Genomic DNA, 72,089 nt, shown 5'->3' on the forward strand with positions numbered 1-72,089 from the left:
CTTCACACTTTTATAACTACATATATTGATGTGGTGAAGTGTTGACAGGAAGTCTCGGGCGTCTTTGCAGAAGCCACACACCCATAGGTTTACAGGATGTGAACACCCGTGCAGACATTTGGCTCACACGGCAACACTGAGTAGACAAATTTTCACTAGACCCAATTATTTATTTATATTTGGAGATGTTGCTTGATCTCACTACAAATCCCAATGCTGGAAAGAAGTCCCATTCAAATTTACTGCATTTTTGAGAAAATACATACGGTATTCGAAGTGAAATGGAAAATCATTAAATGATACAGAATAAACAAATAGTGAAATAAATAATTAAAGGGCTGTATAAAATCTTTTTAGTACTTGGTTAGGGTCTGCTTGAAGTTAAATATTTAGACTATTTGAACAGGTTGTTGACATACTGACATATGGTAAAGAACGCTGGCAGCTCCCTCTGCTCTCGGTTTTTAAACCCACACCTCTCTGCCTCTTCACTTTCATTATTCCGTCATATATGGGTTACATGTCAAAATTAAACCCAAACAAACTGCAGTCTGCTGGTGCATCCTCCTAATCACTATTTCACATTGACAGCGGCGTCCCTTATTGTGTCAATATATTGAGAAAGATATTTCAACTCAACACTCTGGGTTATATTGTACTGTGGCTGAAATATTTCATCACTCTGGTATATTCTTGCTCTCTCTGGGTTTGACTTATATCTGATCTACGGGTGAGCTTTTTGAAAGGTTTAAAAGATGGATGCAAAGAAAACAAATTCAAACTGGGTATGCTGTAGGACTACTACACAGCTTTGTTTGGTTCTTATTATATAAAGAGCTGTCTAACATGTAATGTAATCATGCCATCCACATTCATGTATTGTGCACTATACCATTTTTTTGGTGCACAGCATCATAAGAGATTTAGCCCTAATCAAACATTAACTTTAGTTTTACACTGTGCCAGGAAGATTAAAGTACTTCTATTCTGAAGTAGCTAATCACTCAAATCAAAGGTGATGGTTATTACATTTAAAACCAGATGAGTTTATAACCCCTTGTTATTTCTCTGAGGCAAAAGTCAACTATCAGCCCTCCTGTAAAAATACTTTCATTTATACCTCTTTCCTTTTCTATCATCTATCAACACGTTTTCATCCTGACCAAAAGGTTCTTCCACATGTGTTATATGTTTTTTCTCTGCTAGCCCTTGTCATTTTATCTTGTCTTTTCATTTCCTCTTATTATTAGTCCTTTTAGCTTTACACAGGAAGTGTAACAGTCCGCTCTGCCCCTGATGCTACTGCTCATCTCTCGGTTTTATCTCTCTCACACATGCAAACAGTGTGAGGTATCTTCCTCGCAGCCAGGAACTGGGGTACAAACCAAGGTTTCTCCTTCTCAACAAGAAGGTATCTACACTGGCTGTGCTCTCCTTTGTTTTACCGCTTCTGCTTTGAGATGATCCATCTATCACACACCTGTAGCTGATCTTATATGCAAACTGCCACAAGATGAGCATACGGAAACTGAGTGAGTACTGTGTGTGTCTAAGTAGAGCAGCTTTTTTTTGTGTTTACACATATGTCACCCACTGGGTTAACCGGTGTTTGCGCTTAGTGTTTTCCTGTAATGCTGACAAGTTAAAAGTCACTTAGAAATGCTTTCTCTTACAATAATTAAAGGCAATTTCAGTGACGTGTTTTATTACATTTTGTTATGTCAGTTAAGTTATATAGATTGATTCTACTCCAGGGATACATTGCATATATTTTAAAATGAAGTACACTATACTTCATAGTTTTTAAAGCAGAGAAGATTAGATTTGAGGCAGCAAAGTGCAAAAACAAACAAACAAATAAAAAACAAACAAACAAATTAATCCCCTAACCCACAGTGATAATCAAGCAGGACTATATGCATTCACGCGCGCTCACACACACACTGTATATGCTTAACCTGATAGCTGTAGAGGAAAACAAAGATTTATTGGTCGACTGCTTCTACAGCTCATCCGTAAAGATCAAAATATGAGCTTTGCGATAGGCAACTTGTTGCAGCTTTTATAGTCACCAAGAGGTGAAGCTGTATGTATCAACTCAAAAGTGATTACAATGAACTTACCATTATATACCACAGTTAACAGTTCTGTTGGAGTTGTGTTTCTGTCCACTTGATGTCATATTTCTACTTATAGCTCAGTTGTAGTCTTTGGCAACCACTGATTTGACTAGTTAAAAAAGTTTGCCAGCTGTCATTTGGAGACAGCCAGGCAGATAGTTACTGCTTTTTCACTGGAAAAATCGCTGTGACTGGAATTAAAATCAAATAGATAGTTGTGAGTTGCAAAACCACAACGATGAGTTAAATGTTGATAATAAGCTTTGTAAAGCTGAAAGGGAAACTGGAGAGTTGGGTGAAAATTACACTGTTGAGTCATCTGATTCATTATATATCTCGGAAATGTGCATCTTTAATTCTAGCAGATTCTTTAACTTCTCTTCACCCCCTCCTCTCACTTTTTTACCCATGTATTTAATTGTCTCAAATGTACCATATCAACATGCAGAGCAATGATCCACTGTGGGGACACTGACAAAAAATAAATAAATAAATCATATAACCCATAACCAAATAAATAGTTAAACACATATGTTAGAATATTGCTGTAAATATTGTAGATATATGGGACTATATTTAAATATCACCACCAATACACCACCAAAATATTACATCCTGGAGGACACTGAAAACACTGACAACACTGACAAATAAAAAAAAATAAAAATAATGCTTTTACAACTGCATTCTTGGCTCATAATATCCATTCCCTCTTCTTGCCAATTCTCCCAAGGTTTCAAGTGGTTCGGCAGCCTCACCAACCTCTCTTTTCGTCGCTCCACGGAAAAGTCTGATGCAAAGTCCTCTCAGCTGAAGTCTAAGGCTGGAGCAGGGAGTGAAGCAGCTGATGGAAATCACAGTGGTATCACAAAGATTATGGCTCCAGTTGCTGAAAAGACAGTGGACGACATAGATGCCATGCGTCCTCGCACTGCCAGCTACGTCCGCTCCAGTGAGAGCTATACACATGTAGGCACACTGCCAAGGCTACTGATGAGGAAGAGGGACAAGAGTAATAAGGGTAAAGCAGAAATATGTCATGACCAACACTTAAGATAATTAACTATCCTTTCTCCGGTTTTATTGTTTATTTGTGCTCCTCCTTCTTCTCTAGGAGGCCCAAGCAACAATAAGAAAGGCAAAGACAATGGCAGCATCAACAGAAATCAAAGCCAGAAACCTGAAGGGAATCAAAACCATGGACCGCCAAAGCCCACAGCCAGCCCATCCAAAGTGGATGGAGATGAGGGTGCATTTAAGGTTGACACTGGGCTTAATCAGGAGTCTCTACCTGATCCCAAGGCCCAGCCAATGTCCAAAGCTGAAGGCAATGTCCCAAACACCCCGAACACCTCATCTACCAGTAAAGATGTGTCGCCATCTGGTGGCTCGAGCACTGCATCCCAACCAAATACCTGCAACAAGAAATGTATCGCAAAGGCAGAGTCAGACCTGAATCCTGAAGAGACTCCATCACCTCCACTCAACCCCGATATTGATCTGACCCAGACTTTCGAGGATGATGGGATAAAGTCTGTGTCTGTATCCAAACCAAAGGAAGTGGCAGAGAGCAGAGACCTGACCAAAGGAGCAGATGAAGGACAACAAAACTCTGACAGCACTGATGGGTGAGTGCCAAAAATTTAAAGGTACAGTCTTGCTACAGACTTCAGCAGATTGTATTCGCATGCAGAACAATTTAGGCATCAGTAAAGCTCTGTGTTAACTGACAGACTATAAACAATGAGAAATATATTCTGCTGCACTGCCTGATCTTCTGCATCAAAATCAATAATATTCACCGCAGTACTTAGGTATCTTAGGTGTAATTCAAGGTACATGTACCATTTAAGCAATTCAGCCCTACTGTTGCATTACAATTTTCAATATTTGACATTAAAATGTAAGATTATTTTATAACATACACTCAAAGATTTTTTTAGTTTTTCCAACCACCCTGGATAGTGACCCTCTGTAACTGTTAGTAGTTGGGTCCTTTGATCATGTTTCTATTTCCTCATTACTTGTTCCGTGGATTAATAACTGTTTGAGGCCCTAAGAGGTCCAATATTTTACGGCCAGCTCTCTACACAAATGTTAACAGAGGTTTGCTGATGTGTAGAGACACAATTGTTTGACTCCTACATGCTGGACATCAAATTGTCCAGAAGACTGCAGTTTTCAATCGTTCAATGTGTTGTCCTAATGAAACAGTCCAAACTACCACCATGGTGTGTAATTCACTCCAGTTGATTTTGTTTAACTTATGTCCATTCGATGTGATCCCTGAGTAAGACAAGTCCTTATACAAGTGTCTTAGTTAGGGGCTAGGCATTGAGCCACTCAATTGCATTTGGATACTAAATGTCCATTGTAGAAGCCCCAAATATCTATCGTAGTGGACACCTCGACTAAATCTCATCTAAACAGTACAAAACGCTTAACTTTAGTGCTTTCTTCACCAAAATGTGTCCTCTTTTTGTCCACCTTTGGCTCCAGTGTGTCTTTAGGTTCAGCAGAAACACCTTTGCATACAATTGTTTCATTCTTTTATTAAATTATACAGTTGTGTGTGTGCATGTTGCATAATTTGAAATGTGTTTATTGGACAATATTGCCAAATAGAAAATCTGGACAAGCTTTTTCACATTACAAAAACAGTATAAATCTAATAGAGTGAGGGTTGACCACAGCAACAGGTTAATCCAAATGGACGCATGAAAGTGTTTGAATCTTGAGTCTAATCCAGTCATGGTCAGTGCAGGACTCAGAGGGCGGTTTTTACGCCCTGTTTATACGTACTGGGAAAGTTGGGCAGTTCACACTAGACTTATGAAGCGACTATTGCGAGGCGAAAAATTAAGATTTATTACCTCGTTTTTTAAAGGCAGCAGGTACAGTAACTATTCATCACATGCTACAGATTGCTTTGCTTCTTTTGAGCCGACAGGAAAAATCTGTTGTGTGCGTTTCACAATATTGTAGCTGATTCGTCAAAAAAGTCAGACATTTATTGGAAATTTTGAGGGAAAATGGTTTGCGACTTGTGAGAGTCAGCCGGCCAGATTGCATTTTCTCGCTGCTTTTCCCATGACACGCCAAGGGCACCTCCAATATTTCGTGCAGAGCGTGTATCGTGTTACAGTGGGATCCGCACATGTTCATGTGCATACGTGCTTGCTCGCTGTGCCTGTGCTGGCGTGCATGGGCTCACGTGTGTGTGCACCATCAGCCCATTAGTTCAGCCGGGGGAGCGTGGGAAATACAGGTAATAGAGGAATACAGAGCGCTCCTTTCCTAAACCTCAGGCCCTGCCGGCTGTCAGCATGACCACTTCCCTCTCCTGTCCTTATTCCGTCTAAAGCGCAGCTCCTGACTCTTTTTTGCAGGCTTTTCTGGAAAAGCTCTGCAGCTGATTCTCGCTGGTACTTTTGCTGTCTGGTAAGACTCTGAAATGAAATGCTGTCATGGTGTTTCTGGGGTAGTCTGCTCAGCTGTCATAATCATGGACTTTGGTTCTTTAAGCTCATTGTCCCTGGTGGAGTGAAGCGTGTCAGCCAGTTTTTGCACATTTCTGAAAATCGGATGCCCCCCATTTTTACTCATGCCCTGTACTGCGGAAACAGTTGATCAATGAATTCATTCAACAAAGGGAAAATCAGAATGTTATCACCGATTTAACTCTATTGACAATGTTTTTTATAAACAACAAAATTGCCACACATTACCTGGATCCAACTTTTCATTGGTTGAACATAAAGTTGATGCTGGCTATGTAAATTCTCATGTTTTTGGTTTAGAACAAAAACAGTGGTTTCTAGAAGGCTACACAGTACACAAAGAGCAGAAGAATTACAATTAAAGTTTCAGTATTGATATAATACAACTTAATGCGTACTTTACCAATATGTGGAGATCTTTGTAATATGACCTGATACAGTTAAAAGCAATTTAGTGTGAAATGGTTATTAAAATTTAAATGTAATCCTGATATGCATAAAAGTGTTTTTTTAAGCTTCACAAAGCTTGAACTACAGGTAATCCGCTTGACTTTGACTGTATCTGCTGTAGAGGTTGATGGCCTTCCCCCTGTGTCGATCTGATATGTTTGTTTTATGAACTGCATGTATGGTTGGCGTGAAGATCTGAGGTTTATTAATGTGAATGATTTCATTCAATATTTTATATTTGTACAGCGTCCTTTTATTAAACTGAGATCAAGTGCAGCAGCAACTTGGGAAGGGATTGTAAAGCTCCTCTGCTGTGGGAGCCATTAACATTCACGAGCCCACTGCCACAATAGGACTCTTTGATCTGGCCTCTATGTGGTCATGTGTAACACGGCTTTGCTCAGGGCCTTCTGAGACCCATTGTGCATTTGGGAGCTGTACTGATTGATCTTAAAACTTCTCTGGGAGTGTAATTGCCTCTTTTGCTCACGCTTGCTCTGTATCATAAAGCTGCACAGCAGCTCCCAAGACTGCAGCACAGTGGGGTTTTTGACACATGATCCGCATCCATCATGAGTGTAAAAGTGTGAGTCAGGGTGCCTGAGAGATTGAAACGGCCAGCTCAATATTCAGCAATGTTAGATGTTCAGTGGGGGTTGTTATCTATCCATTTTGCATGGAGTTGGACTGCACCAACAGTTTACTCACTGGAGAGGCTGCTGCAGGGGCGGGTCATGGGAATACATGCATGTTTTTTCTTTTCTTACCGCACTTGTTACAAGATGAAGTCATATACAAAAGAATTCTGATGAAGTGATGCAGCTTTAATCTTGTTGTTTCATTGCAACACATTCACTTATTTATGTCTCTTCCTCTATTTGTGTTCTTGTCTCTTCAGTCACATGGAGCCAGCACAGAACCAGGCTGTCCAGGTAAGCCTGCTCTGTCCAGATGTGTGGGAGTCTATGTGTGCTTCTGGGGCATAAATAAATGTGGCTAAAATTAATCAGTAGTTTTTACTGTTATTATTGTGTGCGCACACACACACAAACATACATACAATGATGCTGGATTTACTGATAGGAGATAGGAGTTGTAGTTTTTAGTCTAAATGAGTTAAATCTGTCTAAATTTTCTCCTCCCTCACATATTATTAAATTTGAATTTTTAATGTGAACACTCAAATGTAATTGGATATTATTAGCCTTTAGTTTCCAACAGTTACACTAATTTCAGCAGGCTCCATCTGCATTTAGCTTAATTCACTCTGCCATTTAGCTAATTGAATTTGTAGTGAAGCAGTGCTAATGTCAGCACTGTGCCGTTAGCAGGCAGTCTGTACCACAGCCAGGAGATGGGGCCATATACCAGAGATGGGTGAGCACAGCGAAGCCCTCTCATGACCTTGGAGCTAGATAATGAGGAGTGATTCATCCTGTATGCTACAAAAACACACACACCTTAAAAGATGAGGCTTTCTACTGTATAAATGTGGAAAGTGAGAACAAAAATAGATGTTTTAAAGGAATGGAAGGAGGAAATTAGGCAGACAGTACGACTGACTGAAGTGAACTGTTGAGCTCTTGGGATGTTTTCTATTGATTTTCCATCACAGGCATGTGGTAAAAGCCTTCTCCTATGACCCTGACCTGCTTTCCTATTGTTAAACAAATACGCCCAACTTCCCCTGGCCACAACAAATTGACTACATAGCACTGCCTCCCTTGTTAGGCTTTTAACAGCATGTTCAAAGTACACGTCTTTACTGTTTATGAATATTTCTGATATAAGCAAAGCAGTAGCACCAGAAAACGGCTAGTAAACCCCAACCCAATTTAAACGTGTTAATGTAGCCAAAGTGTTAAGCCACTCAGCTCTTGACACATTTTACTTTCAATTTTGCAAAAATGTTGAATTTGTTCACTGCCAGAGACACTGTACACTTCTGCTATTTTCCTTTAAAATTTTTATTCTATAAACGTAGACACATTTTTACATTAGGGCGTTTTATTCAATTTCTAAAATGAGTAAATTGTGGCCTAAAAAGAACAAAGGCCTACTTACCATGATAACTGTTTATAAATGTAGCGTTTTATGGCACAGTCACATAACACAATGCATTTATTTAATTTGTATTGCTAATGTATGTGTTTGTTTTATTATTTCTGCAGTCAATTAATAGTAGGCATTTGGGACAAGGATACTGCTCTACCTGGGAGTGTATACCATTATACCTTTATACCGTCTTACAGTGAAATATTATGCCACCAAGTGTTTTTTGGTTCTGAAGCTTTGAATTTTGAATAATCCAGACACGTGTGACTGAGTGCTCTTAGCATGAATTTTAAACATGCTTTTCACTGGATGATCACACTCCCAAGCACATCATTCACATTTAGAAAGTCTAAGAAGTAAAGTCGGTGTTTCCACTTTTCTTGCCTTCACATACTGTTTTTTTTTTCAATACATGCTTTTTCACATAAATGTATTTCTTTACTTTTTTTCTAACTTTCATACAACACAACGGTTCCTTCCACAACCACCCACTGCTCCTTCCATTTCTCTGAAACATTTATGACAAATTTATGTTTTAAGTCAGGAGTTTGCCTCAGTGTTCCCTCTTTACATTGGGAATGACCTGAGAAAGAGAAGGACACACAAACCAATGTGAATATGAGCAAAGAAAATAGGTAATCAGTACGGAAAGCTCTTCATCTTCGAAGCTTTATCATAAATTCTCCATCATCATTTATTTTCTACTGGGACACATGGCTGGTCATGCCATATTTACTGTTCTTGTTTTGGTGACTCTTAGTGGGAGATATAAAAAGCAGCTTTTTAGGTAACTCATTAAAAGTGTTTATTTCAAGTTTGAGCTTGTTTTTCAATATGGTGTATGACAAGTATACAGTGTGTGTGGCTGCTTGTTTGATGATTGTGTGCGTTTGTTTTTATCTGCAGCCCAGCCCTGCTTTGTATTCTGTCGCCTTTAGTGGTTTGTGGTGGATTGATGGGAAGGGCAGGAGGTGGGGTGGAATGGGTTGGTTCATATGAGGTTTATTAACATGTCTGGCTTGAGACACACTGGTGCTCTAAAAATACACGTACGTGTGTGTGTGTGTGTGAGTGAGAGAGAGAGAGAGAGAGAGAGAGAGAGTGAGAGAGAGAAAGACAGAGAGAGAGGGCTCAGCTGTGTTTCTGGGCATTACTGCACATTTGATTATTATAAATGGCTTGAATTTCCAAAATCTGTATGTCTTTGCGTTCTGTGATTAAATTAAAGCCGTGCCCTGTGGCTGCATGTACGTGTGTGTAAGTGACTATTACAGTAGATTGGATTAAGGTGGCACTTCTGTAAATGAGACGGGTGTAAACTGTCAAAGCTCACCCTCTGTAACTCACTCCTGGAAAATGTTTAGTTGCTTTTTCTTCATTGAACAAACGGACATAATACACAGACCACAGACACACATCTACTTTACACACATACACACAAACTTACTTGGCATTTTGAATTAATGCACAATCATTTTATTTTGTTCAAACAGATAAACATATTTTATATCATCATATATCATCTGTTAGGTTTGACTTTCAGGGCATGGACAGGATAACAGGAACAATATATAATGCAGGAAATAAAGTTTGGTGAATCCACAATATCCTCAGTATTGTGAGTTTTCTATGCATATAATTTCTTAGGGTTCTCAGCTGACACACCAGCAATTAGAACAGCTTCCTATTTGCTAACAGCTGTCACTAAAAATATACAAAGCGGAAAAGGTCTCAAAAGTCCAAATATCACATCCAAAAACAGCATCAACAAAAAGGAAGAGTGGGTACAAAACTCACTAAAAGACATTATTTGATGTAGAATAGCTTCACAAGCTGAAATCTAGCCACTGAGGGAACTCTTCAGGGTCTAGTTTCTGTTCATCAAGGTCAGCATGCCCATGCCACTAATCTTGAGAATAATGACATATTGATCCTCTAACACAGTATTACATGCTGCTTTACTTACAGAAGATGTGCCTAGTTGCTACAGCAAAATCTTTTTTTTTTGTATAGGTTTAGTCATTCTAATGTCAATAAAGCAGAGCAGCTGATTTTTAATTGCTCTGACACCTGAATTTATATTTCCCCACGTCTGTGCTATAGCGTTTCCAGCAGGCGGCATCTTTCTCCGTCTCCATTATTGTAGGCTGATGTTTCAAACAGGCTTTGAAACACATATCTGCTAGTTCGATACGGATTAACCAGTTGGTGAATGGGGTCCACACTGTGAAAAACCACTGATGACAATCACACTCACACTCAGATCATTAGCTTTATGTCTGTTCTAACCCCCAGTGGAACTCTGCCTTTGTTTTTAGACACTCGCATGTGCACATATAGACACACTCAAAGATATATATATATATATATGCACATATAATCTAGATGTGCCCTCAGCGTGTTTCTTTTGATCTCTACACATCTCTACAGACACACACTATCACTGTCTATACTCTCTCTATCTCGGTGTGTCCCTCACACACACGTTCACACACACTCCTTTCATTAGTGCAATGCTTGCAGGCACATGCAGGGATTCTCCATTGTGCTCCCTATCAGCCTGTGAGATGGGGCTCACTAATTAATATTTAACTGAAGACCGCCTCCAAGCAGGGGAGGAGATGTGGAGATAGAGTCTGGAGGAAAGGGAAGGTGGAGGGATAGCCATAGAGGAGAAGGGAATGACAGAGGAGAGAAGAGAAGGAAAGATAGTGGCCATAGAGAAGAGGAGGCTGCAAGTTGGAGGTCGGGAGAGGAAGGAGGGGGAGATTAGGGGAGGTGCACCCTGGTAGGAAGAGTTGAGGAAAAGTGGATTTGATAGAGTATAGGAAGAGGTAGTTTAGAGATACAGGGATGCTAAAAAGAGAAATAATGGATGAATGGATAACAGTGGGAGTAACAGGAATGCTAAAAGGAAAAGAAATTGAAGAAAATGTGGGAACAAGTAGCTGTTCACACTGTCTGACACATGCACTTGCTGTAAATACAGAATAATGGAAGACAGATACATGGCTTTAAAGGGAAGCAATAGTGAAAGAAACTAAGGACGTGGCCAGGAAAGATAAAGAACAAAGAGGATTCAGGATAATGAAGTGTATTACACACTAAATTAAGAGCGAGACTTTCTTCAGTTCCCCCAGAGGCACAAAATGGGGGGAAGTTACCAACATTTGTCTTTTGACCTGTGTCTGTGGACAGTTCAGAATATTAACACTGCTTAAAAGAATTTGAAATGATGTGGAAGTGTGTGGCTGGATCATAGGACGTGTACATTTTATTATAATAAATGAACGTGAAAGAGGGAGTTACTCATGCCCCAGACTATACGTCTATAAAGGACACAGTGTATTTTGTATTTGCGCATTTCTGAAGAATATTGTGACTCAGTTATAGGTAATGTGTTGCTTTGCTTTCATGTCTTCCAACAGCAGCCATTGGTATCTTTGTGACAAATATTTATATCATGAGATGAGTCTGAATTATGGTGCGAACACCTCAGATATATTCAAATTTATTTATTATAAGTTCAGAAGACCATATATATTTTAAATTCTCCATCCATCTTATTATCATATGTGTTGGCAACATTATGCATTTTGAGGTGTGTGTGTCTGTGTGACAGCAGTCAGATATAAAATGCTGATTGTTGTGATTGTTTTGGCTTGGTATTATAGAGGATCGAGGGGATATGAGATTATTTGTGACCCCACTGTGTAATCTGTTTAATCCAGTACTTGTATTAAGAGGAGCCGATGCAGTTAATGAATCCATCCTGTGTCTTAGCTCATTGCCTTTCGCCCTTTTTCTCTCTGACCTACTAGCTTGTATTCAAGAAGCAGATTACTGGCCTCATCTGATGCCATGTGTGTTTGTTTATGCAGTGTGGAGATGAACCCAAAGACAAAGTAATAAAAACAGAGTAGGAGAAAAAGGAGCAGCTGTTACTTTACTGTGACCTGGTATGTTGCATATGTTTCTTCAGCTGTGTCTATGTCTCTCCCTTGCGTTATGCTTCCCTGCAGTGGTGCAGACCTCACTAAATGCAGTGTCAGAATTTTGGATGCTGTCAAGGCTCTCGCAGTGTTGCCATGGTGAAGCGTCCTCAGTGAAGTCACTCACTCAGACCTCTGGAAAATCAACCCCGCCCCTCCTGACATCTCCCTACCGGCATGTGTGCGTGTGTGTGTGTGTGTGAAATGGGCCGGTGAAAATCACACAGTGTTATCCTTGAAACACCTGCCTCTGTGTTTCAGCCTATAATGAGCTGTCTAGCTGCAGTCTGCATGGTGTTTTAGAGACACATGATTATATTCTCTCTCTCACTTACACTCACACACAAACACACACACACACCCCTACACACACATTATTTCACCACCACAACCACATTTACAGTAGCTCCTGCAATCTCAAGGAATATATGTTGTGGTAAATATGCTGGAATGTGTAAAATGAAATAAAATATGCAATGGTGTGAATATACATGCAAATGTGTGTGTGTGTTGAGTGGGGGGCAGGCCTGTTGGTTTCCTTTCATGACAAAAGAAAGGTTAGATTCCTTTGGGAGGCTGCATTCCTCCTATTTGATTCTTCTTTATTCATCATCTCATCTCACAATTATCTTTCCTTTCCCTCCTGCCATCTTTTCCTCACTTTCTCCCTATTTTACTCCCTCACTCTACCCCCCCCTCAACCCCGTGTCAGCATTGTCTCAGCACTGAAGCGGGGTCGTTAAGTGGGTGGGTGGGGTTTCTGCCTGCGATTCGACAGCAGTCCTCTCTGCTTGTGCCTGCTAGCTTTCACCCCACCACCACCACCAACACCTCCCCCGTCCCTTCGACCCTCCCTCCATCCATCCATCCCTCCCTCCCTCCCACCCTCTCTCTCCCACTGGTCCAACCCTCCCCCCACCCACACTCCTTTCATCAGCAAGCAATGAGGTAATCCTTAGCAGCCGCGTGAAGTGCAGCAAGTGCAGTGAGAGGGAGAGAAGCGAGAGCAGAAGCGACAGAAGCCGGTGTGGGGCAGAGGCACCAGAGATGTCAGGAACTGTAATATCACTCACTGTTATCAGTACCAGCTGTAAGCAGCTCGCTCGTAGCTAATAGCTGATGTGGTTACAGGCAGCTGTTTGCAAGCTGTAACAGTGGTGTTAGCTGTTTAGCTTGTAGCCTGGTTTTGTAGTGGTGGCACTATGTTGAGGGGCTGTTAGGCAGGCAGAGAAGGAGGTAGGCAGGCAGGGGTGGGACAAGCCTAGTCAAGGGGCTGGGGTTTAGATTGGTCCCCAAGGGTGGAGTAGAAGAGCGAGGAAGTGAAGACAGGAAAAAGAAGAAGAGGCAGAGGTGAAGTAGAGGAAAAGAAGAAGGAAAGAAGGGGAAGGGTCTGAGGAAAGGTGTGTACCCACCATGACGGAGAGGTGTAGTCTGTGGAGTGCCCTGTCAGCCGCAGCATGCTGCTTCTACCGGGGATCCTTCATGCAGGTGCAGGTGAGTGAGCATCTCTGTGTCAGTATGTTAGAGAAACAGGCACAGCATAGGATCCATGGTCAGTTACAAAGTGCATTCACCAGATGAGATGTCATTATAATTTATGTGTGCTCTGATTTCATATAATGTCCAAGTTGCTATAGGTTTGGCACATTTGTGTATGCACGTGTGTGTGTTTGTGTAGGTTGGGGTGTGTATTCGTGGGAGGTGTGCACACTGTTGGCTCCTGTCCTGGCAACCAGTAATGTCAGCCTGCCTGCTAGCTGGCAGACTGATGATATCATAGATGCTGTAGAGTGCTTGGGTGTCAGGTGGACCTCGTGGAGAGAGATAGAGGTGAATGTTGAGGGAGAAGAGGAAATATGGGAGTTTTGCATTTGTGAGAATGAGAATTTTTTTCTTATCTGTGTGTTTGAGTAATAAAGTGAAGTGAATGCATGTAAAGGGTGCACAAGAGTGAAATGTACAGTATCAGTTTAACTTGGGTCTAATTCTGGCTGGGTGGTTGAAACCCAATATCTGACCTCATTGCTGGGACAAAATAACGTACAGTGTGTTTTGTATGTGTGTACTGTATGTTTGTGTGTCCTGCTTGATGGTTGATGCTCACATTTTATGAAAATGTCAACCAACACCATCAGGCTTGTTTTAGAGGGGCCATGGTGAGATTTTACATGACAGCAGTGATAAGAGAAAGTGATGGAAAATAGAACCAAAAGATGTTACTCCTGTTACTGTGTTGGACTGAAGTTGTCATAGTAGTAGATGTACAAGCTTGTCTTCTCTTCTCCTCTCCTCTCTGTGCCACGTTGTTTATTTGCAATCGACTGTGTTGTTGTAATTATGGCCACAGAGTTGTGTTTGAGTGGGTGGTTTAGCTGCATTTCAAGGCGGTAATCCCTGCGTTAGGTGTTGGCGTGTCCCACCTCGTCTCTGGCAGCAGGACAGTTCGTCAAATGTGACAACTCTCTGAGAGAGTCGGTGTCTTCACGCTGGATTACTTTGGTTGTTTTGTTGTTCTAAAAACAAGCGGCTGTCTTAGACAAAGCCATGTGGAGAGACGTTCTTGGCTCTTGTCTTTCTAGGTTTTGGAGGCATCTGCTTTTGTTTGGAGTGAAGTGTTTGAAAGATCAGAGTAATGAAGTTGTTTTAATTAAATCTGTCATGGGGCTCTTGTGTAGTGGTTGTGGTACAGCTACGTGTGTGTGAGCGGGGGGTAAATTAATTAGCACTCATTCAATGGGTAGAGTTAAGAGGGAGCCTTTCTATTATGGAAAAACTTAGTTTTGTTTACAAACAGTGTGATTTTTGTCATTAGACCAATATTGAAGCAATATTGATTTACTAATCTCGTCTAATTAAACATAGGCTGTCAGGCACAGCACTACATGACACGTAACCCAAACCATGTCTGCCACATCAGACAAGTAATGCTTTAATCTTTACTTGTTCTGCATGTTCAATGTCATATTGTTGCTTTTTTTTGCCTCTTGGGGTAATCATTAGATATGATATGTACAGTCACAGAATTTTTTTTTTATCTTAAAAATGAGCGTTACTGCCGTGTGAAACACTCAGGGGAACTACTGGTTTTGCTCTTTGATCTTCTTGTGTTTCCTCTTTTCCTCAAAAAGGAGAATACCTCGACATAGTGAAAATAAAAGTAACTGCTTAGCCACATAATGACAAACGCAGAACACTTGAAGCTTTTAAAATACAATAGACATTTTAAAATATTCAGTTTTTTTTTTTTTTTTCAGCGTACTGTGTGTGTAATTATACTCATATTGCATCTCTTTGCTGTCTGTGCACCACTAATGACTGCAGACGGTCTTGCTCATGCTGGCTTTTGCTTCATGAGTGTTCATTAGTGGTCAGTACCACAGTGGGAAAAACTGCTTCCACTACGCAAATTAAAACCTTTTATATTCTCTGTTTTTATGCCCAGAATAAACACAAATACAAATTTAATTGATATTTCACGTATAAGTTTTCATCATAATCATCATTACAGCCAAAAAAGATAAACTGCTGATAGACACTTCATTTTCTGAAGGGAGTTATGAATTAATAAAAATATTAATATTGCACAAGTGACACACAGAGGTGGTGTTGATACAGTGACAGTGGTGGCGACCTCTGCTTATCAGCTGTATCAGTGGAGAGAGATTACATTTGATCCCCTAGTCTAGACTGCAGTGTGCCAACTACGCATGCACACACAAACACACACACACACACACACACACACACACACACACACACTAATATGTCTGTCTGTAAGTGGGACAATGTAACTGCTCACTGGACCCCTGCAGTGGCAAACCCCCTTCTATCAGCCCCGACAAAAACACACACACACACACACACACACACACACACACAAAAATACATAAACAGATGCGCAGACACAAAAATATACATAATGATCCCCTCCCTTATACTTTGATCATTTTTTAAGTTAATCCTTTTTTTTTCTGCATCTCCTTTTCTCTCTTTTCTCTCTTCCCCCATTCGACTCTGTAGCCTAATTCCCTGCTGACCTGACCAGCATGTGTCAGCCGTCATGCCAGCCAGCAGCCAGTCCCTCTGTCCTTTAGCATTTCCACAGCCCGACTGTATCGGGAACGTTGCTGTTGACCTCCAACCTCACAACATGGCACCTTTTCCCGGTCATTCCAGTGCACAGTTCACTGAGATTCTGTTTGTGGAAACAGATTCTTATGAACTTAATGCCTTATGGTATTTCAGGACAAAAATCTATTTTAGAAAATATCTCATAACTCTGAACTCTGATTTGATCACAAACTGTTGGATAATGCAAGGCAGCATTGTACTATAAAATAAAAGGCTGAAATTGCTTTTGTTTATACTGAGGTTTACTTTTTTAAAATCACAGTATTTTTCAGTATTAAACTGATATTCACCTCATCATTCTATGTCTCTATGCACCCAAGGTTGTGTTTTACTGCTGCAAGAACATCCAGATTACCTTGGTTTAAAGTGAATAAAGGACGCTTGCGACAAAAACTGAGAAAAGGGATAGTGTTGTAGAATGTAAAGAGGCAGATTGATGATTATTCACTAGGGTCCATTTTAATAAGTAACAATACAGTTTGATTGCATTTTTCTCACCTTTGGTTTTTTTAATAATAAGTATTGATTTTATCTTCAAACTTGCACCTGTGGCTTTGGAAATAGGTAATGAACAGTACACAGCACATGTAGCAGGAGGCTTTTGTTTTTCAAGCAGCAGATACAGTAGCTCATGCACATTACTGGCCAGCTTTATTGCACCGACGTCCCCTCTGTATGTCTCGTCTACACTTTATCCCGCTTACAGGAGCAAGTCACAGTTTAATAACAAAAATGTAACTGTTTCCATCGGCGTGCTTATTTTGAGCTTATTCTCTGATCTTCATATCTCTGCACAGTTCACAGTCTGTACTTTGGTATTATTAGTTTTAAGTAAACAAACTATTTCACAGGTCCTCTCCTCCTGCATTTTAAGTCTACTTTAACTGATGTTTGATCTGCCATTTTACAGTTTTTCCAGATAGCTGACATTGTCTTACAAGGAGAGCTCGACTGCTTTGGTAAAGTCAGTCAGTCACTGCACTTTAAACAGCAACCATTTTTACAGGCACATCCCCTTATGATCCCAGCGATTTTTGTATTGACTTTACCCATCACCCCAAACTCTGTCTAGTCAGTGCTAAGCTAGCTGTAGAAGATGTGACTCTGGTAATGCATTCATGTGTGTATGTGTGTGTATCTGTCTGTCCAAGCCAGAAACGGGGCACAAGCCAATTCGTATGTTTTAGTATTGAAATATTCACCATGTAATCCCCTCTTCTCCACTCCTCCTATCTCCCTCTCTCCCCTTTGCCCTCCTCCCCAAAGCTTTTCACCACAAATCCTCTTTTGGCCTGGCTGCCTGTCACACCCTGCAGGCTCATAGTGTGAAGGGCAGCTGTGTGTGTGTGTGTGTGTGTGTGTGTGTGTGATTTGTGTTGCTGAAAAAGCATTGTTCCAGAGTCCACATTCTCATTAGAGCACTGTGATGTTTTTGGCAGTAATGAGGAACAAGCTGGGCTGTTTGTGTGTGTGTGTATGTATATGTGTATATAGTGCTCTATAGTTCATTCTGTGAGTTTGTTCTTCATTCACATTTCACTGTTTTCAGCTTGGGAAATCATCAAATATTCCATTTCAAATACTGGGTCATAGTGTACATGTCAGCATATTGATTCACTGTGTGTTACAGTACACCTTTGCAGTTTGGCCATTGGCAGACCAGTGGAAAAGGATGTACTTGGTGTAATCAGTGAACAATCCTTTAGACCATGAGCTAATAATAGTATGTTTCATTTATTGTAGTAGAATTTCCTTGAAGAAGCACCACTTAGAAACTTTGTTTATATAGAAGAGAGGGAGAAGCTTGGTCTGAAAGTCCCAATACCTAATCCTAGGTTATCAGTGCTATGAGTGTGTTATAAATGTTATATGTTTAGCAACTTGCTTTAATTGTTAAATGCACATATTATGTTAAGTTCTCAACAATCGACATGAGCAGTTTGTAGAAACACCTTTTGTTTAATTCTCAGTCATGCATGTGGGAAGCTGAGCAAAGCAACTTGAGGGGATCGCTTTTTTTTTGACACTTCGACATATAGCCAGGACTGGGGATCAAACCAGGGACCCTGTGGTCCGTGGACAACAGCCTTATCAACTGAGCTGTAGCCCTTGCTCTATGTGCCAATAAAATACAGATGCATAAGGGTTGTTTTTGGACTAGGTGCCACTGAGCAACTTTCTTCGTTTTTTGATCTGGGATAGTTCTTATATTACATACATAGTGGTGAGAAGTTAAAATGCCCGTGCACGATTTAATGTTACTACTCAACTAAGAGCCACAGTACTATGAATGAGTGAGTTAACATTAAGCAGAAATCAAACAGTAGTACAAGCACAATTTCTATATTCTGCCTAAACCCACTTTAAATGTTAAACTAAAAGACTGCTGCTGTCACATTCCTTGAACTTACCAAAGTCTCCACCTGTTAACACAATAAGGGAACGTGGTAAGGGGATAGGAAGTAGTCAGAATCACCACAATAAGATCTTCCCTGCTTTGAGGGAAGTAGTGAGTTTGCTTTAAGAGCATAATACTTTATCCTTCACCGGTGCTTTGTTGTTCTGATGCCTTGTGTTCTGGATCTCTCTTAATTCTTCATCTTTGTTTACAATAGGAGGTCAGAGAAAACACTGAAAGCCGACTGGGCCTCTCTAAGGTAGAAAGTTTTGGCTAAAGAGATAAAATCTGGATTAACAGATGTGTTGACATATGGTTAAGTGACCCTCTTACCAAATGATTTTAACTTGTTTGCGAGGTTAACTGTACATTAAAAGTACATTAAATTGTACATTAAAAGCTCACATCTTAATGAGATCAGTTTTTAAACCCATAGGAGCAGGCAGGTAATGGCATTAGTGTAAGACTTCAGTGCTGTGAAAAAGTATTTACCCCCATCCTGATTTTTTTTTTTATTTAATTTTTTTGCCTGTTCATCACCAAACAAATTTTAATATTACACAAAGATAACCAGAGTAAATACAAAATGAAATTTTAATGATAATGCTCCATCAAATGAAATGTTCCTTCAATTATGGCAAGTCATCCAAGTCCTGTAGCCCCAGACCATCCATCTACCAACACCAAGTGATGTTGTTAGTGTTGGGCGCTTATTAGACCTGGAAGTGAAATTTAACTCAGCTTTCCAGAAAATATGGTTAATCACAGTTTATTCATGACTTTGCAAGAGGGAGGCAATTACTTTTTCACTTAGGGCCAGGCATGCTTGGACTGCTTTTTTCCCCTTAATAAATGAAATCATCATTTAAAAATGCATTTTGTATTAACCTGGGTTATCTTTGTGTAATATTAAAATTTGTTTGATGATCTCAATTATTTGACAAATATGTAAAAAACAGGAAGATGACAAATACGTTTTTCCAGCACTGTATTAATAAATAAATGTAGTTCTTACAGACCATAGGCTATGAAGTATAAATAGTGTCTTCGGGCACTGTGTGGTTCAGCAAATTCAAGTGCATAACATGCTCACTGCTTACAATGGTGAAAATGAAGTATCCTTCTCATATCATGACTCTTAGCTACAGGCCAGGATCACAGAGCTGACATGATAAAGGAAAACTTTAAAATAGGATAACATAAGAACATAAACCTATGGTGAATATTGCTGTGCATTTAATCACAGCCTAAACCCTTTAAACAGAAGCTGGTAGAGGAAAGATTATTCTAAAAATAACTGCCTGTAGGTCAGGGATGAAAATGCTCTTTACCTGAATATTATTATCACCATCTTCCTATGTCTTTACAGTTAAGGTGTGGGAATTAAAATATAATTTATCTATTAGTTCCTTTAAATATGTAAAGACCTATGTTGTGCTTGCTTGTTACTGGCTGATTGTCTCTGACATAAATGGATGCTGAAAGCAATTTAAATAATAAGAAACTGAGATTGTGAAAGAGCTCTTTACAACTGTCAACATAAAAGTCAAATTTTACAATTAGTTTAAGTTAATTGCATCGCACATTGGTGCCATTTATGTATTACATCCGCTTTGTTCACCATTGATCCAGTGAAAATATTCTCCTCCCTCTTCACTTCAATCGTTTTTTACTCCAAGAACATTCATTCACAAATGTGAAGTGTTTGAAGATGAATAAAGTCAAGTGTCTGTGAGTTTTACATGCAAACTTTTAGTACTGACAGGGGCTGAACAGAGTACGTGTGCTGGGTTGTGTGTGTGTGTGTGTGTGTCTGTGTCTGTCTCTGTCTGTCTGCCTGTGTGTGTGTGTGTGTGTGTGTTAATCAGTCCTCTGAAGTCTCCCCTCCAGTGTCTCACTGAAGAAATCACACATGCCTGTAGATCCGCACGTACACACCCCATGCTCACATATGCTGGGAAATACACAGCTGAGAGTTAGTGTGGCGTGGTGAAGGGATTTGGAGCAGGAGGTCGGCAATTGTTTGCTGTCTTCATCTTTGACCTCTTCTGACCCCCAAGAACCCAGAGGCTATTGGTTTGGCTGCAGCATTAAAGGTCCAATTTTCTAAAATGAACCAAGTAGCAGTTGCAGTGCATGGTTGAGCCCTTATGGTTTGAAAGCCCATTGAAAAAGTAGAGCCTTCTGCTTGAAATGATTCACAATAAATGTAATCTGCTGGATAGCTGCCTATTTAGGCTGAACATACAGAGCATAACCTGCTTTGTCAGGATGATTGTATTTTCTTTTGGTTAAGGGTTTACAACTCTCCATGCCAGTGCTGCTGGCATAATTACTAATAAATCCCACTGGATAAAGTATGTTTGATTTACAGAAGGCTGCGGACCTCTGTGGAGTTTTTAATGCATCATTTTCCTTTATGAAAAGACCCCAGGCTGTTAAAATGTCTCTGGGTGATTTGCAGAGAGCAGCTGAGAATGGCACCGAACACACTTGCTCTCCCTCATACACACATGCACAGACAGTCACCTAGCATGTGTACATGCCTGCACATGTGTGCAAGAAGGGTTCTAGAGATTAGGGCTGCAATTTACATTGCTTTTAACTTTGAGGGTTTTTTCCAATTTTGTGAATTCTATATTGCCAAGTGTCAGACAATGAGCATTTCATATGCGTTTGACCTTTTTACATCTTAAACAAAGAATAAAACTGTCATCAAATAATTTTCTATCAGTTAATTAATTATAAACTTACTGCAAATACATAAATGGACAAGTGACCTGGTACCAGTTTGCTAGACTTGCTGTTTTTGGTTGTTTTTTTTGTTATCAATAAAGCACATTGGGGTTTTAATGTGAGCTAGATACAGATACTGTTTAAAGATTAAACAAATTAAATTGAATGGAATTTGATAGCTTTGTAGGATGTAGTTCAATTCAAATTGAAGAGACTTTGTGGATAGAGCGGTAGATAACAGTAATGATGTTTTAGTGTACAATAAGTAAGCACTAGAAGTGTCCAGGTTTAATAGAGTAATGGACAAGGCACTGGCAAAGAACACTTTAGCAACGCAATTATTTTCTGTATCAGGACGTCTCAAATTGCATTATCGTGTTTTCCTAAATGGCTTTTAGTGTGCTGATCTGGATTGTTTCTTTCAATAGTATGAATCTAGATTTGTTTGTTATGTATAAACTTGCAGCATTATGTTTGATTAGTTTGCATCTTGGGTGTTTACACGTGACATCATGGAAGAAATTCAAGCAGCTATGCAGGCAAATGGAAGGCCAAAAATGACATCATACTCTAAAAAGGGGTGTTTGGGTAAAGTGTGGGAGGTGTAGGTGGAGGAGGGGGAGTGTAAAGCATGTACAATAAGTGGGGGGGAAAAGGAAGAGAGGAAGGAGAGTGAACATGCAGCGCTTTGTAACAGGCTATCACAGGCTAATTTCCCATGAGCATCTCTTAGAGGAACGTGTCTAGTGTATCTCACGGGAGTGTTTATATTCACACCTTCACACATGTGCACAAACACGCACGCACTTACAGACACCGAAGGCGAGTCCCTTTCTGTTTGCTAGTTTCTCTCTGGCGTGCAAGAATTTCCAAGGGCAAGCTGCTCTCAGAAGGTGTGCACATTGAGGCATCAATGAAAAGAGGTGTGAGAGTGTTGCTGGTGCATTTGTATAGTTTTTTGCAAAGTGAGAATCCCAGCTATCAGTAAAAGCTCCATCTGCATCACCATGACAACAGCCTGGTAACAACAGGGAGACAACACCCATCGCAACCCTCCCAACCCCCATCAGCTTTGTGTGTGCAACTGTATGTGTGCATGCTTCATTACTTACATATTTGATAGTGTGCACTAAAGCAAAATTCTGTTCATCTCTCTCTGTGTGTGTGTGTGTGTGTGTGTGTGTGTGTGTGTGTTTGTTTCCATTAAGGGAGCATCCCAGCAGGTGCTGTCTGTGCCTTGGATGATGAACATGGCCCATCTAGCTTTGCCTGTGTTTCTTAGTGTCAGTGGTCACACACACACAGACACACACACACACACACACACAGGCACTCCATTGCTGCCTCGGTATGAATGGAACTGATACCTCAGCAGCACTCTCCTGCTGTCTGCCTCAGCCAGCCAATGGGACAGCTTGCTGCTCAACCTCCAGTAAGAGATGACATCATTGCTGGCCAATGACATTACAGCTTTAGGGCGTGCTTGTTTCTGCAGGTCTGTGTGTGTGTGCTTGTAATTGGGAGATAAAACAGATGAATATTCATGTGTGTTCTACCTATGGGATCAAACTGTTTTCATCCCTTCATGTACGTTCACCATTTTTCTGTCACTTCATCACTACTGTCTTTTTCTCCCTCTGTAACTTTTGCCTTCTTTTATTCTAACTCCCTTTGTATCTTCGGTTTCAGTTCTCCTGTTTTTGTTTATCCCACTCTTATCTTTTTTTTAAAAAATCTATTTACCTTTCATCCTTCTCTTTATTGCTGCTTTAGTTTCAGCCTCAGCTACTGCATCATCTTTATTATCGCTTTCTGTGCAATTGGTGTGTCTGCGTCAATTTCTGAAGCCAGTCGATAGGTCATCGGTTGTACTGTGACTAGGCAGAATTTGTGGGTTTGTACTCAAACTGCACGGAGTAAGCTGTCACTATGAATGAGCGACAGTTAAACTTCATGACACACTTCCAAGCTGTGATGTTGTAGGTCTGTGCAGAAGCGGTAACAAATCCTCAAACCGCTCTCGCCCAGAAAGTGAATAATCTTATATATCAAAATGTCACAATATTACCAATCAATCAAAGGAAACATGGGAGATTCAGGGATTTCAAGCTTTCCAATGTAAATCAGGAAATTCAACATGGAAAAAATGAAAAAGCGATGCAGTCACGGTAAATGTGTATCACAACATGTACACTAGCAGAATTTGAACGCAGTACTTTGCTTTGCAATTTTCTCACTGAGTACTCCTTCTCTGGATTGATTCCATTAAAGTTTTATTTTAAAGCTTAAGGTTGAGCCTAATCCCTTAACACTAGAGTGAGTAATGCAGCATTCCCCATAATATATTATAACTAACATTTAACAATGCCGGAAAGAAAATATTAAAAGCTGTGGTAGTGCTTGGCTGAAGCTGTCCATGTTTGTATTTATAGCCTGTTCCTTGTCAGTGTTTCAGGAGGCAGAACTGAATAATCCTTTGCTGTCAGTCATTGATTAATTAATTAGATGCTGTGTCACCATATGGTTTTCTGTCTATGGGAGCAAATAAAGTATAACATGCCGCAAATTGGACTTGTATTATTGCAGATTCCTCTTTGTGTGGCTAAATAAATGAAGTTTCTTGTGGGTACATTTAGTGTTTTCAGCTGTAGAATCTCTCTTTAAGTCAAGTGAAAGATACAGATTTCTATTTTAATTTCACTAAGCAAGGCAGATGAAGCATCTGTTTGTCTCCCTCCTCACCACTCCCCACCTATATTTTAGCCTCTCTGCTGACTGTCCTTTAACTTGTTCTTTCTCCCTTTTCATCACTTTCCTGTTTAAATGCACAGAGGAAATGGATGTGGGTTTGTGGTTTTCTCCTCACACCTGTCACTGCCACGATAGATGGTAGTACTATGGTTCATAATGGACTTGCTTGTGGTTAAATGGCAAAAAAGGAATGGATGTGTGTGTGAGTGTGAATAATACTATAAAATAAATCTGATTGGTTGCTATGTAGGTTTAAATGTGACACATTTCTGCACTAACACATATTTGTGTGTGTGTGTGTGTGTGTGTGTGTTAACAGTGAGAAGGTTAGTATTGATAAGTCCGACCTTCCATCCATCAGTGTGATGACCTTTCACCTCAAAAAGCCTGCAAATTAGCCATTAATGGTTCAGTCCTGAGAGGAAAGGATGACAGTGAGTGGCATAGCCCTCAGGGGCGTGTGTGTTTGAGTGAGTGGATGTATTAAGTAATACTGGCACCAAACATTGGGAAGGTGTTATTTATTGTAAGAGGAAATTGATTTAGTGGAGCATTATTCACACATTGGTTGCAATGAGGTCATACTGCATTCAGAAATGGGACCAGTTTGGTGACATTCATGATTCTCCCAACTCTCGTCCCCACCAGTCACAATCTCTCCTCTGAACTGCCAGAATGAGAGGTTAGACATGTATTCTCAGCTGTGTGATTAAAATACCCAGAGCATCTTTCAGCTGTCCCAGCTGGTTCTGGTTTGTCAAATACACTAACAGCTCCTGTTTAAGTTAAAGACAAAAGGAGGATTTTTTTCTTTACGGTGAGTGAAACTGTGCTGAAATTGAAGAGCAATTAAAGAGCTGGTGTTACCTTGAATGGAGCAGGAAGTAGGACAATATGCTTTCAGTAAAGGAAAACAAGTTATTTAAAATAAGTAATCGAAACACAACCACGAAACACAGCCATACATCCTGCTTATAAAATATATATACATGTGGATTTCACCTGACACAAAGCTAACTCTTGTCTGTTGAGTTGTAACATTGTAATGCATATGCTTCCATGGATTGGACGTTGTTTTTTTTAAATAGTTTTTTTTTATTTACTTTCATTCCATTTTTCACTTTCTAATGCATTGTTCCACTCAACTTCCCTCTCTGTCTCTCTCTGTTTTGCTGATGGAGAGTGAAGGTGATGCCTCTGCAGTTGTAGGACATCAACACACATAAAAAACCACACACCTATAGAGCATCTGACTGAATCCATAGGAGAAGGTGCACATGAATGGAGAGTGATATGATGTGTGGTTGAGAAATGGCAGGTTAGAGTAGGAGGGATGGAGTGTGAGCTGAACCGGCAGCGAATAGATGAATAAAGAGCCTGATGATTAACTTAAAAGAGGAGGGATAAAAAAATGGAGGAGGAAGGAGAGAGAACGTAATGGAATGAGTTGGCAGGATAATAAAGTACATATTAGGAGAGAGTAAGAGAAGAAAAAGATATTTGCTTTGATGCTGGTTAGAAAAGAACAAATTAGAGGATTCACCTCTTTCCACTTATTCCCATAGGTTCATCCTTCTCAGCTCTAAATGGAGAGCAGGTGGATGCATCACAGAATGATAAGGTTCAAAAGAAAGACAAAGTACAAGACAAGTACAGACAGGGCTAAATATTCAAACAAAGAACAGAGCAGGTCAAGGGAAAAGTGAGAGAGTGCAGAGAAGAGGCTGCATTGTTTACCTACAGCATGGTAGGAGGGAGAAACCTGATGAAATGCAGAGGAAAATAAAGAAAAGCTACACGATGAGTCAGACGTGTGTGTACATTCGCATGGACTATAAATTGCACTGCAGTGACGGAGAATTGAAGTATGAGAGGCACCAAAAAGCAGGCGTGAATTCAGGGATTGAACAGCAAAGCTTTCATTCGGTGTGATTACACTTCTTTTTTTTAGCCACTCTGGAATATATGGGCAGGGTCAGTTCAGTTAGGATGCACCAAGAATAGCTACTGCACTTTAAAATGTTTTGGTCACATGATGAGCAAACAGTCAAACATCTCTGACTATTGGCCCTTTTTTCAATACAAAGAAAGATGATCTCTACCTAAAGTTTTCTGAGAACCAAATGCAGGTAGGGTCTTAACTAGGGCAGAAGTGTGTGCCTCTATCAGGGTTTGAATTATCCACAGTGGTTTGGTTTGGTTTGTGGAGCACTGACGTATTAAGAATTGATGGGCACAATTTCCTGAAGAAAATATGGCCAATAAGTAAACAAATCTTTTTTCAAAATATATTTTATGGCTACCATATGGATTTTATTCCCAATAGGAGTTCTGTAGTTATGTATGGTTTTAGAGTGTATACCAGTTTTTTCTTTTCCTAATGTCTTGGGTAGGCAAAGGAAGAAGGCTGTGAATGCAAGCGAAACAATACACTGTCCACCCGACTATTTCAAAAAATTTCAGTGACTGACAGCTGGTAGCAGAAAATGCAGCAGATACATACAATACAGAAAGAAAGAAAGAAAGAAAGAAACCAGCAAACATGTGTACGTAACGTATCGAATTCTTGCAAAATTCGCTCTGCAAATAGTTTATGATGAAGAAAATGATGTGCAGGTGCACAACAGTAATTTGCACCTATAATCAGAGTCAGTACTGAACCACTTTATTGTCTTGCATCTGAATCTGAACTTGTTAGAAGTCTTGCAGTGGTTGGTCAGGGATGACTGAACGCTGGTCAGTTTGCACAAAAAGAAAACTGATGGCTTGGATATTATACGAATACTAAGGAAGAGATCACACACACAAGCATACACACTATGCCATGATAACTGCCTATGACCTGCCACAATTTTCTCTTCAGTACACACCACTGCACATGACAGAGCAAAGCACACATGGGGCATATTAATCTGACACACACACACACACACACACACACACACACACGCGCGCACACACACACTCAGTCTGTATGCACATACATACCAGCTGGGTCTTGCAGAGTATAGAGTTACCATGACAACAGCATCTGTAGGTGTGGCATTGCTGAGTCGACGGAAAACGCATGGGGGTCTGAATATGTGTGCGCCCTTTTTCATGTTTGGTGGTGTTGGCATTTGGTTTATTGTACATAATGGTTTTGCTTTGTGGACATGAGTCCATCCCTTCATCACTTTTATTTAAATCCAGCCTGCTACTTGTCTACTATGAAAACCAAAATGACCATCACATAGTATTTAAAAAAATTCACAAATACAGAGGTAGTTCACAAACTCAAGACGTTTTAGTGTCAAATAAATGATATACTTTCCACAACTCATGTGACGCACGTTATGTACGATGTGAGTTGATGATAAGGAAGCACAGATTTTAGGACAAACCACGACTGCTAACTAACTAACCCTAACATCTTTATTTACACTGACCAATCCCAACATTACACCGGTGGTCTTAGTCATGGAGGACAAAGGTCAGCGTGGCCACTCTGAGCAGTCTGCAGCTGCTCCGCCCCATACACACTAAAATGTGATACCTCACTCTCAAGCTGTGATTCTAGTCTTTGGGGCGAGTCACTGCAATAGAGCTGTGCATGTCTCTGCATTCAATTTGTATGTATATATAATTACAACAACACCATGTGTGCACCAACATTACTATGTCATTAGCAGAAGTATTACATTTATTCCCCTTTAATTAGGTTTAAGCAACCTATCTATTGTCATCCAAAGATTATAATTGAATCAGTGTAATATGAATCTGTATCATACTCAAGTCTGTTTCTTTAATAACCCGACACCTTCAGCAAAATGTTATCGTGTCATCTGTGTGTGTGTGTGCCTGCACGTGTGTGTGTGTGTGTAGATATGTATGTTTTCTGGTGTACTGTTTGTATAATTGCTGTTTTGTGTTTTCTGTTTGTTGTGTGTTGATTTGTGGGAAAAGGGGTTTTGTGTCTGTGCGGATGCTTTGGGAAAATGGCTGTTTACTCCTCTCCCTCTTCTGATTGTGTGTGTATATGTGTTGAGATGGAGAGAGACAGTGTGTGTAGCCTGTAGGCCTGTTTAGCTGAGAAATCATGGGTTAGGAGGCAAGGGAGAGACACGCAGTCAGGAGTCGTACTTAACAGTCAAACATCATTAAAATCCTCTCCGCTCCTTTGTGTGTATGTGTGTGTTTGTGCGAGTAAGGTTGTCGTGTGTATTTATGTCTGTGTGTGAATGTGTTTTTCTGTCTGTTTGTAAGGAAGAAAAAAGTCTATGTTGTCTTTTTTGTTTTCCATGTCTAGAATATTTAGGTTACTGTCTTTCTGTTTACTTTCCCACTGTTGCTGATGGAGCTGTCATGTGCAAACAGACTTTAAAAGATTAAGATAAATGAGGACAAATGTATACAATTCACAGTCCCTTTTTGTTGGTACATACTTAGTAAAACCACATAACCAGGCAGGGCAGGGACACAGAGAGGACATTTAGTCCTTTAGGCAGCTGATTGTCAGCATATAGGCACACATTCAAACTCATGTTGCACTCTCAGTAATGGCCTTCACATTAAAGTGCTGAGAGCTATAGAGGAAATGCTTTAGTAGGTCTTGGAACCAGAAACAAAAAGCAGGAAAGAAGTGAATCACACTTGTTAAAATATAAATGGCAGAGTCAGATAAGGAGTCAAGTAAGGACAGAGACAGTGTGGTTAGGTTCACTGAGAGGGAGTTACCCTGAAGGAAATCTTTTTTTTTTATTTTTTATTTTTTATTTTTTTTTTTTTCCAGATTTTAGCTGTGGGGGTTATTCATAAGAGCTTTGACAAGATTTTAATCACTATCTTACTGTAGGGACACAGCAACTGTGTTCAGTGGATCCAGCATCACTCACTTTAATCCAGGGGAGGTTTTAAGGTTGATCTTGCAGAGCTACTTCTTCTTATTTGACCTAATTTACTGAGATGTACCAGAAGCTGTGCCTCACACCGTGCTGTCATTTTTATTTTTACTCCCCACAAGAGTGTGACATGACCCCCTTTGCTTGTTTGAAATCCTTTTTACCGTATGTCCCCACTCATTTGATTTATCAATGTTAACAGATTACGCCACCATGTTACCGAAATTTATATTTCGATTAAAAATATCTGCACATGAAGAGTGCTGTCACAGCTTTATGAGCAGAGAGAGCTGGTGTTGTCTCTTAGACTATACAGACGCACAATTTAATCTATATTTTTATGTACAGGCAGTATTTCCCTAGACACGATACAAAAGTAAAGGAGTGTGCTTGTTTTAGTAAAGATGCAAATTCAATATTTATATCTAATAAAGTATGACTGAAACACATAGATACAAGCAGACACAACTATAGGAATGAAAATACTATTTCTATATTGCTGTTCTGTTTTCAGAATGCCATGCAGTGCAGAGCAGCACTGTGCTCCCACAGTCTCTGTGGGAGTGTAGGTGTATGTCATATCCTGTCCACCAGCTGTCACTCAATCCAGGGGGTCTCAGCTCTGACACCACACTGGCTGACAGCTCACACCAGTACTCTGTATGAGCATATACGTTTTTTTTTTTTGATGGGATATATATAAGCTTCCAGCTACCTCAAGGGATGAATGCCCTGTGTGTTTTTGTGTGTGCATGTGTATTTGTCTTCACAAGAGACACTCATTCCTAATGACAGTAGAAGGTCACTGTTATCAGTCTCATATTCTGTCTCTGTACCAGTCATCACTCTCACAGTCTAAAGGGACTAGCTGTCTCATCATATGAGACATCAGCACAGTTATTTTTATGTTGGGTTCCATTTCTTCTTCTGTTTTTTCTCCTTTGAGTGCCTGGTACATCCCGTTTGTGTCATGTGCTTGTAGACGCTGCCACACAAGGCAAAGGGTTGTTATTACTGGAAAATATAGTGTTTTATGTCAGGCTCTGTGTCTGGTTTGTGACTACAGCAGTCTTATTTAGGGTCAAAAATATGATTTTTAGTCTTGGGGCCCTTCAAGTTTCTCGAACATTTTTTTCTTCATTCCTTTCCATATGAATATATATACTTGAGGATTTCATGTTTTATCAAGTCTGCATCTGATTCACAGCCAGACAGCTCAGATCAATGAAAGAAGCATAACTAGTAACAGCTTTCTTCATATTAATCAGTAAGGTGGGGTTATTTTAAAGCAGTTTTACGTCTTTTTGTGGGCAACTCACACTGTGAAATGGGGAACTTTAATTCAAAGGATTATTACTTGTGGTTTTCAAAAGCTCATTTAATAAAACTGACATTGGTGAGGGATAACATGTCTTAAATTGTGTCATAAACATGTCAAAAAATATCTATCTATATATAGATAGATATAGATATAGATATACCTATATATATCTTCTCTCCTCTCCTAGGGTGATACTCCTGGTCTGTATCTCCCCAAAGAGAGGGGGCCTAGAGTTGAAGAGGGGGGGGAGGGGGAAGAGAAAGCAGATCATGGAGCAGACATTCTTTAACATTTGGACCCCTGACCATGTGTGTGCAAGAAGTAGAATTGTGCCTGCTTCCTCCACCCTGTTTCCTACCCCCATTGCCCACACCACTCAGGGTGTTACCATGACAATGGGGTTAGAAGCAAGCCCACGACCTTAAAAAGAAAGAAGGTGCATTCTGACATGTGCTCAGATCCAAGTGCTGCAGTCTGTTTAGACTGCATTCCTGTCTTTTGTGCTTCTGGTGCCTTTTTCCCCATTGGAATGTGCTCCTTTTTTTCACTTTACATCCATGCTGCCTCCACACACTTTTTTTCTTTCTGCAGGTTTTTATATTTGTCAGAAATTATCTTTCATTTAGTTTCTTATTTATGCTTTTGCTCTTGAGGTATTTGTTTTTAGTTGCGTCCGCTGACATTGCTCTCGGCAGTCAACTTTCTGCTACTTTAACCAGAACTGGAAAACAAACTGCTTCCTGTTCAGACAACAACATGCTAATTTGTACCACTGTTAATCTTCTACCCGACTGTAAATACCAGTGACTGCATATTTCCCACATGCAAAGATAAAGTTGCGTCAGTTTTAAAAATATTTTTTTAATCTTAAATCACTGAAACTCATTGTGTTTGTCTAATCAAATAATATTTCTTAGTTTGTGTATTAGACCTGTAAAGCACTGCACAGCACTTAAGAGAATCAGCAAACTGGGCAAAAAAACAGTTTCAGCATAGAACGGACAACAAAACCAAGAACTGCTGTGCGTGCACACACACACACACACAGACTTTAGGGTGTGTGCATAATATATGTATAAATATGTGCATATATTTACAATTCCTCCCAATTATCATCTCTTTCATTTATTTTCCTTTTAGTTGGTCCATTTTTTTTCTCTTGCTGATGTTGAGTGTCAATTTTCACTGTGATGTCATCAGGCAAAGCCGTCTAATTGGCCAGCTACAAGGAAAAGGGGCTCAAGTGCATGTTGGCGTAAATTAGGTGACAGATCACACTGTGTTGTTAACTATGACTCATATTCACACAACCCTAGCCCCTATAGTCTATTGCCAGTATCTCCATCATCCATCCAAACTATAATTATATTGGAAACGTCTAAGGCATCCTTTATGCCAGCTTATCTTTAGTAACCTGGTGTTAGTTTCGCTCCAACTCAGCTCTCACCCAAAATAGAGCACCATCCATTAGTAGTGCCACCCATGTAGAACTCACGCATATACACTACATGGATGAATGCACAACTACACACATTCTCCATGTGCACACTCGCACACCAATTAGTTTCTCTCTCTTTACTCCCCAGAGGGAGCAAAGTCCTGCTTCAGCTACTAAATTGCCTAAACTCTCTCATCTGCTAATGGGCTACCTGTCTTCTTGTGCGTCTGCCTTTCTGTCTACATTAATGAGTTTCTGTTGTGCCTTCCTGAATATCTGATGTCCTGTTTTTATGAATGCAGGTTGTTTTGTCTGTTTGTCTCTGTGTCTGCTGCTTGTCTGCTTCTGTACATTTCCTGTCTTTCTGTCTGGAGGTTTATACTGAATCTCTTTGTTTTGATCAGACATTCTTACCTACTCCATGTGGCTGTTCTTTTGATGAATCAATGATTTCTGTATATAACTTTAAAGCTAAATATGTTTATGTGCTTCAGTCTAGTAAACCCTCAGGAAATAAATAAGAAAATAAAAAAAGGAGCCTGCTCATATTTAAATTTCAATATTTCCTTCACCAATTTTATGATGTATACGGAAAAAAGTACAAATACAAAAGTAGGCATAGTAATAATATCATAAATAGTATTGCAGGTACTAGTTAGAATGAGAAAAACTGTAGTAAAAGTACAGTTTTTAGTAAAAGTATTGCATAGTGTAGAATAAACTACAGAAAATATAACATTTTACTGCATACAAATGTTATTTCTGCCCATCAATCCAATGCCCACACAATACAGCATAATGACATCTTAAAAATATATTCCCAGTGTCCCTGAGCTGCCATCTTCAAGTCTGTTTTGTAATGTTTTGTAGACCAGTAAAGGACAGTCAGACACTTGGTGCATCCTGACATACTCCCTCACTGACATTCCTGTATGCTTCAGGTCATCTCTCTGAACAAAGATCTTATGGTGTGGTTACTCAGTTTGACCTGACCGGCAACTCTAGGAAGACTCTTCCAGACGTCTTCTTTTTTCAAATGAAAGCAAACATAATACAGCTGGCCACAGTTTAGACTGCTACCGCAAAGGGTCTGAATACTTTTGTCAATACGTTTTTTATTTTGTCAGCAGATGCAGTACTGTAAACAAAAACTATAGTAGTACAGGCAACTTTATGATCATCACAAAACTAGTAATATATTAGCTTTTGTAGATGTCTCCCATTGTACATATTCCCTCTATGTGTTCTCCTTTTGTCATCAGTCTGCACATTTTTCCTGAATCGAGTTTTATCTTCTTTATTCTCACCTCTACTGAGCTTCTATGTCTGTACTTCTTTGTTCCGTAAAAGGAAAATGTGTCACATCAGATAGTCTGTGTATGTTAAAGTCAATAGTGTATGTTGTTTCTCAGTGGAAGCTGCATTCAGAAGTGTGCATATAGTCCCAAAGAGGAATTCCACTGCAATAGTAGATGTAAGATGGACCCAGATGTTAGACTGTAATAAGGTACTGTATATATTGGGATTATCTGTCCTTGTCAAATCACATTTTATTATCTGTCCCTTTTTCTGTCAACCTTTGATATCAGCCTATTACACAAACCGTATCATAAATAGAGCCCACTGACATTTCAATTTGCCTCACAACCCTTTATAGGTTTACACACTCATACACACATACACACAAAGTTCATCACTGAGCATCAGTTCAGTGGCAGGTCTCTCCTGGGTTTCCAGGGAGACAAGAAAAAGCAATAACTGCACTTGACCCTTCTGCTCTTTTATTCCCCCCCTATCTTTCTCTCTCTCTCACTCTTTCGCACACACACACCTCAAATCTTATCTGGGAGAGTGAACCTCCACAGTGATATTCCTCCATCCTCCCCTGGGGTTTGCAAAAGAGAGGCAAAAAGGCAAGCAGAAGAGGAAGTTAATAATTTCATCTTGCAGTGGGCTGGAGATGATGACATCGATTGTTTGGCTCTTTTAGTCTCCTCATGTCACACGCGTGAGCACACACACACAAACGCACACACACACACACACAGAAACACACAACAGAAACACATACACACACACAGAAACACATGCACGCAGGCAGAAACACACATGTTCAGCAACAGTCTAAGAACTTACTGACACTTTATGTTTGTGAGAGATGATGAAAGGAGAGCGGAGATGAACTATGGGCAAGAGGGAAAAGCTTGTGAATAAGTGAAAGACAGAAAAACACTGAGCTGGAGACCGAGACTGAAGGAAAATATTAGGGGGAATGACAGGCTAGCCTTAACGACAAGGTTGTTTACTGTTTATTTTGGTCTCTAGTCTCATTTTCCTTCATATTGGCAGAGTCAAGATGATTTCCTTTTGCTGTTTATTCCTTTGTGGATTTCTGTGTTTTGTGCATGTTTGTGTAAGAAAGGTGTGTTTTTGTGTGTGCATGTGTATTTGTGTGTGTACGTCCTCCGTTTGCCTCCTCTAAGATCATCTATCTGCACTCAATCTTTCCACAATCAGTGGTTGTTATGGTGCCTTCACATAACGTCAAAATCCCAGTGCGGGATTTCCTGTTTTTCCCTTCTTACCTAAGCAAAGTACTTCAGATACTTCAGATACATATCAGATACTGTTTTCGCTGGTTAATGTAAAGTGTAAAGTGCCTAATGAGTTTCATGTCGGGTGGATTAATCAAGCACTTTAAACACATTTCTTGGGGCACTTGGGTATTTTGTAACATCGCACAATTTCATTCTGTCCGGCTGTCAATTTGATTAAAGAAACCGGACTTAAAAATTGACCATTATCTCTCTGTCACACACAACTGTGCAGTATTTATAGTTTAACAATTGTGAAAATGTCCAGTGCTGTTTTATTTTCCTGGTTTCAAGTGCTGTTTTTTGTGCAAATGGAAACAAGAAGCTTTGAAATCTGAAATATGATTCATTTGTTTGTGTACTGAGCATATGAAGTGTGTATTAGGTATTATTACAAGCCATCCTGGGTGACCACACTCAAAACCTAAAGCTAGGTCTCCGCGATACATGAGAGCAATGAGCGCTTACTGATGATGATTTCTGCCTTCTTAGTAACCAGGTCAGGGTAGATTGGATTGTTTCGTGTGTATAGGGAAGGGAGCACACAGTGATGCTTCCCTGCAGGTTTGCCTTCTGTAACACAGGTGTGTGTTTTTGCACGTTGCTGTGTACTTGTGTAAAACATGCTCTGGTTTAGCAGAAACATAAGCCTATATTAGAGTATTATACTAGTACTATTATACTTATTAATGTATTGTAAATTCCAAATTACCTAGCTTTGTTATCAATATGATTAGGAAATAACCCGCTGTGGAATTTAGATGTATAAATTAAAATTTAGATATATTCATTACCATGTGAACATGTTGTACAACCTAAATGCGATGTCTTCTTTTCTTCCATGTGTTTGCTTCATGCAGTTCTCCAAGGAGAAGTACCTGCTGGAGTCTCCTCCCGAGAAACTTCGTAAAGAGCTGGAGGAGGAGCTGAAACTGAGCCCTGCTGACATCAGGAGCCATAGCTGGTACCATGGACACATACCCAGAGAGGTAAACACACACACTGTAAATCCATATACATATAGTCCACAATCCATATACATGGACAAGAAAACACCTTGGGCTAGTCAAGATGCTGGATACACTTTCCAAGGCAATAAATCTTTGAGGCAACATACTGCCTTTGTACAGTATACACAGTGTACACACACACACACGCGCGCCCTATGCAAGCAAGTACATACAAGTTTGTAAACAAATACTGAAATTACTAGTTGACTGACAAAAATGAATAAACCAAAAATAAAACTGTTAATTAATTGTTTAATCTAGCACAAATGTTTTTTTTGCATTATGAGGATACGCTGCATTTTTGGATTTTGGGTAAAACAAATTTAAGTTTGGGCATCTGTGATTGACATTTGTCCCTATTTTTTCACATTTTATGGCTCAACAAATCATTTAGTAATGCTCAATGCAAGAAAATGCTCAGAAAATTAGACTTGGCCCTAATTTTACTTGTTTTGTCAAGGTTGTGTTTTCTGAATAATAAAGTGTGCGTATCAGTTTGTTGGTTTTATCAAGGATCCTACAAAGATGGGAGTCAAAAGCTTCCAGTTAAACTTTATGTCACGGTCACTCAGCTGTTTAAATGGATTAACATCGAAATAATTCCTGAAAGAGAATAAGCCAGAATTCTATGAGATAAAGGTTCAAACTACTGTGTGGGTTGATGTAGTTGTCAACCAACAGTATTAGCTGAGCGATTACTTGGCCAAAGTCTCTGGCTTTAAAGGCACAGTTTAAACGCTTTTCACACAGAATGACACTGATTAATGAATCCCATCATCTGTCACAGCTCAGTGGAAATTGCTTTAGCGTTCTTAAGGAGGGGAAACTCTTCCAAACAGACAGCTGCACGTGTTGCTGATGTACGCAATTGAATTTCACAGCTGGTGACTAAGACACAGATAAAGAGACACACAACAACAGAACTGCACCCTACAAACAAGCACACACACACACACACACACACACACACACACACACACACACACAACATGCACATGTGGAGGGTACTTCATAAACAGCCTCTGTCGCTTGATCAACCTCTGTGTTGCTCACATATACACACACACACAAACACAGATTCAAATCAGCCATCTGTGAGTCTTTCCTCTATTGATTTACATAAAATATTCATTTATTCATGGATTTGCCCCTGTGTAAACTTGGGGAAACCCTGAACCCCCTGGTTACCAAAACAATATTTAGTGACTGTGACTAGATCTCCACAACACACACACACACACTGTGGGTGGATACTGTACATGAGCTCCTTTAAATCCCATACTTACTTCCAGCTTGTTTCCCTCATGCTGTTCTGTTTCTTCTCTCCTTTAAAGTTAAGACTTAAAGTATGTACACAAGCTGTGAGTGCATGTCCACCAATCTGATATCCGCTTAAGTCAAACAGTTTTATGAATTATGTTCCAAAAAATGTAAAAAAATACATTTTCATATAAATATAAATTTAGATAAAAGCTTAAAAAACGAATGCAATAGCAATATGTTTTGAAATGTGTCCCGAGTGAATCCTGTACTTTAGTTCCTGATCTGTGTATATACTGCCTCCTGCTGGGCGCTGACATTTATTGCACATTTTAAACCTTGTTTTCTAACTTGTGCAATCTTGAAGCTTTACACCTCTGCAGTTCTTTTCAAGTAGTTTAATATACTATATTATATACTATATACTATACTATACTATAGGGAATACTACTCAGTTTGACATATGTTTCTGTTTTACTACATGACTACTGGATCGATATTCGTGATCTCTTCACATATAAAACCAGAAACACATCAGCAGTGTTTGGTATCAGCAAGATGTACAGCCTGAAGCAGTTCTATTGACTATGAACCAGGGGATTGCTTCTCTGAATTATCTGTTAGGTCAATAAATTCCAAATAAGTTTCATTTTTACAATAGTGCTGAAGTCGATAAAATGGATCCTCAGAGTCTTTGTGGTCGTTGTTGCTGCCATTTTATCCGTCATTGCCTGTTCACATTACATATAGAAGAGACAATTTGGCAGTGAGATCGTTTCTTCAGCAACACAAACTGTCCTCAGGCATGGTCATAAATAATCATGGTTCACTCATGAGTAAAGTTAATATGGGGCTCTTTAGGATTGGAGCTTTTTGCCTCCCTTTTGTCTCCTTTTACTAACTTACTAAGCCACATGGATTCTTTGTCTGTGTCTAGGTGTCAGAGTCGCTGGTTTTACGTAACGGAGATTTCCTTGTCCGTGATTCTCTGACCGGTGCGGGGGACTATGTGCTGACCTGTCGATGGGATAATGAGGTGCTGCACTTTAAGATCAGCAAAGTCCTGGTCAAATCCAATGAGACCAAGGTACTCAGTCTTTTTCAACTCTCATCACTTTTTAAAATATACTTATATGATCTTTTACCTTGTTAAATTTGCCCATATAGTTTTTATTTTTGTTGTTTTAGATTAATTATGTTGTGCTTTGTAATTACAATGTGTTTTTTAGGAAATGCAGAATAATTAATTGATTACTTGGTTAATATTTACATCGTTATTACATGATTCTACATTGTGTAAACTTTTTCATCAATGCACAAATAAAAGAATTTAGTGGCAACAATAGCATTTGTGTTCCCAGCTCAAAGAAATTTAAAGAGATTTTGATACAAAAATGAACACCCATGTTCTGTGGTTTCTCACTTTATACAAAATACAACATTCTTTTCAAAATGTTCATGCTGCAATCTAGATACAGCGGTCAGGCCAAAAAAACTAAACAATATTTAATTATGACGTCTCCTCATCCTCAGGTGCAATATATGTTGGAGTCTGACAGTTTTGACTCAGTACAGGAGCTTGTGCGGTTCTATGTTGGGCAGCAAAAACCAGTCTCCCAGTCCAGCGGAGTCCACATCTCCTTTCCAGTCAGCAGGACTCTACCCCTACGTTACCTGGAGGCCACCTTTGCCCTGTCCAACAGCAAACAAGGCTCTGCTTGTTCACCATCCAGTCAGAGGGGAGCCTACATCAAGAGGAGGAGTGTCACCATGACTGATGGGCTGACGACAGAGAAGATGATATCCCACAGGTGAGTGAGGAGAAATTGTATTTTTGGGTTTGTGCTCAGCAGCGAGTAATGAAAATCTAACAGTTCCCTTTTCCAGTCTTCATCAAAAATTTTCATTTTTTCATTCTTGCTTTATGTTGCAAATATAATCAGTGACTCAGACAGTCCCAGTCCAGTTGAGACACCGGTGGCACCACCAGAACCACAGCCGGAACCTGTGCCCAACTGCAGGTTGTTTGTGTCTTTGTTTGTATGTGTGTGAGAGACACTGGTGTTGCACTAGTGTGTAGTGTTGCACCTACCTCCCACATTCCCACAACTACTTAACTTCACATGTTTACCACCTCCTCTAATAGTGAGCATCAAGTCCTCTAGTCCCCTCACAGTGAAGCTGCAAAATGACTTATTCACTTGACTGGATCACTCAATTTTCAAACATGACAAAACTTTGAAAGCTGAATCTATAAGGGAGCAGACAAATATGCCATTGAATTGTATGCACATTTAGCCTCACAGGGAGCACAAATAGCAGACTGCCTTTAAAGCAAAGATGTGTTGAAAATATATTCAGACAAAACTCTGTGAAACAGCTTCCAGACCTAAAAAACTAAAGAATTATCCATCTTAAAAATGCCTGCAGTGTTTTTCCTAGAAGGCACATGTTACTATATTTTTCTGCTCCTGATTTCGATTCATCAACCTTGCTAGGAATTCATAAATGACATAAAAATTAGGTATGTATTTATCAGAAAGGTCACACCAACTGAAATGTGTCATTTTTCTCTTACCCAAAACATTTATAACCTTAAACCATATCATTCCTGTTATCTGAAATCTTAAACTGCACAGCTTTGTTAAGTTCCCCTCAGAAACTTACCAACTTTTAAATCCATACTTAAAGATTTTCAACATCCAAAAACTGCTGTGTTTGCAGCCCATCGACAATTCACCACCATAAAGATGCAATGCGTAACTGTGCTATGAGTATGGACCAGATCCAGGAGTATCGCCACCCCTTGTCACCCGTTGGGGAAACCCCAACTCCTGCATATTGTGCTAGTAAGTGCAAGTGACACACAAACTCACACCCATACATAAAGTATAAATGTACTCTCTTTCCCAAACATGGCCTTGCAGATTTTAAGAAGCTTTCCTCTTTCTTCAGTCAATAGGCAGAGAGCACTCTCAAGCGGCCGGGCCCTGGCTGTTGTCCCACCGTCCCCCGTGATGCGTCGTTCCAGTGACCCTCAGCTCAGTCCTACAGCCAGTAACAACCATCCAGAGCATCCTGCGCATACCTCTCACATAGTGCACTCTTCACCCGCCCATCATCCCACTTACCAATCACATTCCTCAGAAACTGCAGGGAGCTACTGTGACCTCAGACCTTGCTCTGCTGGGCCTCCTAAACCCCCAGCTAAGAGCTACGTGGAGCGATTGAGAGTGGAGGAAAGGCGAGAGGAGGGAGCGAGGGAAGAAGGAGAGGGGATGTTCAGCGCCCCACAGGTGGAGACAACATCCACATTCAGGCCATCCAGGTATGAGAGACTCACATAGTCAAGACTGGGCTTCCAAACTTGCTCTTCACTTCATCTTTTCAAAGACAACTTCTGTAATTTAATGAGGTCATCAGTGACAAGAAAAACTCAATTTATGAGCTAATTCAACAGCACACTGGTTTACACCGTCTCTTTAAATTCACTGTGGGTTGTGCTGGAGTTGCCACGTATATACTTGCTAAAAGTTTAGTAATTGCTACGAGGTCAATTCAACATTATTTAATTCTTTAAGTGAAAAACTTAAAGGAGAAAATCAGAACTATAGTTAGCAGGTTTTGGTTTAACATTATCTAAGGCTGAATATGCACTCAGGTAATTGATGTCACGCTGACCCAAAAAGAGAGATACGATATGAGGGATATGGACATATATTCTTCTGCATCAGATCGATGCACTCAGCCAAAAGACTGTTGTTTAAAGAAAGGATCAAAGAAACAGTTTAACAGACAGTCCTTATCCCTCCTGTAGGGTTGGCAAAAGGCAACAGTGTTAATAAGTGACAACAAACGCACATGTAAAAAAGTACATAAAGAGAATGAAACATTTGAATGAGACAGCAATAGATGCAATGAAATCTGCTTCAAGATTCAACAGCTTTATTAATCCCATAGGGAAAATGTGTTGCATTGTAGCAGCTGCTCTCCGCATGAAAAGTAGAAAGAAAGGAAAAGAACATCCACCAAACCACTACAATAAGTAAGAAAAAAGCCCAGCTAGAGGAGTAAATATACTCATCTAGAAGAAGAGCTTTAGGCCTCTTTAGCATTTAAGTACATCAGGTCTACTGTTTTCTCCCGCATCGTGTGACAATCCACATACTGTGTGAAAGTAGCGAGGGACTTGGAGAGGGTTGCATGATTAAAGTCACCTGAGATCATAAAAAGGGCGTCAGGATGTCAGGTCTGTAGTCTGGCTGAGTCCGAGTATATGACGTCACATGCGCAAGCTGAGGAGCCAGAGGGGGGAATATAGATGGCGATCAATATGGCGTGTGAGAACTCTCTGGGCATGTAGTATGGATCGAGGCCCACCGCCAACAGTTCAATCTCCAGGCAAAAGACTCAGGGAATCAAGGAAACCAGACTTGATCAATTAATTAATTAATTAATTAAACTCTGCAATTGATTTGTTATTTTTTTCCAAAATACGTAACTGCGGGCCCTGACTCTTGATCTGTTTTTCACTGTTGCATATATGCAGTATTAGCATGAAAGGTTGGTTTGTTGAAAGGTCAGTGCAGCTGCTTCTGACAGTAAATATATGACACAGAGATAGAGAAGGGAGAGAGATTTTGCCCAAGCACTGCAGTACAGTTATAACTGAGCAGAGATTGGGAAACAGGACTGGAGTAAACATCTGATAATCCAGTGGGAAATAGCCTGAGGGAAGTCTTTGTGCTGTGGTCAGAGACACAGCAGATACTGTATTTTATTGGGCTCATGGTGCCAGGGGAGGAAACAGCAGATGAGGCTTAAAAAAGGAATATGGACAGTTACACTGATCTGGCAGCAGCAATGGAGCAGGCAGCAGCTTTGGAGATCTGAGCACCCAGAGTTAAATTTTGGTGGTGGGGGATTATTGCTGGATTGTTGTTTACACTACTGGGAAAATTGGCAGTTAAGTCAATAAAGGACACTTAATGTTTTATGTGCTAGTGGGAGGCAGAGGCTGCCTGGCACTGATAAATAATTTTTTTCTCAGTACATGAAAACTTTTATAATTAAACTTATGGGATCATTTTCAAAAACGCTGGTTAGAAGATTGTGGAGTTTTACCAATCAGCTGGACCACTGGGTGAGCCTACCGGGTTCTAAACATTTCTGCCGTAGCTTACTCACCAATCTTTTCTTGTAGTCATCTCCAGTGCTCTTATCCTGTTATGGTTCGATATTTTCTAAAGCGGTGTAATTGCTTCTGTTCAGGTACGAATCTTGCCTATTGCCAGCTGAGAATAAGCCTCTAGAAATGTCCGTGCTGAAGAGAGTCAAAGAGCTGCTGGCTGAGGTGGATGCAAGGACTGCAGCTAAACACATCACCATGGTGGACTGCACGGTACGCACGTATGCACACACACACATAACTATATAGAGTTCACAGGCAAGCCCAAATGCATAGACATGCACAACATGTAATTAAATACACATTCACACAAGCTAACTCGCACGATCACATATTATGTAGAAAAACATGAATGTAAGCAGATAGATGTATTCACACGCTGAAAAAATCTTGCACACACACGTGTGCAATCTTTAACTCTTGCAGGTTGCTAGAATATTGGGTGTAACCTCAGAGATGCAAAGGATGATGGGATTGTCCTCAGGGTTGGAGTTATTGACACTTCCACATGGACACCAGCTGAGACTCGACCTACTTGAGAGGTACAAAAATCCTTTTTTCCCCCAGTGGCTTTTTTTATGCATTACACAGCAACATCTCCATCCATCCAGCTATTGATTATCTTTGCTCTGTGTTCTTTTCTTTCCCGTTATCGCTCACGATTTAAAACATGTTTAGTCAGCTTGTGTTCCACCTCTTTCTGCACCTCTGATTTGTCTAAAATGTTCAATAAACCTTTTGTAAAATTACCTTTTAATAAATGGTATGGTCATATTTCCTCAGGTTCTACACCATGTCTATCATGATTGCAGTGGACCTGCTCGGCTGTACAGGTAGCACAGAGGAGAGGGCAGCCCTGCTCCATAAGACCATCCAATTAGCAGCAGAGCTGAAAAGCAACATGGGCAACATGTTTGGCTTTGCTGCAGTAATGAGAGCCCTGGAACTGCCACAGGTGGGAGTGATACAGATGAAAGTCACCATCATTACAATGTTTCATGTTTTTATCAAATCGTTTAACCAAAGTTCTTGTTATATCACTCGTTCTTTTCAGATTTCCCGACTGGAGCAGACGTGGGTGACGTTACGGCAGAGACACACAGAGGGCGCTATTCTATATGAGAAGAAGCTCAAACCTTTCATGAAGAACATAAATGATGGCAAAGGTGAGATCCCAGTTCACATAGAAAGTACTGGGCATATGTTCGCATTTGTTTCATATGAAAACATGCCCATGTTAATTTATTTATAATTGAAAATTCTACTTGCCTACAGAGTCTAGTGTCCTGTCAAACACGTCCTTCCCACACATTATTCCCATCCTGTCCTTATTGGAGCGAGGTGTTGCTCTTGGGGAGACGCTGGAACCGTGGGAAAGTGCAGAGGTAGGAGTCGACGTGGTCATGTACCACTTAGAGGCAGCTCGTACCATCGCCCATCATGGGGGAATCTACAGAACCAACGCTGAGACAAAACTTCAGGGTGAGGCCAAAAGTTTGCTACAGATCCTCTTGTTTTATTTTGTTAGTCATTACATTTTACATCTCAGCTGTCATTGGATTATTTTTAAAAATTATAACTGTGTTCAGAATCAGTCTCAAATGTCACTGATTTAATTGTGTGTGGTTACCATGTTGACTGTATTGATTCCCAAAACCTCCCCATTAGTTTTAAGTTTAAGGCCATTACCGTTTTATTGAACTGTTTGTCAATAGCTATCAGTTCACATCTCTGTTTATCTAGATATTGATCACCATGACCTCACTTGAAATTGGGATACTTACTTCACACAGATGTTGAAATTGTTTGAGCTGAAGACCTTTATGTTCAAAGTGTACATTTAGTGCATATATATGGTGAAGTACTGGAATTATTTAATTGAGCCCTGGGGAGGAATTCCTGATAGCTTCATATTTCCATGATTATTATGCTTATTATACACAAATTTATCATTTTGATTATTTTAATGTCATGGCAATTTTTCAATGCCAATCTATCAGCATTTATTTCTATTTCACCATAATTATTATGATGCTTCATCATTCCTCTTCATCATGTGCCTTTCTCTTCTGTCCAGGATTCCAGGAGCGAGCAGAAATAAAAGAGATCTTCCAGACGGAGTTTCAGATGCGTCTCCTGTGGGGCAGCCGTGGCTCTGAGGGCAGCCAGTTAGAGCGTTATGAGAAGTTCGACAAGGTCCTCACCGCCCTGTCACACAAGCTAGAGGCTCCTGTGCGTCACAGTGAACTATAGCAACTGCCTCAACACAAACCATCTTTAAACAACTGCACTCACCACTCATAGTGGTATGGTCTTATTTTGAAACGCAAGGATTATGTGGAAGAGTCCGGCGTGAACACTGGGAAGGGTGAGAGTAAATGAAGAGGCAGCTAAAAGAGCATGTGCAGGGAGAAGTAGGGATACAGAACAGAGGTTTAGTCACTTATGACATGTGTTGCACTCACTGTGGACTCCAACTATGGCATGGAGTGCTTTCTGTTCCTCCTTTAGGACTTCCTTACTTAGCGCTAACATATTTAAATGGCAACAGAAAGAAGAGACATGTAAATTGGAAAAGAGAACAGTAACAGTGTACTGCGTTCCCCTGAGGGCCAAACTGAGCTGTAGAGTTTGGCTTTGCTCAACAAAACAGACACTCTCCTCTTTCAAACAACTGTAACGCAGCATAGCAGAAAAGACAATAACTTGCATAGGAAGTAAATAAGGTGTGTGTGTGTGTGGGGGGGGGGGGGGATATGAATGTTCACATTCCTTAATTTTGTGTCATTAATGTTTCATGTGTTTTTTTGTCTTATTTATTTTTTACAATGAAAAGATACCAGATCATTATACAAATTGCTGATCATTATACAAACCCATGAGAATCTCTCATTGCTCACCCTGCAGGAACCAAGTTCATAAAGCATTCTTTAATGAGTATCACGCATTCCCATTGAACCCCATTAAAAATGATCGGGGAAACATTAATCATCTATCAAAAATGAAAGCATTTGTAATGCAGCCACTTCAGTATGAGGGCCGTGTGAGTTGTTAGAAACATTAAGACGTCAAAGTAAACCTCCCTCTGTTTTAAATGTTTGACTCATACATTTGATATTGTATGTCTTGTGCACAAAATGTAGCTAAAAACAAGCATGAGGCTAAGGAAAGTGGGATGTATACTCATTAAATCTAGTTAAAGCAATGTTTCACTTTGTATAGAGACATTTATGAACATGCTATGGTATGACTTCAATAATTTTGAGCTGCAGTTGTAAATTTATAAATTTACCGAAATAATTAATGGGTGATGCATGCAGCTATTAATGTACCAAGTCAAATGTTGCTTTAAACTAATTTAAATATAAATAAAGAATTGTCAAACTTGAGAAATATACACGAGTTAGTAAAGATACTTCATGTCTTTGGATGGTCCGTAATGATACTTGACAGATCAGGAAAACTGAACATAATTTTCATCTTTACGTCTTTTTTCAGTATAAAATTAAACTTCCTAAACCTGTGGACACATACAGACCAGCTACAGACATGTTTCTTTGGTTGTATAGTTTGAATTTAAATTTCAGCATTAGAGCTGAAATGATATGAGTAATTTTATTGAGATTAGATTTTGTTTGACTGTTCAATGTTAAATCGTTGCTCTATGTTAAGTATGTTGGCCTGAGAGGGCTGCAGCAAACTCTCAGTGCTATGCAATCATTTTAAGCCAAGGGCTGAGGCCTATTCCGAATATTTTCCCCCCCAACAGAACCTTTTTAAAATGTCTATCCATAATATCATACATAAATCTACTGTTGTGCAACAGGGGGTGGACTTTAACCCCCCTTAAATACATACTCACAGTGGAAAACATATTGTTTGTGATTTGAGACCAAGAGGATGCCTGCTTGTTTAGGTTTGATATTTGACCATGAAATAAGTTTTTATTTGTCTTTTGTTGAACACTGTACAGGAACGCTCCAACAGGACTCTCTAAGATGAGCTTGAAAAGCAAAATGACAAAAAATGGTTAAGGGTGATCTCATGTTTTTTTTACGTACTGTACAGAGCAATTCACTTTTTTTCAAAATAAAATATTTGCTTGTGTCAAAGAGTCTGATTCTTTGTTTAGACAAAAATAATACATACACTGTTGCCCAAAAAGTTGGAATAAAATATTTTTTACCTCATGAAAGTATTGTGACAATGTATTTTTTTCTTGATAGATAAGGTTTATGTCTTCTCAAAACATTATTTATCAATCTCTTCCAAACATATCACAGTGAAAATTAAATCACAATTAACCTTTGCAAAAAAGAGGAATGTGTCTGAAAACCAAATTATTCTAACTTTATGGGCAATAGTGTATATACTGATGCTGTAGTTAGGAGTGTGTAATGAAAACCAACCAACAAAGTGCTGACACTGTAGCCAAAGCCTCATACAGGTTATTCCTCTGTGCCAAAAGTTATTGTGGCACATCGGTGAACAACAAAGTTACACTCTGTGCGATATTCCTTCACAGATACTGTAGTGTATTTAAAATGTATCCTACAGTTGGTGCAAAAAATGCCAACATCTTCATCCCCATTGATAAATTAATAAAAAATGAACTTTATTTCATTTTGGAAATAGGAGAATTTTTTCTGGCAAATTGTGCATTAAATATTATGTTGATGAAAAAAATCTTTGTTTCACTCTTTTTGGCATTTTCAAATAATGATGCAAACTTTTGCATCCAACTGTACGTATACATATTTTCTGATATTATTCTAACTAAAACAGCAAATTGTGAATAAGGTTAGTCATTTATATGTTTACTAATTTACTTACTATCAATTGTATTTGATAAAAGTCTGCAACTAATGTATATTTCTTTATCAGTTATCCGCTTCTATATTGATTACTGTTTGGTCTATAAAATACTACACGATAATTAAAAAAACGTTATTTTTATAGGCCAAGCTAATATCTTGTTTTGACCCCCCATACTCTCTATACTCCTAAACTGCAAGTAAAGGCCTGCAGAGTCTTACGGAATAGCTAGCGTCTTGCATTATACACTGGCAGCCACTAGAGGACAGCACTTTACTGTCAAAACCCAGCGGACACTATATGGAGTTTACAGCTCCTCATCTTTCCATTTGCAGGCATGAGCATCCAGGTTCTAGGTCCAGTTTAGGTGGCTGGCAAAACAGTACTTCCTGAGTTTCAGTGGTTTCTGGAGTTCCTCCAATTGGAAGAGCAGCCTTACTACTCCACATGTCTTGGATCCCGCAGCCACCTGGGCAGTTTCTTAGTGTTTTTATCGTTTGTTATGCACAAAAATCTGCACGTATATAAGTCCTGTTTGACTGAAAATGCACAATGTGAAATGCACTGAGCATGCATTTTTGTGTGAATCATCACACATTGTTTTGCAGACAAACCCATGGTGATGGCAGTGGGTGGGAGAAAAAGACAGATGGACTGTGTGTGTGTGTGTGTGTGTGTGTGTGTGTGTGTGTGTGTGTGTGTGTGTGTGTTAGTGCGTTTGTGTGTGTCTGTGTGTGTTTGTGTGTGCATCAACATGTGTGTCAACACAGATGTTGCAGGAACACTGCTGTTGCTCTATCTTTAAACAGCTTTGGTGACGGAAAATAAAAAAACAGAGCAGAATAGAAACAGAACAACACCCCATAATCTGCTACTATAGAAAATAATCATTCGCTCTGCTCTTTGTCTCCACTTTCCATACAGTTCCATAGGCGTAACATGTTATGGATGTAATCTCTAAGAGGATTCTCTCTGCTTGGTATCATGGTACATGTTAATTTCAGCTCTTTATGTTCCTTATTGAAACAGACCCAAGATCTCCCAGGCCTGCCTGCCTGCCTGCCTGCCTGCCTGCCTGCCTGCCTGCCTGCATGCCTGCGTGCCTGCCAGTCACCCAACCATCATCAATTCACCCCTAATCTCTCCCCCCAGTTCTTTTATAGCTAATCCATTGTGTTGGTCATTGTCATCTGATCATGTGTGACCTTGGCTGCTCTATAGCTGGTGCTTGGCACCTTACTGTTGACTTTTGATGTCCATCTACTGGAAGATATTGGTGGTGAGAAGAACTGTCATAAAGGCAGGAATAGATATTTCTATGATAATGAGATTTCTTACTCTAAGGTGTCTCTGAGAACAGTGATAGGCCACTAAATGATAAATAAAAAGTTGACTACTACTCTGATTACTTTAAAACAATATAATAATAATAATGTTATAAAAATGTTTTAAATTATTAAATTTAAGGGATCTCAATTTGAGTGCGTACAGACCAGTAACATTTTAATTTAAAGAGCATATGAATAGTTTTTATCCGGGTATGGTGTTTTTAGATTATCATTAGCATTATGAAGATTAGACTGAGTTACGATTTCAGCCAGCAGCTGACACACACTTCAAGTGAAATTATGTTTAAGATTTACACCTAAAAGTCATACCAAATATAAATATTTCAACTATGCACTGAATTGAATTTTAAATGTTGTGCCATTTCATTGTGTATCCTTTATGGGGTCTTCCTTCTGTGCATCCTTTCATTCTTTAAATAGCAAGCCAATGTAGATGTAACTTTTCACCATTTCAGTCAGCTACTCTTTATAATTTAAGATCATGTTTTTACTTGAAAACACATTTTAAAATAAACACAGTCATTAAGAATTTTCCTAAATCACATACTGGACTGTTACTAAGATAGTTTTTTGTTACTGTATGCTCAAATAAAAAAAGCAGTGTTAAAACAACATTATGTACCATCTATGCCAGTGCATGAACCTCAAGGCAGTTTAGCAAATGTGATGTTTTGATGACATGATCATTCCTAGAAAATTCACTCCTTAACTATAAAACTTAGAGCCATAAAAATCTCACCCACATGCCATCTTCAGCCTCTTTGCCTCACTCTGAACTCACCCCTTGGCTGTTTTCCCCTGTGAGAAAATACCTGATCCCAGCTTGGACAAAAGAGTGCAACTAATGACTTTTCTCATTATGTAATCTTTATGTTTCAAAACATATAGCGCTGCTTCTACCATCAGGGAGGTCCATCATTTTCCCGCCTGCCTCCTCACCCATGCCTCACATTTGTCTCACCCCTGCCAGACCTCTGGTCGATCTGTCTATCTGCTCCTGCACTGACTCCTCATTAACACATGAATAAGGACAGGGAAGGGCCTGCTAAGGCTTGGACGCTAACAGAAGGCAGTGGATTTGCAATTCAAACCTCTGACTGACCTCCTCCAACCCCCATCTCTTCCTCCCAGCCTTGTATACTGGGACTGGAACTGTCACCAGTATGATTGAGGATGTATGTAAAGAGGAAGAAAGGGATAGAGAGAGACAGATGTGCATTCACACACTCATGTCATGCTTCCGCAGACTTTCATATTGACAGGCACAATGCAAGTACATGGAGACATGCATATGCATATAAAGAGAGGGTATGTCTAATAAAGAGCTTTGTAATTTTCCAATATAATGATTTTCCAAAATAAAGTCAAGTTCAACTGAATCTTGGTTTATATGCGGAGGCACCACAGTAGCACAAGAATGTGGCTTAGAAACAAGTGCATCAGATAATTTCTGTCTTACCAGCAAAGGTCTAAAAAAGCTTAAATGAGCATGGTGATTAAAACCAAAGTGTTTTCCATTTCCCTATACTACATCAGATAGATAGCAACAAACAACAAGACACAGTCACAAGTCAAAGAGGACTGTGCAATGCGATTTTCCATGTTCTGTCTTTGTCTCGATTGTGAATTATTCTAAACATTGTGCCCCATGCTTCCTGTTGTTGACAGCAATTTAATTTTTAATTGGAACACTAGAGAGAGGCGAGAGAACGACAGGTGAAAATGAAAACGCCAAATAGCTTTTATTTTGTTCACCGTCGGAATGCGTCACTTCCGACTTTCCTCTTTCCACCACTTCCTGCATGTGTCAACAACATGGCAGCCCCCACAGTGATTCACCTGGAGTTTGGGTAGGCGAATTTAAATCTATAAATTATTTTAGCTTCTTGTCGTGTCCCGACATCCTTTGCGCTGAAACATGACACCTACTTATTGCTTTACTCTTTTATTTTTGTTGGTTAGTCTTAGTTTATCTGAAAGAGCTCAAATACATGTGTAAACAGCTAGCTGCCTGTTGGTCTTGGGTTTGTTTATGAAATATTCACCACTGGGTAATCGCGTCTACTCTCTACACGGTGGACATTAGAAGGATATTATGTGCTAGGTTGAAACATTTACCGTATAAAAAGAGGGACACTGTCATATGAGCAGCGCTGGAACTGTCTGACCTGAATTTTAAACAGCTTATCATTCAGTTTCTGGTTCCTGTGCAACTCAGCCAGAGGTGTCTGCTACACATTTGAAAGTAAATGCACGTGATGGTGTCAGGACAGAATGTCTTTTGACAGTCATAGAGCAACTTGGAAACAAGTGGAACTAGAAAAAACATATGTATAAAGAAAATGTATGGTGATTGCTTCAGCGCTGAAAGGATTTTCCAGGCAAAGGTTAAAAAGGTAAAAAAGAAGAAAAATGCTTTTGCTAAAATAGCTGAAACCTTTTACTATAAAAAATGTGAAACATTTTGAAAAAAGTAGAAAATAAGCAGAATTGAAAGTTAACTGTTTTGCCTCGAGGAGATGAAACATGAAATAGTAGCATGAAAATCAAGTCAAACACCTGAAGAAAAGTAGAATTTATAAACTACTATGACCATTTCAAAATATCATATAAAATATATAAAATCATATATAAAATATCATATATCAATATCATATCAAGTTGAAATCTCAGTAGGTCTCAGATACAGTATAGTATCAGACATAAACTGTTTCTGCTGAAATATTTGAAATGAAATCTCGCTTCCTTATATACTGTTTAGGCAAACTTCAAAGCCAGTTAGCCCTAAAAAAACTCAAAGGCAAAATTTTTAAGGCAATATGTGTCATTTATATTTTAAAAAAAAAGTAAAAAGTAGCTAGGCTCCAAAAATGTACAGAAGTAATAATAATAATAATAATAATGATTAGAATAACATAACACAGTACATAATATTAAAGGATAGCAGACAAGAACCAACTAGCTTCATATTAAAAGGGCAAACACTTCCAACTAGGGCCTAGTTTCCAGTTCTATAGCTTTCTGGATATATGGCCTGTGGACCTGAGACTTTTTTTACAGAAATGAGAACTTGGCATAGATTTGATTATGATATGAAAACTAACTTACTGGGCCACATCTCTGCTTCAAAGACTAGATTTAAAAAGTAAATGAAAGGGAGCTGTAAAATCTTGGGCAGTCCCCAACCTGGGAACTATGTAAAAATGCTCAATACTCAATTCATTATAGTTTTCTTGTGAAAATGTTAATGAATAAATTGATCGGACTGAAGAATCGAATCAAAGTTGCATCACAATTAAAGAACAACTACATTGCTTCATACAACTATAGATATTAAAGCAGTAGATACACTAGTGTACAGTAAATGACAGCAGACTTACAAAGACTTTGTACTTGCCTCAAAGGACAAAAAGACTCTTTCTTTGCACTCATGTGACTCACACCTGTCTGGGGAGCAGCAGCATGGACATCCAAACTAAATTAAACCGAAGGTTTAATTCAAAACACAGCCTTCCTTAACCCACATACGTGCAAAGATCCTTTCTGCCTGTCTGGACAGACTACCCCAGAGCACAGCTAATGGAAACAAGGGATAAATGGGTTCATCCTTCAACTTTTCTAGGCCACTTAAATTCATGTGTTTTGTTAAATGTTGTCTGTAAAAATGTTTATATCTTGATGGATGAGACAGAAGAATCCATGGACTACTTTTGAGTTCTTTTGCCAATATCCAAAGAGAAGGACTGAATGATTACTGTAAGGCTTGAATTAGAATTGTATGGTGTATGAAGACTGATGAGGAATCCTAACAAAGACACTTTATCTATCTGGACCTTTGTTTTTGTAGAGGAGGAGCAGAGTTGCTTTTCAATGGCATGAAGGAACATCATGTGACTCTCCCAAGCCAGTCAGAACCTTGTAAGTATCGCCTGTAACCTTTGTTTGTGTTAAAAATGGGACTTTAAAATTTCTTTTATTGACACTGATATCATATAACATGTACAGAAATTGAAGAAAATTGAGGAAAGAGTAGGCAAAGATTATTATTTTTTTTTTTCTGAGATCATTTCAGTGTAGTTGGCTCCTCTCTGAATTCAAAAAAGCTTTAGGCCTTGACTTTATTTGCCAAGCAATTCAGGTGTATAACCCAGCTCAGGTCTTGGTTTAAAGGGGAACAATGTGGGTTGTAAATTGCAGTTGCCTTCTGGTTAAAATGTGTTTTCATTTTTTAGCCCATACACAGCAAAATGTGATACACTGGGTACAGAGGTGGTAAAGGTACACAAACTCAATACTTAAGTAAAAGTGCAAGTATTGGCCTAAAACATTCCACTTTAAATCTTTTACTCAGATAAAAGTAATAAGCAGGTTATTTACATGTTACTATATAAGTATAAAAGTAACAGTACTGCACTAAAAAAAAAATATTTTAAACAAAACAAATTATGGTAATTATGGCAAATCGTACAGTTAGATAAAAAAAAAAAAAAGGGTCCCTGTTGGTAAAAGTAGAGTTGAATTTAACCACTTTATGAACTAACAAGTGGTTTATCAATAATGATACAACAGCATTTATTCATATTTGTATAGAAACATATTTTATATTGAAACCACATAGGCATGTTGATGTTGTGGCTGATCGGTGTATCGGAGCAGGACGTCTTTGGCATTTAAATTAACAAGGGGTCTTCATACATGGTGCTGATGTTACCAGGACGACAAAAACACAAAAGTTGACCAGAAACGGGAATGTCAGCTAGATATGACCTTGCTGCACCAGGCGAAGTGTGTGTGTGTGTGTGTGTGTGTGTGTGTGTGTGTGTCTGTGTGTGTGTCTGTGTGTGTGTGTGTGTCTCTGTCTGTGTCTGTGTACCAAGCTCATGATCTAATCATCACAGGAGCACAGTTGTTTTGATGTAACATTTCCTACCTCTGTTTGCTTATTGGGATCCTAAGTCTGGACTGAATGTGTGTATTCGGCCGGTTTGCTGATCCTGAAAATGGTGCTCCGAACTAGTTACACTTTACACATCTGTGTGTGTGTGTGTGTGTGTGTCTGTATGAGTACAGAGGGGGTGCGGTAAAGGCACATATAATTGGATCTGAATCCTTCGTATTTCTCTTTGACCTCAGCCGGTGATTGATGACCCTCGACTGAAAGACCCCACCCCCGCTCTTTCTGACTCTCTCTTTTTAACACAAACACACACACACACACAGGTCTAAGGATCACACAGTTTTTGCCCCTCGCATCATCTCAAAGATGGATAGCTTGCCCCAACCCCCTCACATGACCATCAAAATCGCAGGAAGACAGAAAATTTGGGGTGTAAAAGGGGGAAAACTGCATGTACAAAAGGAAAGCAGGCACGGTTTTAAATCAGCATCAAAATGGCGCCTTTTCGCTCCCCTCCCTCCATGTCTGCTTTTCCACCCACGCAACGCTGCTATCCCAAGATGCATTAGGAGCCTGTGACGCATTTTCCCATTTCTCATGTCTGTTTGTTCCTTCATTTTCTTTTTCCCTCCACCTGGGCCACGAAGCGCTATCAAAAGGCTTTAATTCAAAGTCTGTTCATGTTAGTGGCCTGCCATTTCATAGGTTCTTTACATTTTCATTCTTTTTTGATACATTTCCTCTGAATACCCTGGATCTTTGTGAATGATAATATTTTCACAGTTTAAATGTGTAACATTTTACAGGAAAGCCACTAACAGGGCAGCGCTGGATGAGCTTAATTGATGAAAATTCGAATGGTGAATGACTGAAAGCAGTCAATGCATTTTCTATGTGTTGGTGTGTTTTGCAGATAAGGCAAAAGATGGAAATCGGTGAAGGAGGGAAAGAAGGGTGAGAGCGGGTTTTACTAGAGAATGAGATGTATAGAGACTATGTGTGGCTGTGGGAGAGAGAGAGATAAATGAAAAAGCAAGTGGGTGAGAGGATGAAAGAGTAAGGGGTAATGGTGGAGAAAAATACCAATATTTGAAAGCACAGAAAGAACAAAGAAGGGAGTCACCGCAAAGAAGAAGTTATGACTGATGTAGTGATTAATTCTGTTTTTAGCCCCGCAAAGGTACAGGTCAATATTCACTACCTAGTGTTGTCTGTCTGTGTGTTTGTTTTTGTGTGTATGTTGCTGCAAAGGGAAACGTTTGTTTTTATATGGAGGCCTATAATTGCAGAGGACTAACACTATCATTATAGTACTGAGCTGGCTGACAGCACTGCAATTAACCTGAACACCACGCGCTCAGGCTTGAAAACACGTGCCGAAATGCACACGCTCACACTCCTTATTCATTACATATCACCAACACAGTCTACTGTCTTCACAGCCTCAAGGGCACGTCAAGTGTTTCGAGAAATTCCTTTTGGTTTTGTTTTTTTAGAATTTGTTTATTGTCACAGCAAGTGGGCCTTGTAAATTTCTTATATATCTGTATGAAATCTTTTTATATTTCATTTCATTTTATTTCGTGTTTGTTTTGCGATCAGTGTCAGTTGATTGACATCAGAGTACAGAATTACGTGTGTTTTAAGTAATTCAAAATCTAAATCTGAAAGATGAAAGTCAGATACAAGGATCCAGATTTAAAATTAGAAAACACCTCTATCAGTATAATTTCATAATCTAAAAATCTGGAAAAGCAGGTGTTCTAGTGAATTTAAAGGGGAATTCAGTCACCAGAATATCAAAATAAAGTTAGATGTTACTGTAAGCCAGCCTTCTGTGTGTGTGATAAAATGATTGAAAAACAAGACAGATCCACATTTGGCTCCACTGTAACAGTGCAACATTTGTAGGGTTTACTTGAGGTCGAAGCTGATGTCTTTGTATTGTGATATCAGCTCTGCTTTTGATCCAGCTGAACTCCTGAGTACCTGTGTGGTTTGACGCCTACCTGCTATGGCCTCACCACTCTCCTTACACCTGGCTCGAGATGACTCACTGTCGTCCTCTTACCCTCATATCTGCTCAATCTGTTGCTGCTCTTGTTTGTCTTGCTCTCCCTTAAGGTGTTTGTCCCTATTCTCTTCTATTTATTTACTTTTGTCTTGTAGAATGCCATACCTCATCTTTTCCCCTTTTTTTTCTGCTGCGTAAACTGCTGAGAGGCCATTACTGTTAATTTTGATTTTGTATGTGTGATACGACTACCAGCAATTACAATCCTCAATTAAAGTATTATCGTGAGTCACTAAGTGGACAGCTATGATCAACCAGGAAATGATTACAAGACAATATTCGATTTGTGTGTTGTTTTTATTGTGTTCCTCTGCTTTGTGGATTCACCATCATAACCCTTTTTTTCTGGATTTCTTTTGTAAGAAAACATGCGCAGGTTAACACACCAGATACTCAAAGGATCTTAAAACACCTTGAATCCTAATCTTAGTGATAGCCACAACTATAATATAATCATTGTTAGTTGTTTAGTAGGGATTTATCCTAAAACCTGTTATTGTCGTTTCCATTAAAGCTTTCAGACAGTTTTAGCGAAGCTCAATCTGTTGTTTAGGCAAGGTCAATCTGATTGTTCAAAAGGTCAGACTCAGAACATTCAGGCATCGCTGAAAAGCTGTGAATCTAATGTTTGACTCCAACAAAGAAAATGACTATTGTGAAACTGGTATATTTTTTATAATTGTTTTGTCCACAGTTGAAATTTTTCTCAACAAGCATGGAACTAAAGAGAAACATTACTGTATTTATGGTTTAATATCTAAGCATTATTTCAAAATGTCTGACTTAATATTTAGATTTTGTTTCTTTTTATTAACCAATGAAAAGTCACATGTCCAGCCTTTCATGTTCTTTGTTTTCCAGTGTGTTCATTTCCAGATTTTTATAAAAAAATCCTGTTTATTTTATTTCTTTCTGACCAAGGTAAATAGTGTCGCTCTTGGCCGTTGACATCAATTCAACCCTTCCCCCATTTCAATGTCTGCTTCCCCCCAAACATATACATACACTCATAAATATACATGCACACAGACACACACACCCACATATACGCTGCCTCGACCCGCCTGGTGTGTCTGTCGCGTCATATCGACCAGGGGGCTGGTACATGCACCTTGACCCTTAACCCCTAACCTTTGACCTGTGTTGTCTGTCTGTGTATGGGCTTTGTGTGTGTGTGTGTGTGTGTGTGTGTGTGTGTGTGTGTGTGTGTGTGTGTGTGTGTGTGTGTGTGTGTGTGTGTGTGTGTGTGTGTGCTTTCTAGGGGACATGAAGCAGCTGCTGGTCTGGATCCAACAGAACCTGCTAAAGGAACGGCCTGAACTCTTTGTCCAGGGAGACTCTGTGTGAGTGTGTGTGCACTTGACACACACTTGATCTGTGTACAACATAACCTTAAGGGACAGTGTCACTGGAACCAAATTTTACCTTTTAAAAAAATGACCCAAACATTCAGTCCACACTGCACAGTTTTCAATAGATTGAAAACGTCAAAGTAGATTGTGTGTCTTTTTGAAGCGTTTTCCTACAGCTTAAAACTGCTGAAATGCTGAAATAAAACAGTGCAGCCTCTAAGTTATAGGTTTCTGTGAGATGATTACCTCTGTGCAAGTGTGTGTGTGTGTGTGTGTGTGTGTGTGTGTGTGTGTGTGTGTGTGTGTCTCATGAGCTCACAGCAGTCTTATAGGACTGGCTGACTTTTACAGCTGCCTTTGTGCAGGACTATTTATAGCAGCACCTATGGTAAAAAAGCTGGGCTGCCTATAAAGACTATAGATTAGATGTGTGTATTTGTGTATACTTCACGTTGGCAGCACGTTCCTCCATTATCTTTTTAAAAGATCTATGGATGGTGATCACTTTGTAGTCTTTTTCCACCCATGTCCTTTTGTTCTTTCTTTGCCCTACGGTGTTCGTGTGTATGTGTGAGCGAGCGTGTACACGCTCGTGTAGGCACGTTTGTCCTCACAGGTTTCTCTCACATTGCCCTTTTTCGTTGGCATCACAGAGCATGTACGAGATGGATAGAAGCTTGTTTGAACAATATGATAGATATCAGTATCTGTTTCAGGCTTTCACAAAATAAATCCACATCTGTGAAGGAGGCTGCACCCAAAGGTGCCTCTTATTACCCTCCCCCATTATTCTCATTATCCACTTTGCGGGGATAGTAATATTTTTAAGATTCATGTGTATGTTATTTTTGGACCCCATTAATTTCTGATGACAGTTTGTTTTTCAACCACTTTATTTCTCTCTTTTTTGGGGGGGGGGCAGAAAACTATTTGGGAATCAAGGCTGCTTTTCCCATTTTTTACACATAGAGCAGTTTAAATTAATTCAATAGCAGAATAAGCATGACACTCTTATAAATACACACATGCAAAACCTTAAACTAATAAAGCAGATCAGATTTTACTAGGATGAATTTTTTTTTTAATTCTGTGAAAAAACAAGGGGGAACTTAATTTAATTTCCTGTTTTCTCTGGGTCACATTTAGTGATACATTATTTTGAAAGATGTGTTTTGTTGACTGAAAAGATTGAAGCTAAAACTGATTTTTACATAGTTTTTCTTGTTATTTTTAGTTGCACTAATCCGATATTTGTGTATTATTTACCATAGTTAGAAACTATTGAAATATTGGCAGATTTTTTTTCCAAAAAACCTAATTCAATCTCAAAATCGCAGTATTGTTTTTCTTCCCACCTTGAATATTTATTTATCTATCTTTTTGTGCATGTAGATGACACTTTCCCCTTAGTATATACACATTATTTGTGCTTGTTTGTGTGAACTTGTGTGTTTCTATGTTTCACAAATGTGTTTGTGCGTATACGTCTGTGTTACCTTTGGGAAATACGTCTGTCTGAAAATGCTGCATTTTCCCACAGGAGACCTGGAATTCTTGTGCTTATCAATGATGCAGACTGGGAGCTAATGGTGAGTAGTGGGAGTCATGTTCACTGTCAGATAGTGTGGACTGTCAAAACCTATTATTTTTACGTATGTTGTTTTTTTCTTAGAAAGCACCGTTACATTGATAAATCATCAGTGGTCGTGCATGCAGCGGCGTTCATATCTCCAGCTTACATGCATAGATCTCCACAACTATATAAAATGTTTTGTGAACATTTAAATCAGGAAGACTCTTTGTGCATGAGTGTGGAGGTTAGAGTATATCTTCACTGATACAGACTGTTCTGAGTCACCTAATGTTTCATGTGCAAGCAGCTGCAACACAGGATTGTCCTTGGGGTCTCATATCTGAACACATATTTACATGCACACACAGTCTAAACGCCTCAATTTGAATCCATTGATTTAATTACAGGACTCAGCACAAGACATAAATGAAATGAAAAGTTGGTCATTGATCAGATCGCAATGACAACACAGGAGCAGTACATGTTTGTGTTGGTAAACACTGATATTTCTCCTTTAACTTGTACAGATGTTTGAATATTGAATATGTTGTGTGTTTTCGGAAACCTTAGGGAGAGCTGGATTACCAACTGCAAGACCAAGACAATGTTGTGTTTATTTCTACTCTTCACGGAGGATAGAAAAAGAATGTAAACATATCCTTGACTTCTATGTAACATCCTTTCCCTGCACTCCTCTCTCACCCACGTCCCCACAACACGTCACCCACGCCGATGCTGTGAATGTGTCAACCTGCACCGTGACGACTGAAGTGACTGATGTTGGCTCAGGAGTGAGTGGAAATTCAAAGATAGCTATTGAGAATAATGTGGAAGCTGTGACACAGGAAATTTGTGGACATTTTGGTAAAGAGCTTTTGTTTTGTTTTATGTCAGACTGGATGAGCATAAATACCTGCTCCCAGTATGTCTTTGTGTCCTTTCAACCTGTCTTCTAGTGTGACTGTGAAACACAAAATGACTATCTGAGGGTCTAGAATTACTTTCTGCTTAGGAGAAAAAACTCTTCAACCCACACTATTTAGCATTTCTAAGCAAAATACCGTATTTATTTTATTTCTTTATATCTCACTGTTAGTTAGCTATATGACATTTTAATGTAATATATTTTACAACAATTAGAAATTTTCATTTGAAGGCATATTTTATATGATTACAGCTTTGTTATATATCTGTTATTCATTATGCATCAACAACCAGTTAAGGACACTTCATTGGTGGTCTTGTTGAAAAATACATTAATAAGTAAATACCAAATAGTATTTTCGAAAAAAAATAATGTTTTTATGGTGCTTATAAATGCTAAATGTGGGGAATTAACATGCAACAAAAGAATTTCTTTCCCCATTTTGGAAAATTAAAAAACATTTTCTTAACATCTCATTGCTTCTGAAATTTTCTTTAACGCAATTCAAAATTAAAAGTCAAACAAAAAATCGTGGGTGAATCTTTTTATACTTGTTATAAAGCCTGTCTAAAAATTTCGTATGATTACAAAAATATTATCAGATGCTTTTATTTTCTTTTTTAAATAGACCCCACTGGAGATTTTATGTTCTTTTACAATCCGCAATTACGAATTAAAAATAAAGATGAATTGGATAAATATAACATTTTAATAGAACAAATATTATTATATTTATGATATTTATTTTGTTGATTTATACAGCTGCATAAATAGCCTATATAATAGATGTCTTTTATTTTATTTGTGTATATAGGGTTATCGTTTTTCAAAACCATAATCTATTACGTATTTCTACTTTAGTCTCTCCCAGTGTCTGTGAACATGAAGCCCAATTTTAGCTGCAAGCATCCATACCAGCCTGTGCCGCACACAGAGGCCTGTAGCCAAACGCTTTTCTCAATTAGGATTTTACAGTACGCTTCGATAATTCCTGGTGATAACTTCTATCTGATCGATTTAAGCCCAGCTCTGTGATCACACTGCAGTTTTAGGCTGATTAGACGAGACTTTAGGGAGATTTTACCGTCCTGTAACCCCGCTCAGCTGGAATATTCATAACAGGGGAGGGGGAGATGTGTGGGGTGGAGGGGGTGTAAACTACAGGACCACTGCGGGAGGTCGAGGTCTAGCCTCCGGGCTGCCCTCCCCTGAACGCCTAGGGCGACCTAAAACCTTTTCTCGGTTGTGCAGTCCGATTTGCAACGGGAAACCGGCCGATAATGGCCGGTAGAAAGGAAATGCTAATGAGGCTGTGAGGGGGTTACAGGGGAAACTGTAGCAGCTTATGCAAGGCCTCTAGTTCATGTGTGGGTGCGTGTGTGTTTGAGAGAGAGGGTTTGGGGATTTTAAATGGCGCATTTTCAAATAATTGCGCCTTTTCTCATTATTCAGGCAAATATTACGATACAAATGATAACGTTTATGCAGTCTGTTGCTCATCTTAAAGTTTATAATCCAACGTTTGCATCTGCTTTAGTCCGCAAGTTTACACCCACATTTTATCCCCTTTCAGCTGCCACTGTTGTTTGTTTCATGCGCTGAGTTATTAACACAACAGAGTCCTGCAGGGTTTGGACTGTTACCTGGGCCTGGACAGTTTAGACTGTGCACAGGCTGCTCACTACATGGCTGACCGCTCAACAGGAAGAGCTGGTGTCAATGTGTGTGTCACACACACACACACACACACACACACACACACACACACACACACACACGTGTATCAATAAAAAGACACCAATAAAAAAAAGTACTAAACTAGGATTTTACATAATAGCTTTGATTTAGTCTTTTAAACAGGCTGATGTGGTTGTTCTCTAAAATTGTTCTCTATAAAACAGCAACTGCATTCTTGCATTAAGAAAATGTAGAATGTATTTAAACTAATTATGCCCAGTATTCTGACAAAATGAAACCAACATTAGACCAGTTTATGCACGTTCTCCTGTGATTTGCCATTATTAACTATAGTGACACCTGCCTGCTTGCTTTGAAGCAACCATGGTCCATTTTGCTCCCCATAGCATTTTGCCATTAGGCTCCCGTACTTTCCTGCAGTGGATCCAGTGCTCATGTTCACCATATGATATTTGGATGGGAAAAAATGTATCTCGAAAAACCTACCAAACTAATGACAGAGATAATGTTGCTTTAGATGTCTAATTTTGCAAATATTGCCACAATCCAAATCCTAAAAGACTCATTTACATTTACTCATTTACAGCAACACACTACAATCTGCTAAAAAAAAAATTGGGCCTTTCTTTTGGTTTGTTTGATGGTTAGAACACAGAACGATACGTGCTACGCATGCATTTGTGGACAACAAACATCAAATATTAAAGTAATTAATGTTCACTTGTAATTTAAAGGCCAGTTATATTCTGTAAACAAAGGTTTAAAAAACAATTCTATACGTCAAACGGGGAAGACTTGTCCACGACTTTATATTGTACACAGAAACATTTCTGCAAGAGCAAACATGAGGCACTAATCCCCTGGAATTAAGAAAGGTTAGCTCACTGTGTGTGTGTATGTTGTGTGTGTGTGTGTCAAAGAGAGAGAGGAGGTGCTCTTTTAATAAGCGAGTCTGTAAGTCACAACTAAATAATTGTAAAACACATTTAAAATAATAAAATATAGTTTAGGAGCAAACTATGTTCTTTTCCACAAACTTAAACCTTACAAATTAGTTGTTTTTATCTATTATTGATGTAATAAATGTTTACAAATGTACATATAATTTGTTTTTGAAAGACTATTTTCAAGCAATAAAATTGTACATTTTTATAATAATCACAATCACATATTGAAAACACCAGGTGTCCCATTTGATTGATCAATGTTAGACCAGAGATTTAGAAGCATCAATTATCAGGCCTCTTTTGGCCGTTTTCGATTTTTACCATTCTGTAACACAATAGCATTTAGTCATCTGCTTTTTGTTTAATTTGGAAGCAATAAATAAGATTAACCTCTTATGTTTAACTAATACAGCTTGTGTGTAACTGACCTAAAACGGGAAACACGTCGGGCTTAGCCTTGATGGGCTCTAAATATGCTCTAAGCACATTTTCCGGAATAATTGAAGAATCCGTTTTTCACCCAAATGTTGCTTTTAACGAAAGCGCGTTTCCTCGTTCATTTCTATTCTCGTTCATGAAAGCGTGGCTACGTTTGCAGCTCAGCCACAGCGTGCGTCTGTGCTGCATGCAGGCCTTACTGTGAACACTCAACTTGCAGCTTCTACTATTTGCCAAACACAGTCGATATGTCAATGTTTCCGCTCGATATTTGCCATTTAAAACAAACAGTCTTGATTAGATCTTCGACAAAGTGTAAATACCAATCGGGCCAACGACAACGCACACTCCGAAAAACACATTACACGAGGCAGGGGAAGGTTTTCTCCACTTTATTGGCCCAGTCCAGCGTCTTTCTCTCCATAACATGCAAACTGTGATTTATGTCTTACCTGGAAGTGAGACAGTTAAAGAGCTCAGCTAAACTAAAGGCCTTCCTATAGCCTGCTTTGTCGTTTAGGGGCCTGCGCTCTCGGTGTGGCGTTTGGCCAAAGACAGCAGTGATGAATGCGAGTCTGCAGCAACAGATGTCCATGCACAATTCTTGGGGTTAAGTTTGCGTTTACTCAAGAATTGCGTTTGGACAATCAGTCGCTAAAGACTCTGTAAACCCTTTTCCAAGATATAAAGAAAGAAATAAAGCATTCGGTGATTTAAATCACAAATGTGCACGGGCAGTTAATGCATAGGCCCATGGATGCACCTGCTACGGCTCCCTACATGCCCTTTGACAGCATTGGCTGTGTCTAACACCGAAAACTGCTCCCCCCCCCTACATCAGGAGACGGAGAGTTGCAGTACTGTGCATTATTTTTGATATTCTCACTGCTCAGCACTGCCTCTTAGATTCGCTTTCCCTTTTTAGAAACCCGCTTTCTGAGCTGTTGCAGCAAAGCCCACTATATGTAGGTTTAGGATGAAAAAGGTTCAAATATAGCTTGTAGGTCAACTTACCTCCAAACTATATCACAAATCCCTGAACAGACACATTAATTGTCATCTAGAAACTGATCCCCTCTTTTGGACTAATCACCATATCTGCTTTCAGTTGTTTAATGATGCTAACGAGGCTTTGTTGCTGCCACAATCGTTTTGTGACTTTTTCTGCTGTTTGAATGCGTCCTGAAATGCACACATCCTATATCTCAACCACTCCTACAGCTTATCTCTTCACATCTTTACACTGGTTGCTAGTTGTAAAGTTAATCCCAAGTCTGTCCACATATCTGGGCCCCTAAAATGGCTGAATGGCTATTGCATTTTAGTTTTTAGTAAAATCTCCTTTGGTTCACAAGAGTCGTACTTTTAAAGTGTCTGAAAAAGGCGAAATATAAGCAACAACCACACAGCGTAACTGGACTTTCTTTCATCTTAAAGTCCGAGGTGAGAGCGCCAGGAAAACGCCATTTCTGCACCTGTGTACTGTCATCGATTTAAGGAGAGACGGTTCAGTTCTGGTGCCTCAAGATGCACAATGGCTTTCCACGGATGTTATTTTCTTTTTTTTTTAAAGATCCCCTCCTATTTGAAGAAAGGCACTGGGAGCCTTTTCGTTCTTTCCTCTGGTGTTTCATAGCTGGTGATGAAATCGAATAATTAAAAAAAAGGAAACCCCATAGTTCCCCTTGGTGCGTTCTTGGTTCAGTTCCCACGACGTGCGTTTTCTATCTGCTCCGTTCAAATGCCCCCAAGCGAGTAGCATCGGATGGTGACAAAAAAGGATGAGGAGCAGGGGAGCAGAGGGCTTAGTACACTCCGGACGGACGCTCCTGCGTTCCCTCCATCCTCGCTTTACGAGAGTCTCGGACTGACTGGCTGGCTGAGTGGATGGCTGTCCCTCTGCCCTCCTGGCTTTTTCTTTACGCTGCTCCAACAATAAACGCTGCGGCCGCGACGCAAGGCGGAGTGAGGAGTGGAGAAGGTCCTCGCTTGGTACTGAATTTGAATAACACCACGGGGTGATAAATGTTCATTGTACTGCTTAAGTGATGAATCTCCGCTGTCCTCTGTGTCACACACACACACACACACACACAAACACACACGCCAGCAGCTGCGATGAGGGACCAGCAGCCCCCCTTAAAGACACAACAACCCTATTTTCTACCCAAAAAAGAGATTACAATCCCAACACTGTTTACTCTCTGACCGCACTGCATGACGTTTAGTGTTTCTGTTGTCGCCCCCCTCTCCTGTGTGAGCAAACTAGTGCAACGCTGTAACCAGGCACTTGGACATAAAGCGGTGCCTTCAGCGCCATGTGCAGCCGTTCTGCTGCGGTAAGGGCAGCCTGCTGTAGGCCTGTGAGGCAAGTGTTGTCCAAAGTGACAGAAAATGAGAGGATTATATGATGCTCATGTGGCAGACGATTGATGGAGCAACAGAGCCCGTGTTGTCCTACACAGTGCTACATTTTACATAGCGCGTTTCATATAAAACGAAAATCCAGTGAACACTTTGGACAAACCAAAGGCTTGTCCTATATTCTATGCTGTATTATAACTTCCACTATGTTGTACTTGTCAAGCTGTTTTTTTTAAATGTCACGCTTTTAACTAGTGGCACCTGGTTAACTTACAAACATTAAAACAGAAGTGCTAGGAATGCCGGTGACAGTTTTATGTTTGTATGCCCCTATATCTAAGTTTGTCACAGTGAAAAAAATCCTAAGACAGTTGGCACGCATGGGACAGTTTTGTATAAATGCGCCCACATATGACGGTAACGCAAGAGATGAGATTCAAGAGAAGCCTGGAGCCTGTGTCTTTCTCTTACTGGAAGCAGGAATCTGAATTAAACCCATCCTCATGTCGTGCACATCAGCACTTTTGAATGCTGCGTTTGCGCTGCAGCTTCTTGATGCTTACAAACGCCACCTCTCTCTCTCTCTCGCTCTCTCTTCTCTAATAAATCATCCTGACTGATCCCGCCCTGGGCGCAGGGGGTCCTCCTCTATAAAGCCCAATCCGTTTTCTCCCTTTTCATCCCTCTCAAGAAGCAGAGTTAACCTCTGCTGATCCACAGGGCCAGAGCCCCTCTTAGTCCCAGCCCGCCTCTCATTCATTCAACCAGTCACTCATTCATTGCGCTTTTTTTTTTTTTTTTTTGGAGTGGTGAAAAGCAAAACCCTGCACCCCCTACTCCTCTCCCTCTCCCTACTCTCTCTCTCAGCCTCACTTTGCCTTTTCATGCCCTGACTTTTCCAGAGGCGGGAAACTCAGTAAGAAGTCAAGAGGGTCCACTTTCACTCTCACCTTGACACCATTCACTCATCTCACTTATGGGGCTCATGCTTGTGGGTGCAAAGAGTTTTGGCAGTACCACAGTGCATCGATGTAACCACATTATTGTCAAGATCACAGAGACATCTGCAGGTTTGCTACTTTGTCCAAAGCTGCCTCCAATGTGTGGCAGCTGTGACAGCTCAGTGATGCTTTGATGCAGTGCAGGGAACATTTTTTAGTTTGATGAAAAAAGCCACGATAGCTTTTTCCAAATTCATTTCACCAAGCAAATGTTAAGATAATAGACTGATTCTTTTTAAGTTATTTTGACTATTTAAGGTCAAGCACAGGAAAAAAGTTTACATATTACATTGTTTGGTTTCAGTTAGAGAGAAAACATACTGCTGAGTTTAAAATTCAATACATACCTTATTACTTTATAATTTCTGAAGTCTCACTATCAACACACACTTTTAGCTCAGTAGCTTTCACATTGTCTGTTAGTCTTGGTGGCGTATAGCAGGGGTTTGTGTGTGTGTGTGTACACACAGAAACAGTAGGGAACCACTGCACTCAAAGCGGGGGCCACTGTGCTTCCCTTCATTCACAAATCAATGTTTAACCCGCTGGCTAAAAGGCCTGGCAGGGGAGAGGGAGGCCCAGTCGGCAGGGTGGGCTATGAAACCACCCCATCGAGAGATGGAGAGGAGAGAGAGGACAAAGGAACAGGGGAATCCTTAAAATAAACCTCCTCTGGTGAAGGCATCTCCTCCCTGCTGCTAGGGCACAGCTATGGAGGATAGAGAGCAGAGCATAGTAGTTAGAGAGAGAGAGGCAACACTGTGGCAGGGAGTGTCATTGAAATTTATAGTGGGAAGAATGCTTAGGCAAGACGGAATAGAGTCAAACTGACTAATGTGAAATTGGGAGTAGAACTTCTGAACAGGTGGAGTGTCCAACATTTCCATACATTTAATAACCTGTAAAACCCTGTAAAAATCCATATAAATGATAACTGTGCTAATCTCAACAAACATGATGAAACAGTGGAGCTTGTTAATATGCTCTTGCTACTTGCAAAAATATGATGTACAACCAGGGGCTTTAAAGGAGACAGGCACTGAACCAATTACAGAGAGGTATAGGGAGGCCATGACACACAAGAGAGATTATACATTTGTCCTGTGTCCCCCAGTTTCACAGCTTTTTGCACATTTGTTTGCTTTGTGTTGTCATGCTCTTTTATTGCACAGTGAAGATCAGGCTTTGTGGAAATCTTATATCACCAGTTATGCATTGCTTCACATGTCATTCAGTGTGTGACCTTGCTAAACAATTGCAAACACACTTCAAAGAATTAAAAAAGTACGACACTTGTACGAGTGTGGAGAACAAGTTTTTCTTGGTGTGACAAAAGTTGACTCAGAGATTATGGGTGCACTTTGTGACACTGATGAAAGTAAAACAAATCTTGGCGAATCACTGAGTGGCATAATGGCTGAGATTAAAAGATTAAAAAGACATTTTCACTTAAATGCACAAGTGAGTGTGTCCTCCTGCTCTCTACGTTGACCACTGCACCCCCGCCACCCCTTTAGCTACAACCACAAGCACACACACCCCAAGCATGCTGCTGCCCAAACATCCCCCAGAATTCTTTGACAGTGGCTGCGCTGTTGCTTGGCAACGAGGCGACGTAAAGCGTCATCCTGAGGATGAGAAGCAGAGAAGTCTACAGTAATCTCACCATTACTTTGTAGAGATTATGGGGCGCAAGTGTATTCACTAATGTGCTGTATTTACATTATTTACTGTAAGTGCAAGTTTTAAGAAAATCTACCTTTGATTGAATGTGCAATGTTTGTGATTTCTGAGATTTTAAAGGCCAAGACAGCTAACATACCTTAGAAGCTGAAATCTACAAAACGATAAACTGTAGAAACATTAAAACGACAAGAATAAAATATCTTAAATATCCCATTATCAGGAGACTTTCTTTTTCCAAAACCTGTGTTTCATGCTACAGCAGACAGTCAAGCTCACCATAATTTACTCTAAGATCAATTCACTGTGGAATAATTTTATTTGGTGACATTAAAATTTGATATATAAATAAAATCTAATCAAAAAAATTTTTAAGCATTTGATGATAATCTGTTTCATATTCATAAGAACAGATAATGCAATCATACCTGTATGACTGACCTCATAATCTCATTACTTCATGCATTTCCAGGACGTTTGGTCTGAGCATCAGGGTCTTTGTGCTGACTAAGTGGTGTTGGGTAAAGACTTGACTTGATGTGCACAGGTAATTTTTTTACTGAAGCAATTCTGTTTAAGTGCTTGAGTCAAACAGCAGTATTGGCCACTTGGGGTTAAAAAATGCCCAGCCCACTGGGGCTGCAGTCAATTTATCTATAGGCTGTCAGCTCCACAATCTCTTCACACTGCCCACTGTAACCAGGAACATGATGCCTGTAGGAGGAATATTTTGAAAGTAAGTAATTTAACAGAAATACATGGAAAAATAAACACTGACCGCTTATATACAGTTATTGTGTCACAGAATGTGTACTTCTAATTCAATTTAATTCTTTTGGGGAGAGAAGCATGCAGTTTTCAGTTAAATTAGGACGTTTCTTGCATCAAAATGCAATAGCAGATGCAATAACAATAAAACACTGCGTTTCAGCTGATCATACTGATTGCAATTCTGATCACATGCCAGTTATTTGCAAGGTTACATTTACATTGTAACCTTAATAGCAACAAAGACTCGGATAAAAATCCAGCAATCTAGTCAACAAAGTGTGTTTTTAAACAAGTCAGGTACACATGTGGACAATGAACAGGTTTTGCATGCTGTAATTGTTTCTCCTGTTCATATTGGCCATGAATGGATTTTTGTCTAAAGCTCTTACAATCAAAGCCGTGGAGGTCAGAGTCCTTGTAATGTGCAAAAATGGATTTAAATGAGTGTGAGGCTTCATCTGAGTTAAGCAAATCAAGTGGATATCTTCCAAAGTTAGTCTTTACACATAAAATTGTCAACTTAGCATAGAATCATAGCATAATAACAAAAAGAGGGTGTTTTGTACTAATAGGGAACTGTGAAGAAATCCACTGAGGCTACATTGACATTACAGGCCTTTACATGCTCAATTCCAATTTTTTGGTCAGATCATAAGGATCCACTGTGTCTGGACAGGATAAAATACAGCAAATGTGCACATGTTTCTGTGTACACAACTGCACCTCACTATTGTTTTAAGGCAGAATTGAAAAACGCTTAAACTGTCCTATAATCTGTTGTGCAGCAGGGTAGGTGTACTACCAGGTACAAAATAGTACTTTCCCAGTTGCCCAAAATAAGCCTACATTTAGTAATCTGTCAAGCTAATAACAGAATCCATGTAATAGTTTCAGCTTCTGAAATATGAGAACTGACTGCTTTTCTCTTCTCATCAATGTTAACTATATAGCTTACTTGATTTTTAGATAAAGTGATTAATTACAAACAACAGATGAGACATGATTGCTTAAATTGTGAAAACATTACATTCCTGAGATACATAGAGAATGACATGGGAGGAGGGGGACTGACTGAGTAAAGCTGCTGTAGCTGCTGAGTAAGAGCGTATGTGCCACGGCTCAGACCCTGAGTGACAAGTATTGACCCACCCAGCCAAAAGACGTCTCTGTGGGAACGCTATTGATTATTGCCACAGCAATAAAGGTCCCGGAAGCTTGTGAGAATGTCACGACTCTCTGCTGCTCCTACCAACCCGGGTCCCAACACACTAACACAAAGAGGGAAACACTTTGACTCGGACACATCCTAACTTACAGCCGCTCATTCTCTCACAGCTTTGTAAGGGTTCTGAGTGTGTGAATTAGAGAAAGAGAGATTGAGGGCATAGCTAAGTTGTGCATGTGTGTGTTGGTGACTTAGTGTGTAGTGGTAGACCCCCCCCCCCCCCACCTATGATTTAAAATGTCTGTGCACCCAAAATGTATAGTATTAACACGCTGGTTTTCAGTGATTCAGATGGTTTTCTTTCTGCTCCCACTCCTGTGTGACTGATGCTAATGCTGCCTGCTAGAAAAGGTCCATATAATCACACTGAGATCTGTGGATTATCCGGAGTAATAAAAAAGTGTTAAAAAAGTAATCTTGTAAGTGTCACTTTTCAGTACCGTGAGCATCCCCCCTAAATAAAACCTCCCATTTGCCTCTATTGTACTTGGAGACAGAAATCTAAAGGTTTCACATCTCAAAACTTGCACAAATAAAAACAAAAGTATCTGCAAAGACAGACTGAGTTACAATATGTGTTGTATTTGTTTATTAGTGGTACTTGGGTGAATTGGTTATTTATTTGTCTCATTGCAGATACAACTGCAGTTTATCCAATTTTTGGTCCAAATCTGGTCATTTTTGTCCTTTTCTGTACTTCAATCCACTCTCTCTCCTTCCTTTTCTGTCCGTCTCTTATTCTCACCCCCTGCGACCCTCCCCACACAAACGCCATCTCCACCCTTGACCTCCCAGTGAAAAGTTAGTGCACCCGAGGTTGAACTCTCCCAGATCTGCCTGAGCCACAAACGCTGGGAAAGTGCCTCTGACATATGTATATATGTGTGTGCCCGAGTGTGAGTTTGTGTGTGAGTGTGGCAACACTCTGTGTGTTATGAATAGGAGAGATTTGACCCTCAACCCTCTGACCTGTCCACACAAACCATGCCTTTAACCCAAGGCCACTATTGTTACAAAAGACTGCCTTCGTTTATTCATAGCGCCAACCAAATTTCATTATATACCACTTTGCTTATTATTTTCCACCCATATTTATGCCGCTCTTCTTCTTTCTTCACCATTCTCTTTCTCCTGTTCCCATCACTCCTCTTTTTGCCCTTCTCAGAGCCTCTGTCCTGTCAACCTGAACTCCTGATTCTTTTATTTATGCACTAAGCAGATTGAGCATCAGTATTAAAATTCATTAAATTTGTATTTCGATGTTTTTTTCGCTTTGAAAAGAGAAATATTTTAATCTGTGCACGTGCATGTGTGTGTACAGCACGAGTGTGAACTTCTGGACAATATGGAGTCGAACATGATTTAATCACATCTCTAATAGAGATTATGGCATTATTGATAGACTTAATTTTGATTATTGGTTCAAGTTATGCGAATGAACATGTCAATACTGAATCATAGAGAGGGACTGTTCTAAATTTTATGTTCTCTACAAATTCAAAGCTGATTAAAACCTGAGGTCTAGTGATTTCTTATACCCTTTTAAAACACTTTATTATGAAACACAAAATTTGGTACTCAGGGGGCACTCAATCTGTGCTAATTGGCTTTTTTCAAGTTTTTGAACGAATAGACTTCCATCAGCCACTTCCCTTCATTTACTATGTGACATGAGGTAAAGGCCTTGTGCTTTCACTCTTAACATCCACTGTGTCCATACACTGATTCTCTGAAATGACTGCCCCATAAAGCCTCTACTAAATCCTGATCTTTTATTCATTCATGTTTACTGTCTTTCGCATGACATGAACGGTGGACTAACAAAACTTTTTCATGGCTCTTGAAGATAGTGGAGGGACAATATCCAAGTTTAATTTAAAACTCTAGACTCTCACCACAATGCACCTGTCTGCTCCTGCATCCTTTACTCAGCAATGAACTGTGCCTCATGCTCCCTTTCATACAGCCAAGAAGCTTGTTTGACCCTTTTACTTTCTGATTAAATATGTTTTTTAGCTCCCTAACCATATACTCTGTGACATTAACATAACTTACGGCTTCTACCTTTAATAGGCTATATAAAGATTTGATATTATATTAAAAAAATAATAAATTACACCAGATAGCAAATGGAAATTGACTAATTACAAGTTGTATTATCATCTTTGAAAGGAGAGCAGCCCTGGCAGAAGATCAGAAACTTCCTCATTTTAAATACCAAATGTCACGTTTAAATGAGGGTAAAGAATATTGCGTTTTACATCAGTCTCAGTGATCATAATGAAATCTTTGTCATGCCAGTCATGCCTTCTGTATTTATTGTTTCAAATCCATTAGGTGAAACTTCCAATAGAGGAGACCATCATCATGATGCTTGACACTGTGCCACACACATCGCCAGCATCTAATCTCATCAGTGTAAATAGTTTGGTACAAGTATTCATCAAGTAAAAGTACAAATATCATTGTAAAAAATGTATTACACGAGAGCTGTGCATTCAAAAGTGCTTAAATTAAAGTACACATGTAAATATTATCAGCATTAATTATTCAAAGCAAAAGTATTTTTTAAATGGCTTTATACAAAGAAGGCTACTCCAACCAAAATGTTTTTATTAGATGGCAAGTCCAAAAGGAGTTTGCCTTTTATAAGACTCGATTTAATATAAAGTCTTAAAATCACAACTTAAAATTCCTTTATAAAGAACATGCCCAGATAAGTGGTACCAATTTAGTTTTATTTGTGGCAAATTCAAAAAATGTCAAATACTGTAGGAAAATTCATCCTGTGGCAAAGCATTGCATTTTATGAGCTTATTTTATGTTTTGTCTATAAAACAGCAAACCACGGATCCCACTAAATTTGAATTACATCCACACAGCACATTTTCAGTCCACCTCATCCTCTTATGTGAAGGTGACCTTTCTCTTTCTTCATCTTTTCATAACAAATTTCTACCTTCTTCATACAGATCCTGGAGACGTGTACTAGAAAAGGAGGTCAGATGAGCTCCTCTTTGAGGCAGATGCAGGAAATGCTCTGTGTCAATTCTTTAGGAGTCTTTTGACACCACCCCCTGTATATTTGTGGCTAACCAACACAACCATTATGGTCCAAGGCCTTGCGTGAATGCTTCAAATGGTCTATGTGTT

General features: G+C 39.5%; 2 protein-coding genes across 4 annotated transcripts; both read left to right on the top strand.

The window, feature by feature from the left end:
* Nucleotides 1-1,293: 1,293 nt before the first annotated feature.
* Nucleotides 1,294-45,936, top strand: sh2d3ca (SH2 domain containing 3Ca). Of its 3 annotated transcripts, none has more exons than XM_067484107.1 (16): nt 1,294-1,532; nt 2,854-3,141; nt 3,235-3,748; nt 6,969-7,002; nt 35,227-35,355; nt 37,574-37,723; nt 38,170-38,447; nt 38,580-38,657; nt 39,328-39,485; nt 39,592-39,964; nt 41,908-42,037; nt 42,251-42,366; nt 42,608-42,779; nt 42,879-42,990; nt 43,100-43,306; nt 43,902-45,936. In XM_067484107.1, the coding sequence occupies exons 1-16, from the start codon at nt 1,514-1,516 to the stop codon at nt 44,075-44,077; spliced, it is 2,934 nt and encodes a 977-aa protein (XP_067340208.1). In that variant the 5' UTR covers nt 1,294-1,513; the 3' UTR covers nt 44,078-45,936. The 3 variants fall into 3 exon arrangements, with proteins under 3 accessions (XP_067340208.1, XP_067340209.1, XP_067340210.1); XM_067484108.1 differs by having other exon boundaries at nt 1,295-1,532; nt 39,361-39,485; XM_067484109.1 differs by lacking the exon at nt 38,580-38,657 and having other exon boundaries at nt 1,297-1,532; nt 39,361-39,485.
* Nucleotides 45,937-49,760: 3,824 nt separating this feature from the next.
* urm1 (ubiquitin related modifier 1) lies at nt 49,761-59,283 on the top strand. Its single transcript, XM_067484110.1, has 5 exons — nt 49,761-49,838; nt 51,836-51,906; nt 56,221-56,302; nt 57,852-57,900; nt 58,455-59,283. Exons 1-5 carry the CDS (start codon nt 49,804-49,806, stop codon nt 58,521-58,523), a joined length of 306 nt encoding a protein of 101 aa, XP_067340211.1. The 5' UTR covers nt 49,761-49,803; the 3' UTR covers nt 58,524-59,283.
* The last annotated feature ends 12,806 nt before the right edge of the window (nt 59,284-72,089 follow it).

This window comes from Channa argus, chromosome 18 (genome assembly GCF_033026475.1).
Source record: "Channa argus isolate prfri chromosome 18, Channa argus male v1.0, whole genome shotgun sequence".
NCBI lineage: Eukaryota > Metazoa > Chordata > Actinopteri > Anabantiformes > Channidae > Channa > Channa argus.

Excerpts from the sequence above, each read along its gene's own strand:
- sh2d3ca (XM_067484107.1), top strand. Across the intron at positions 38,658-39,327 it reads GAACCTGTGCCCAACTGCAG|ATTTTCAACATCCAAAAACT; the intron begins GTTGTTTGTGTC and ends CCATACTTAAAG. Across the intron at positions 42,991-43,099 it reads GAACATAAATGATGGCAAAG|AGTCTAGTGTCCTGTCAAAC; the intron begins GTGAGATCCCAG and ends ACTTGCCTACAG.
- urm1 (XM_067484110.1), top strand. The coding sequence starts at position 49,804 with ATGGCAGCCCCCACAGTGATTCACCTGGAGTTTGG. Across the intron at positions 51,907-56,220 it reads CCCAAGCCAGTCAGAACCTT|GGGACATGAAGCAGCTGCTG; the intron begins GTAAGTATCGCC and ends TGTGCTTTCTAG. Across the intron at positions 56,303-57,851 it reads TTTGTCCAGGGAGACTCTGT|GAGACCTGGAATTCTTGTGC; the intron begins GTGAGTGTGTGT and ends ATTTTCCCACAG.